At 42.9% G+C, this 64,967-nt stretch overlaps 1 protein-coding gene across 2 annotated transcripts; it reads right to left on the bottom strand.

The window, feature by feature from the left end:
- Nucleotides 1-32,327: 32,327 nt before the first annotated feature.
- TFCP2L1 (transcription factor CP2 like 1) lies at nt 32,328-64,534 on the bottom strand. 2 transcript variants are annotated; one of them, XM_074145048.1, is made up of 15 exons: nt 64,473-64,534; nt 59,956-60,107; nt 45,293-45,369; nt 43,561-43,666; nt 43,184-43,290; nt 42,402-42,554; nt 41,136-41,246; nt 39,325-39,416; nt 37,884-37,932; nt 37,694-37,787; nt 36,717-36,807; nt 35,939-36,039; nt 34,914-35,056; nt 32,815-32,866; nt 32,328-32,365 (listed from the first exon to the last, which is right to left on the bottom strand). In XM_074145048.1, exons 1-15 carry the CDS (start codon nt 64,532-64,534, stop codon nt 32,328-32,330), a joined length of 1,428 nt encoding a protein of 475 aa, XP_074001149.1. The 2 variants fall into 2 exon arrangements, with proteins under 2 accessions (XP_074001149.1, XP_074001148.1); XM_074145047.1 differs by lacking the exon at nt 64,473-64,534 and adding an exon at nt 60,384-60,451.
- Nucleotides 64,535-64,967: the final 433 nt, after the last annotated feature.

Here is a 64,967-nt window from a genome sequence, read left to right as displayed (position 1 = left end):
AGTTAGTCACCAGTGTAAGTTGGTCACCTACGCTCTTTCTGCATATTGATGGTGAAGAGGATTCACCCAAATTGGAGACCTGCAGCAGGCTGGGGAATTGCTCCACACAAGCTGACCATAATGGATATGATACCACTAGTTCAGACAAGACACCTGACTTCTGGATAGATGACTCCTAAGCATGGTTTGCCATTTTACCTGGAAAGGTCTTGGTGCCAGGCATCACAGCACAGCTGCAGGACCTAGAACTGAGTTTATTTCCTCCAAAGAGTGGCAGAACTGAAGGAGACCTTCAAATCCAAGATGTCACAGAGAAAAGCTGAGCAATTGCTAACAGACACTTCTGAGTCCAGGTGTGCCCAAATTTCCTTGATCCTATGAGCAAAAACCTTCATACGGACAAGCAGCCATCAGACTTACTTGGGGTCCCCAGCCCTGAGGTTGGTGAATAAAACAAGCCACGTGGCTCTGCTGACCTTGTGCTCCTGCAGCTAAGCCATCTCTCCCTCCACGGTGGGACTGGGGTGGGACTGTCTCCTGGGAGCGGTCCTCGGTGGAGGAGAAACAGGCAAACTGCCCTTGGCCCTTGCCTGGGAGCATGAAACCAGGCATGACCCGAGGCCATGCCAGGGAGAGCACTCAAGATTAAACAGCATGGACAGCTGACAGTCAGAGCCCACGACCAGGCTGTAGCGCTGTTTGATTTACCAGATCTCATTTTTTCTTCAGGGGATAATGCCATAGCTCCTTGTCGGCTAACGCATCCAGGTCTTCTTCCCATGGAAACTCAGCCCGTGCCTGTCAAGATCTTGCCTCTGCCAGGCATTGGGAAACAACAGGATCAGGCACTGGATCTGGCCATCACAGCCAAACTACTTTTGGTCCCATGCTGTTCCAGAGCCACTGCCTATTTTAAGCATTTCATTTTCTCAGACAATGGAGATGGCATTTTTCTGGAAGGCAGAGAACTGTGTGAAGCTGCGTTACTGAATACAGAGGGTTTCTTTCAATCCCTTCTGCCCAGAGTGACTCCTGAACCCCATTCAACTTAGCTAAAGTTATCATCTGACTATGTCCAAAATATCTGAAATTCTCCCTCAAGGAAAGATTTGTTCTGATCACTGACAGTCTGTCTGATAAATGACTTCTAGAAGAGGCAGAACATAGTAAATTATCTCATAAAAATAGGAGTTATGGACATTTAACAAGTCCGGATCTTGAGAAAAATACCCAGTTAAATCAGCATGCTTGGTAACAGCATTACACTGTCACATCCCCGCAGATACTGTTATCCACCAAAAGCCATGTCTGTATTCTTGAATCAAACAATTGGCATGTATTGCTCTCTGAAGACATGAGTCTAGTGTCTTATTTCTCCTGTCAACCACTAATGTCTTCCCTAACGTTAGAAGGCATCTTATTCCTTTTGCGCACATGAAGGTATTCCCCCTTGTTTTCCCCTCAGGAAGGCTTCACGCCTTCTATCTGTTAAGCTACTTTCCCTCCTTGATTTTAATTGATCACAAAATCACATCACTAGATACTCTCACACTAACAACACAGATCATTGTTTTTCTTGGTTATACATTGCTACAGTATTTAGTTTCAGTGCTCAGATCCTATGATCAGCTTCACTGCTGGTAGACTTTCCTTCCCCCATTCCTTGTGTCTTTATGACCTCCTCTAATTTCAATGCTCTCTGGAAGAAGTGGGGTTTCTTGGTCAATAATTTTCCATCTTTGCAACTGCTGCAACTAATATTTTTCTATTTTTTGTGGTATCTGTTTGACTATGTTGAACTGCTATTCCTAAAACAGTTTTAGACTGTTTTACTCTTCCCCTCCTGGGATGAGAACACACACTTCTAGTTCACATTATCTTAAATTCACAGCACTACACACATTTTCAGCAGTTTCCTTCATTGTAGCTCATTTGCATTGTCCAAGGATACATCCCATCACACTATGCATTCTCCCTGCCTTTATCAGTGGCTGCAGTTAACCCACAAGATGAGAAGTGACATCGTAACTCTTGCTTACCATACACAGAGAAAATTTATTATCCTAATGGATTTATCATCCTGCAGCAGCAGATTTACATCTTCTGCTGTTCCTGGTGCGCTGGGTTTGCAGCTCAGATGACATACCAGATCTGAATGGCACAGCACATTCTCAGATCTAAACAAAGACCTTCTCTAAGCTCCCCAAAAGGGAGCTGTCAGAGGACATAAATTGTCACGGCTCATGGAAGTCAGTGGTATAGTTTCACCAGCTGGAGTTCAAGCTAACTTCATCAATTGATGAGGGAATTAATCCATGCAGTCATCTCTCTTTTTGAAGTAGTTCTATCACTTTATTATTTTTTTTTCAATTTCTGTCTACACTTCTAGTCCTAATGTTGATCTTCAAGCTGTCAGCTGAACTATTCCCTCTTATTTCAGTATCACTGAGAAACCATTTTTGGTAACACTAATGATTGTCTGCTGGTCTAGGTACTTGGCTTATGCCCTTTCACTATTACCAAATTTAGATTTGCTGTTATGTTGCAATTAGTGGCTAATGCCATATGTTAACATTCCTTTCCAATTAACTTCTCCTCCAAACACATGCAACAAAGAGAAACCTTTCATTTTCTAAGTGCATATTTCCAAGCAAAATTAACATACAGCACGGTCTTTGTGTCTTGAGTGAGAGTGGTGTGTTTACGGCCAAAATGCCAACAAAGTTAAGACAACACAATCCAGGAGATTACAACACGAAAGCTGCCTGCTGATGTCACAGGTTTTTGGGGTTTTTTAGCTTAGAATTCCCTCCCCCCACTGTCCCCAAACCCAGGCAAAACAAAACAAAAAGCAGAGAGAAAAACAAAGATGAAGGCAAAGACAAAAGAAGAGGTGAAGGAAAGGAAGGTGTTCTGCTACAATCCAGCACAAGTGAAGCCACTAATCCTGCCTACTCTCCTCCTTTGTTTAGAACTATAATGAGATTGAAGGTCAAGGATCTCCTCTCCAACAGCCAGAGTGGATGAGCCAGCATCAGATACACCAGAGAGAGCTTTACTCAAGATGGCTTGCATGTTGCTATAGCCCAGATTGCACCCAGCTCCCATGCCTCATCTGACCTCAACACAGCAGAAGATGAGAAAAGACCCTGCATCATAAATAAAACTTCCTTACCCACCCTCTTCTCAACTCCGGAGTCCTGTAAATTTACAATGGTCATTTGTAGCAGAAAAGCCTTAAAAGTGTCTTTCCTCAAGAATGTCAGGGTTTCCTGTAGCTACAAAATGTTTACTTTTGCCTGATTAATTTGTGTATCTTTGAGTTTGAGTCCCCTATCCCAGAATAAGTCATGTCTGTCCATAACTCTCTTCATGGATACAAGATCTTGTAAATGAGGAAATTGTTCAGAGGCCTTCAAGATAACAAGTTATAATACACCCAAGTACTTTGTACATGTACGCTCCCCAAAACAGAACTCCATACATAAAAGTTGAGCAACACCATGACTACTTTTGTTCCAACTCAGTGTTCAAAAAAATTAGACACAGTTAGAGCACATACAGCAACCAGTGCACCTTTGAGATGCATACTGTTTTTCTCCACTCCAAATAGCATTAGGAGGGACAAAGACATTTGAACAGGTGGCTCAGCCAGGGCAGGAAGTCCTTCAAAGGCTGAGTATTTTTGGCATTATGGAAAATATTGTCCTCACGGTTTGGGAGCCTAGAGCATCCCACACAATTGCAGAAATAAGATAAGACATGATTCACTATCATGAAAAATCTGACCTCCTAAATCCCACTCAAACTACATGTAAGACACTGTAGGCTTTGTTGATTGCTTTCCTAAGTCCCCTGTTCTCTAACACAATGACTTTATGAAGATGAGAGTTGAGACTTCAGACTGGAGAACTGGATTTTAGAAGCAGCCATACACATAACCCACAAGGCAACAAGTCAATGCCTCTTAAGCAAGATTTTTAATTTGCTTTGTGGAACCTCATGCGTAAGTAACTGTTCATGACAATAAGAATTTGAAATTCAAATTGCCATAAAATTGAAGGAAGGGATTTGCAGAATGAATAGAAGTTCTCCCCCTTGCAACTGAAGTAGATGAGACATCTTGATTCTTTGTGTACAGTTACCAACTGCCAGAAGACATCAGAAGGCATTCAATACAAACATTGTTGTGCTACATGATCCTGTAACTGTCAGTGTCAGCTGACCTTCTCTCTGAATTTCAGAGTTCACCTTAATACTGATGACTGTAAGGTTGCTCAAATTATCTGGTATGCTTTGTCACATGTGTAATCCCTATTAGCTAAGGATTCTCAGGAACCAGGCAGAATTCAGTCTGGGTGGAGATGGACTGGAGCCACAAAGTCTGGATACAGTCCCATGCAGTAAATGTCTCTCATGGATATATGTCTTTTATTAAGAGTCACATAAGGTGGCTAGACAAGACAGTCTGATTCCCACCTTTTTCATGTGTCCTGCAATAGCTTCTTTAAGGCCTCGTCACTGTTGCCTCTTGTGCAACCTGCGCTTTAATTGTGTCTTTTGCATACATAGGACCAGGTGGTCCTTACACTGTGCTCTTCACATGGCTCTGGTTTGCTTTCTGCCCCTTCTCCCAGTTCACATGCAATGCCCTATCTATTTCAGTCAGGGCACAGACTTGCAGGAGGAAGCTATGGAAGTGATGGACACCAGGCTCTGCTTGCCACATTAGCCCTGTCAGCACGGCAGGGCCAGGGCAACAGAGCAGCCCCATCCACCCCCAACCGACCTCATGGCTCCAAGCCCCAGTAGGGAGCAGAAGGTCTGGAGCACAGCAACTGTGGGAGTTGATCTCCCCCACAACGAGAGCAGGCAGACACCATAGTCACTCCAAGTCATCCCCAAGATGCTGCAGTGATGAGAACATGAGGACCGGGTTACACAGAGAAGGAAGGGAAAAGTCTGCAACACCAGCACTGGTGCATGAACCACAGCCAGTTTGAAACAGGAACAGATGCATGCAGGAAGGCAGACAAACACTTTAACACCACTGCTAATAAAGGGTGAAGCAGAGGCAGGGAGGTTAAGTAGTTTACTTAAGCTATGGAGCAGAGCCTAGTTAGGCATCCTGGAGCTGGGCTCAAGCCACTGTTAGACCAGCAGATTTCAAATAATCATTCCCACAAACTTCTTCTGTGGTGATATTTCTGAACAATACCAGGGAACATTCCATCATAAATTGTGCTGTGTTCCAGTTTCCACATTATAGCTATGATGTAACTCAGTAACACTTTGTCCCATCAAGCCCAACAACAATAGATTTAATCAGAACATTTGTCTCAGGGAGACAATGGGGAGTTCTGATTAATCTGGCACCAAACTCTGGCAGTTGCCTATGAGGGAATTTTTTTTTTTATTTTTATTTAAATGCTTGCCCTTGGCGTCTCTTTAGTATGCCATATGCCAAGGCTGCAGGCTGCCAGGGGAGCTGTGAAAATGTCCCATGCCATTTGACATGCAAAGAACATACTTCATTTCAGAAATGTAATATTTCTGCAGAAGCCCAAGAAGAAAACACTGTCCCTCTGACATCCCACTAGCAAACCACACATGAGCATCAAGGACATATGCTTATAAATACTTAAAGGGAGGGTGTCAAGAGGACGGGGCCAGTCTTTTTTCAGTGGTGCCCAGGGATAGGACAAGAGGAAATGGGCACAAACTTGAATATAAGAAGTTCCACCTAAACATGAGGAGGAACTTCTTTACTTTGAGGGTGGCAGAGCACTGGAATAGGCTGCCCAGGGAGGTGGTGGAGTCTCCTTCTCTGGAGACATTCAAAACCCTCCTGGACAAGTTCCTGTGCAATCTTCTCTAGGTGGACCTGCTTTGGCAGGGGGGTTGGACTAGATGATCTCCAGAGGTCCCTTCCAATCCCATGTGATTCTGTCACATCAGACCAGTCAGATCTGAAGGGTCAGTCCTACAAGACCTTGCTGGTGGAAACCAAACTGCAGCCACTGAGCACCCAAAAGACAGGAGTGAGCAAGGGTAATCACTTCTCTGCAGTGGGTTGGTTAGTTCCTTTTGCCCCTCTGCTACTTTTCAAGCAGCTCAGACCACAAAAACCCTACAGGTTTGCAGAGTGGAGAGGCCCCTTCACATACAGTAGGTGTGGATGGAAACCCAGGTGAGAAGTCAAAACACAGGTTTACTTGAATATGGTGATTGACAGACATCACAGTCAGTCATCAAAGGTACAGGAGCACAGCTACAGCCCAGTGTGATCACAAAAAAAGGCAGGGCTCAATTCTGCTTCCATGCACATTTCTACAAAGATTGGGGCTGTGGTAGGACAGTGTAACCAAGTTGACAAGCAGTCCTAACAACTTGCATGGCTCTTGATAATGCTGGCAATAAGCTGCACTGCTGCATCCAAGCAGGAAGTGACACCAAGCAGTCCCCTCAGGTCTGCTGGGTGGGATAAAGTATTTTTCAATTTGGACTTAGGGTATATCCTGTATTGTGCCCTCCCGCAGCCCTCCTTGCTCACAGCCCATCCCCAACAGCTTCCTCCCTGGCTTACATGCAGACAGCCTCCCCGCATCACCCACCCATCTGCCTGATCCATGTGCGGTGCTAGTCACCAGCCCTGCTCACATCCCATGGCCAGGCTGGTTTCTTGCACGCAGGTGGTTTTCCTGCCTGCCTCCCCACACTGCATTCCCAAAAAACCTTTCTGTAAAGGTCCAGGATACACCAAGGTCGAGGCTCAGACTTGTTCTTGAAGTGGATTGCTGCTGGGCCGTAATGCTTAGGAGTTGAAAATTTAATAGGAGTGCCTCTCTCAAGCTAGCCTTTGGCATTTGCAATCTAAGAAATTTTGACGTAGGTTGGGGGGATATAAAAAAAGAAAGCAATGAATAAGAAAGAAGAAATGTATTAACCAAAGCCTGCAACAAGGTCCCAAAGCAACTCTCAGCCTCTGGCTCTTGCTCCATCCTTCTTCCTCTTGCTCAGCTTTGCTGTCACTGCTTTCACTGCAGCAGCACAAACAAAAGGGGCCAGTTCTGCTAGAGGAGATTTGGGTCCAGGGAAAGAAAGGGGGCTTCCTCAGTGCTCCCCATCAAAGCAAGTATAAATAACACATTAGCATGGCATCTTTTGCAAATCCTTCTTTTTCCACAAAAAAAATATCAAGGCAGCTTCTCCAATATTTGAGACCAGACAAAATTCTAAGTTGCCTTGCTGTCACCAACACCCTCTTCCACTCTCATCCTTCTGCCTTTTTCATGCTCGGTGCAAGAGGTACTTCTGCAGTTACAAAAGCTTTTCTGTGTGTTGATGCTGTAAGCTGAAGAAGCTTTCTCTGGATGGATCTAGTCAGCCAGAGAAGAAGCTGGAGGGTTCTTACAAGCACATTACTCATCTTGGCCAGCACCCGCCTCCCATTTATTTCAATAAAATATGTTTGTTTTGTTATAAATCTTGATTTGATTTTTGGGAAGTGAAATGCCCACCCCTGCCAAGAAGAAGTGGTACATTCTACATGTCACCACTATGTCCTCCTCCTCTTAAGAGCTAGATGTTGTGAAATAAAAAGATCAATATATATTAAGGCCAGATTTTTATCAGGTCAAGGCTTGTAACAGAAGGAATCTGTGTATGGAAAATATATTAAAAATGACTAAGAGCTATTAAAAAAAAATTCACTGCTAAAAGCATGTAAACCACTACCTTTTTTACTACAGAATTTATCCAAAAATCTCCAACATTCTCATGACAGTTATATTGTTGTTTCTTCCACCACTGAAATACCATTCTGGTTCTGAGAATTCATTTCAATAGCTCTCAAATCATACAGATATATCACTAAGTATACAGCCAGGAATTTAAAAAGGAGTGAAAACACACCTTCTCTTGAGCTTCCTTAGAATGCCTTAAAATAGAAACCTGGTTCATTACAGGAATTATATTCCTGCCTTGAAGGTGTATCAATGTTTCCAGTCCTGAGCTTTTGGAGTGATGTAATGACTAGAGTTTTTCCTCCAAGCTCAGGGGGCACTGGAAAATCCTGAAGATGCCCAGGTTAAAAAATAATAATAAATCTTGTCCACATAGATGCAGAGAGGTTTGAAAAGTAGATAGAGAGGACCCATCTGTACATACAATTATCTTCTAATATTATTTGGAAGCCATTCAGGAGCTAGTAATAGTGTATATACAACATAGCTTTGTTCCCCCACCATCAGTAGTATGCAATTACATTCCCAACCAACACTACCCACATTTCCAATTCATGGCACTTCAAGGAGACTGTAACGTCATGCTCAGCCTCTTCATTACTAACCATGTGGATACTTCAAAACAGTCTCTTCAGTTACTCAGTATCTTCATTAGAGATGGTTTCAAATTAGAGTTCTAATGCCCCAGCTTTGGGGTTACTCACTATGTTGATCTTAGGTCTAACTCTTCTAACAAGTAAGACCTACAGAAATGATGTTCAAGTTAGAGCAGCCTTTCATGAAGGAGCTCTTTATACATACAAGTTTGGTTTAGGCCAGAGCATAATTTTTCCATTCACATTTACCACAAGTAAACCATGCAGTGAAAACAATGCTTGCAGCTGTAAGGAACCAAGCCCTCCTCAGTGGATAAGGCAGAGACCTGGAAAGAGGAACAAATTGACATGGCCTAAAACACAGGCCCATTGACTAGTCAAGAGGTCATGGCATTTGACTAGTCTTGGCATTTCTCTAAACAGATATTGTTCCCAGAAAATATTCACATCAGTAGCCATATCCACAGTACCCAGTGCTCATCAGAGGCTTGCAAATAGCCATCAACTACAGAAAACCAGGGCCGAAAACCAGTGATCCCCAAATTAGTTCATCTTGATCTGTTATTTATTCACTCCTCACCCTCTTTAATATAAGATATTTTAAGTTCTACCTCCAGATTTTCTTTCCATATGCATTTCTTTTGGAGTCTAGTAGGTTTAATTATTTCCAGACCTTGCAGCAAAAAGCAGAATGCTGAAAGAAACCTAAAACATACGATTAGAACATTTTTTTCTTAAAACATGATGAATAATCCATTACAATTATTTATGTCTTTGGATTGAGTCAAAGTAAGAAAACAAGTATGTCATAAATGACATCTTGATATATTTTGGTATACCACTGAAGTGCGTCAATGAGATGACTTTTAACTTGTTTGGTTTAGGTTCCTGAGAAATCTTATCAGGATTATTGCTGAACACAAGCCAAAGTTGTTATTGTTTGTATTTTGCTTTGCAAATTAAGGGAAACACATGAAGTATTTTGGGTAACTCTTGAAGACAACTAAAAGAATGGATGTTTTGAGAAAACATCAGTGGTTGTAACTGTCCAAGGCAATGTCTAAGGAGAAGATAGCATTTCTGAAAGTGTTCTTTTGTGCCTGAAAACTTTTTCTAACTGTAAAGCCATTTTAACAAAATGGCGTGGTCTCTACCTACAAACTTTGCCCAGACTACTTCTACCCTACCCTCTGCCTAAAAACCTTGTTCTGATTACCTCTACCCTACCTGCTACCTACAAACCTTCCCATACCTTCAGGGAATCCAGTTGCTTTAGGTCAAGTGGGATATGAGTGAAATTCAAGTGATGACCTATTGTGAATTAAGATGCATGGCCTAACAATAGTCACAGCGTATAAAAGCGCCTTTAGATATGTTATGCTGAAGGACATCACACATCTTAGCATCTGCCTGCATCCCTTCATTGGCAAAAATCATTGAATTGACTTGTCTTGTTTTCAACTTTGTTTGCCATCATAGGATAACTCAATCTGCTCTTTCCTTACCAGAAAGCTTGATGACATAACACACTCTTCTGGCAAAAACTGGTTCCTAATCAATTCTCATTCTCATTAGTCCTCCAGGAAAATACTCATTACATTCAACAAGCAATACTCCTATGCTAAAAACAATCAAGGTAAATTTTTCATCTCTGAAAGGCAAAATTCCAAATCTGGTGTAATGAGATTTTCTTTCCCTTCACTTCTGAAAAATCTACAGTTTCTCTGTCACTGCCCTTGTTTTGTTTAGAATTTACAAGAATGAACTCCCTGCCCCTGCAGTCAGCATTTGGGTTTAAAAAGGCCTGTGAGCAGGCTAACATAAGCTGGTTCACTCATTCAACAGAAATGGTCAGCACACTATGGAAAACTTGCACTGCACTGAATTTGAAAGCAATTGAGTCCATCTTCCCACACATCAGCCACCTCTCTGAAGGAAGGAGCAGGCTGCTGGCTTCATAGAATCATAGAATTGTCTAGGTTGGAAGGGACCTTTCTTTCAGATCATCTAGTCCAACCATCAATCTAACACTGACAAAAACCATCACTAAACCATATCGCTAAGCACCACATCTACCTGTCTTCTACATACCTTCCGGGCTGACGATTCCACCACTTCCTGGGCAACCTATTCCAATGCTGAATAACCATTTCAGTGTAAAGATTTTTTCTAATATCTAATCTGAGCCTCCCCTGGCACAACTTGAGGCAATTTCCTCTTGTCCTACTGCCTGTTACTTGGGAGGAGAGACTGACCCCCACATCTCTACAACCTGCTTTCAGGTAGTTGTAGAGAGCGATAAGGTCTCCCCTCAGCCTCCTTTTCTCCAGGCTAAACAGCCCCAGCTCCCTCAGCCGCTCCTCATAAGACTTGGCAACAAAGCTGGTGAGGGGTCTGGAGCACATTCTCTGTATGCACTCCAGCACCCCAATGTCTTTCTTGTAGTGAGAGGCCCAAAACTGGACACAGTACTCAAGGTGGGGCCTCACCAGTGCCAAGTGTAGAGGGACTCACCACACTATTTCTGATACAGGCCAGGATGCTGTTGGCCTTCTTGGCCACCTGGGCACACTGCTGGCTCATATTCAGCTGGCAGTTGACACTGCCAACACCCCCAGGTCCTTTTCTGCAGGCAGCTCTCCAGCCACTCTGCCCCAAGCCTGTAGGGCTGCATGGGGTTGTTGTGACCCAAGTGCAGGACCCAACACTTGGCCTTGTTGAACCTCATACCATTGGCCTCAGCCCATCGATCCAGCCTGTCCAGATCCCTCTGCAAAGCCTTTCTACCCTCAGGCAGATCAACACTCCCACCTAACTTGGTGTCGTCTGCAAACTTACTGAGGGTGCGCTCAGTAAAAAGCTTCCCATTTTGCTGCACAAAACAGACACCAAGTGGAATGCAGAGTTAGGATTAAATAAAAATGGTGACCCATGCTGTCTTGTAGAATAACAGGCACTCTGGGTTTGGGTTTATTCCAGTTAAGACCTCCAAAAAATACTGCAGTGCAAGGATTTGGTCTACGCATCGATTTTTTCACATTTGCCAAGACACCACATCTCCCAGTTTGTATTTGTGTGCTGCAAGATCCCATGTGAAAGTAGTTTTACCACAGCAGGGCTACCTGTGATGATTAACAAGCACATGCACTGAGTCTCCTCTGCGGTCTTGCTGTCTTGCTAGAACTTCATGCAGTCATAACTCATCTTGAAACAGCAGTTCTGATTCAAACCTTATGGAAGAAGTTGCACACACAAAGTTAAGAAAAACTAGTGGTGCTGGCACTTAATATCTTCTACCTGCAATGACACAAGTTTTCTGCGCACTCTATGAACTTTACTAAAATGGCACATCTTGAATTCTTTAACAAATTATTTTTGGTTAAGAAAAAACCCCCATCAAGCTGTTTCGCAGCTTTGTTCTTAAGAACCAATGACACAATGTCTGTTGTTGCAGATAGAGATGAGAGCTCTTTGTGTGAGGTTTCCTGGTTTGAGCAATCCTAAAACTTTACTTAATATGACGTTTCAAGGGCTCTCACAAAGTCATTGAGAGACACTAAGGGCTTTGGCTGTTTTCCAGCTTTTTCTCAAGGGTAAACAAAAGAAAAAGAGAACACGGATTTGTTTGTCTTTTAAAGAGCTGTACTTAGTGAAGCATGAAAACAGGGAGAACTCCATTGAGTGATAAAATAATAGTTCATAGCAAGTAATAACTCTTCTCACATTGCTTTTTAAAGTGAGTGCAAGGGTTAAGGAGCTGGGGTTGCATCTCCTTACACCATGTGCTGCACCATACTTGCAGCAGGAAGCCACAAACAACTCTGGATCCACACTGCTGCCTGCTCCCTCAATAGACTTTTGTTGTTTCTCTATGGGCCTATGCTTTTTTAAGCTACCCTTACTAATTAATTGCTTCATCCCTAGCTGAGAATCTCAGTCAGATCCTCAAGCAGCTTCCAGAGCCCATGCTCAAATTCCCTACAGAGAAGCAAAGAGTCAGGGTTAAGGGAGCAGCAGACAGCAAGGGCACTCATGGCCTCTTGCCCCTTGGCCACAAATGCCTGCAACACTACAGTAGAGCGTCAAAAGGACCACCTCCACCCTTGCAGCTCTGCTGTTGGGAGGTCAGGCACCTCCGTCCTGCTGTACTTTTGACACAGCAACCCTCAACACAGCCTGTCCCTGTCCCCAACACCTCCCTGCCCCACTGGTGGCTGCTTCTGCCACGAGCAACCTTGGCCTTTGCAGGGCCACGGCCAGGGCCTACACCCCAGGCCTTCCTGGTGATGGGCTTCAGCAGCCTGGGATGGAGGCATTACGAATCAGATCGGGCAACTGGCCCTTCTTAAAATAGATAAAAAGACACTTTTCTTTAAGTGCTCAGTTCTCTCACCCCTTTCACCATGTAGCTTCACCACCACCTTTGCCAGAGACATCCTGGGTGATGAGAAGGGGTGGGGGGACTAAGAGGGCAGTCACAGCCTTGTTGCTGCAATGCAGTAGGAAGGGGGTGAAGTTAAACCATCACAGGGGTTACTGCTGGAGGCTGAGGGAGACGCTAATGTGTGGAGATCTGACCCCTCTGTCAAACTCCACCAGAAAAAGAAACCAGCTCTCCAGTGTGTAGCAGAACTTTGTTGTCTTCAGGAGGACAAGATACACATTTTTCATTCAAGAAGGTTACTGTTATACTTGAGTATGCATTTCACAGAATCACATGGGGTTGGAAGGGACCTCTGGAGATCATCTAGTCCAACCCCCCTGCCAAAGCAGGTCCACCTAGAGAAGATTGCACAGGAACTTGTCCAGGAGGGTTTTGAATGTCTCCAGAGAAGGAGACTCCACCACCTCCCTGGGCAGCCTATTCCAGTGCTCTGCCACCCTCAAAGTAAAGAAGTTCCTCCTCATGTTTAGGTGGAACTTCTTATATTCAAGTTTGTGCCCATTTCCTCTTGTCCTATCCCTGGGCACCACTGAAAAAAGACTGGCCCCGTCCTCTTGACACCCTCCCTTTAAGTATTTATAATTTCTTCCCCCAGCACCTCAAACACGCTGTCTTGGATCAATATAGCCATTGTTGTAGCTATGGAATGAATCAGGTCAGGAAATTCTCCCAAGTCAAAACCAATCATTTATTTCTAACCTAGAGTAGTCCCCGTGCACATGCTGGCACACAGTGTGGGCACACCACAGCCCAGGCAGGCATCGGACGCAGGGCAGGAATATACCATGTGTCAGTGCAGCAGCCGAACAGTTCCTCTTGTGAGACCCCATCCCCAGGTAACTCACAAACACTTCATCCTGAGACAAGCAGTGCAGGATCGACAGTGGGAGAAGTGCAAATCACACACATGAAAGCTGAAAGGAGAAAAAAATGGAAAAAATACCATGGAAGATAAAGCCGCATGGCAAGCTTTCTCTGCTTTTACCTAAAAGTATGTAGTGAGCTGTTGCATCAATGGCAAGTTTTGGACAAGGCAAAATCTTGGTCATTAATACTCATATCAATCACTGGGACTGTCTGGCCAAACCACATGCTAACCCAGGCAGCGTGCAAGACCAAGGAGAAGGAAGGGTTTACTTTGATCTGCTACGCAATGAAAAGCAGGTTCATTGTAATGTCTACATGAGGATTTTACCTCTTGGTAGTTCACAGGCTGACAAAGTCTCCGAAGACATGGGAAGCACAGGTTGGAAATCTCACCACCAGGTGCTCTGATTGCCTGTGACTCCTACCTTACCCATGCAGCAGGATGAAATATTGCTCCTACCCACACAGGGCAGGGAGTCCTACCTCTGAGCCCTAAATCTCCAGTGACAGTGGGAACTGGTGCAGCCATGGCTCCCTGCCCTTTGTCCCAGGGCTCTCCCTTGCTACTTTTTCCCATGTGGAGGGTCCAGTCTGTATGGTGCGGTACTCTATACCTGCTTGGTGTTAATCCAGCACTTGTATGGCTTCTCTTCCAGGGCGCTAACCTCCATGCATGACTGTCTTCCAAATACACTCTCTCTCCACCACACTTTTTATCTTCCCAGTTCATAATTGCACCAAAGGAGGCTCTTGGATAAATATCAGTAGTAACACTTTCTCCCTCACTTGTCATTGTTCGTCCATGATTCAAACGGCTTCAAATGACAGGTTTGAAAAATGGCCAGGGCTTGTAAAGTGTGGGAATGGAAAAGTTTGTGAATGCTGGCAAGTGCTTATCAACCCCTGCATTGTAATATCAGCAACCAAGTGGCAGTAGAGCTGTGCCAAATTAGGTGGAAAAGGAGAGCACAAAGAAAGATCAATAGATTTAAATTGCTATGATCATGAGTACTCCTGAATGATTTCACCCACTATTTGCTGCAGCAGGAGTTTCTTTTTGGTAACATCTCAAGGTATTGTTCCAGTGACCCTCAAGGAAGCTGACAGAAACATTCCAGTTTTCCTGCTGAAGGATAACATACACCTCACTTGATTTTGCAGCTTTTAAGCAAAACCAATCCAATAGCTTAGTCGCAGTTACTTAAGGAAAATATTTCATTAACCTGTGAACTATTTGAATCTGCTTGAGAACACCAGAGCATTCAGGCAGCCCTTCAAAGAGAAATGTCCATGGGTATCACATGCTATGTGATGCTACAGAGAAGTCCTTGCTCAAGAATATATACTGAATATTTGGTTTTCAGTGGTGGGATGCACCCCCTGACCAGCTGTAATAGACAGCATTATTTCACTCACCAATGCTGAGGTGATGCTCTTGGTTACAGTATATGGGAAACTCAAACACTGAGCAATCATACAGTGCACAGCTTCTGCCTGTGGTAAAGAGAGCTTCGCCGTGCTTCACTAGTGCAGATATCATCCCAGGATTCTGCCACAGCAAAGCTGTGCTGACATTACAGAATCTTCATAAGAAAGTGTCAGTGAAAAACACCCAAACCACCCACTCCCCAAAAAGTCCATCCAAATACTACAAAAGCATAAAAAAAAAAACCTTTGCCCTTTCTCCAGCAACTTTTGCAAGAACTAGGGCATATTAACCAAACATGGCTGCATGTCGCACACTGAGAAAATTCACCCTTGACAATGTTAAGTTCCCCACCACCAGACACTACACCCTACCAAGTTCTCTCAAAGGCACCCCATTAAACATATATGAAGAAACTAACAAGTCTGTGACATGCTTTATAAAGACTGAGCTTAAACCTAATCCTAATACTAGGTAAATTGCTGTTAACCTTACAGATCACAACTGAGCTGTTCCCCAGGATGTTGCAAGCCTAGCCAGGAGGCATTCAGATTTATCCAGTGTAATGCCTTCTTCCATGGGTCTTGATGCCCCTGTCCAGTGCCAGGCATAGCTACAGCCAAGTCCAGGTTATACAAGGGCAGCCCTGCATACTCATCTCATTCCTCCTGAAAGGGAAATTCTTAAAAACTTGATCCAAGGCTGCTTTTAAAAGTCTCTTCTACTTAAGCCATAGCTATAATTCTCATATGCCACTGACTTCTGTTGTCTATGTAAAGCAGGAGGAATCTAGACTTGTAGCTATTGCCATGGAAATCGGTAATTGCTGACCCTCGTAGACAGACCTACCCTGAAGTGTGGGCAATCACTGGGATTCAAGGGACTATGGACCAAACCTCTGCTCTGCCATGGCCTTCAGCCCATGGGTAAGTCATTTCTCCCCAGATCCACAATAGCATCCAGGCACCAAATGGTGTAGAGGTGAGTCAGGTACCCATGTAATTTACAGGCTCTAAGTCTAAACCGCTTTGGTTTAGTTTCTCCTCACTGAACAAGGGGAATAGCACGCCCCAGTCTCCCTAGGCTGTTGGGAAGAACCTGGGAGATGGGGAGAGATTGCACAGCAGTCTGTTAGTAGAGCAGCTAATGAGCTATTTAGCTATGAGGGACACATGGGTATCCAAGGGACAAGAAGATCTAGTCAAGCCAGTTTGCCCAAAGTTCAAGTAGTAAAACGAGTGATGTTCTTTGGGATTTTTTTGTACTCTTTCTTAGCTGAAGTTACAACGCATATCACATGCTGTCCAAAACCACATCCTTCCTAGGCCAAGACCTGCAACATGCACAACTGCAATATGCCAGGAGGTGCTTTGGCCAAGCCATTAGGTCAGATACCTTTTCAGAAGACACTTTGCATACTCAAAGCAGTGAGAACAAAGTGTACAGGCTAAATAACTTAATAAACAAAAATGTACCTTAGGCAATTGGTGTTCTACCCTGCTCTGCTGCCCTTCATTTACTGAGGTGAACAATGAATTAAATTATGCTTTGCCAAGAAAAAGAAAAAAAAAAAGTCAGTTGAATTGTGTCAGAACATCCCATTTTGGAAATGGGGCAGGAGTATTTCTGAATGGCAAAACCTAAATTTACCATTTGCTGAGTCACAGTTTTGAGTGGTATTTGATCCCTAAATATAGATTATTAAAAAAAATAATTACCAGCTATGAAACAGAAAGAAGTCTTCCCTTTCTCAAAACCGTATCAAACACGTCAACCATTTGAGGGAAGTTTAAAATTAATTTCCACAAAAGCATTTACTACTGGAGCAGTGAAGTTGACACAAGAAAGAAATATTCTTTACAACACTGATTTACGTCTTTTGGAAAACAAGCTGTTTACTCAGCCTTTCAGAAAAAAGACATTGGAATAGTTTCTATAGCAATGGATCAGAAGCTCAACTTGCCAGCTCTGGACTTAAGGTGGGATAAAAAGATGGTTTCCATCTAAAAGAGCTCACAATACAGCTGCTTAGGTTTATTCCCGCATGTAGTCCTTTTGAAATCAGTGGGACTGGTAAGTAGAAAAAAAGACAGATTAGTTAGTCTGTACGAATAACAGGAGATGCAAAAAGGAGACACACACATACACACCACTGAAGGGTCAAAATCCACACCACACTTCACAACAGACCCTGGCACCCATAGACCTTCAGTAATGTTACCAGGAACTACTTGCAGCAGCAAATATGTTAGGTATGATTTGAAATGGGAAAAAAACCCAAATATATATATCTTTTTTTCTTATTATCATCAGATTATGCTGTTCCCCACATTCTAGGTCTTTCAAAGGTCAAAACCTTCCTAGGGTCTGTCCCATGCCCATCATGAGAGTGCTACATTTAGGACTGGGCTCTTTAATGTGAAGCCCATGGTCAGAACTCAGCTGATTGAGGAAACTGCCGAAGTACCTGCTAGAATTGTCCCCTTTTTTTTTTCTGATGGGAAACAAGACAATCATGCTTTCCTTCAAAGGAAAGGCATGAAGGCCTTTGAGCCAGACTCAGCCTGTAAGACTTGTCTTGGTTTCATGGTAGAGTCCTGCCTATTGTAGCCTCTTCATTCAAATGCAAAAGCACTGAAAGGATGATGACTTGCATCTTCATTTACTTCAACCCTGGAACTTAAGGATAAGTGTCTCTGTTACCTACCAACTCTGCAGCCATTTCTCCTCTTGATTGTGTATTCTTATGCCATATAAAAAATAAAAAAAGCTGATTTAATGCACCTAACATCTAGGTTACGTGGGACACCAGAGCAAGTAAGCAGAGCTGGGAATTTGCAGCGCACACAGCCAATTGCATGAGATCCTAGTTTGGAGATTTAACATCTTCTCAGCACAGGTATCTTAAGCTACTCAAAATGCAGCATACGCTGCCTTGTGCCACAGCACATGCAAGTCAGGAAGGCTTCCATACAGTATGGTATATCTCATCCGCTGCAGCTTCACCCCAACTTAAAGCCCACTAGACCCCTCACACTGCCAATCCCACCTGTCACTGTGAAGCAATACTGTTAGCAAGTAAAACCTTCAATTTTTAGTTGCAACTAGTATGTGTTCAGCTCCATTGTGACAAGTTATAAGGTTAGCTGGCAACTACATCTCCACAAGAACTGCCAGACTTAGTAGACAGCGGTTGCCAAGTTATATTCTTTCTATTTGCTGCGAAAAATTATTAAGTAAACAAATATATCCCAATTTAATTTTTAAATAGTAATTCTTAAGGGATGAACTGAAAGATAATTATGGCTTGGCATGCCTGTGTTATTTTACTTTTCTCCCACCCAACACTGGAAAGACAAAAGCTTTTCTTAGTGCATTCATAGATTATCTGAGGCAAGAATGGGGCATTATGATCTTTGGTTTGATCTCCTGGCTAATGGTGGCCATGGGCTTTCCCCTGCTGACCCCACACAACACCAAACAGCCTTTGCACTAGCTTTGTTTTAAGTAAGGTGTGGGACAAATGACTTTCAGAGACTCCTTCCACCCTAAATTATTTTATGAGTTTATAGCATTTGTCACAATCACAGGTTGACGTCAATCACATATTCTGGCAAGACACTGAAACATGATATTAAGGCTGGGAGCAAGTTTCATCCATTCTGCCAGTTTTCAAGAGTAATTATCTCATTGAGTGCAAAATCACCAGCCTGTAATTAGTTTAATTGCATCCTTCTGCAGCTCCCACCAATGTCAACAACTACACAACCAGCATTGGGCTGGTAACAGATCAAAGACCCACAGGTGAGCCACATCAGGAGGCATCAGCACAGTTTACAGCAGCAGGCAATACTGTTCGCTACCCCAAGACTTTGGCTTTATGGTTTGGGGTCTGAAAGTTACTTGCCTGTGTGCCCATTTTTTGTCCCCTGGACAGGTAGGATGAGATGGGGTTTGCTCTGAATGAGCAAAATTAATGAGTTGCCTTGTTTACACGACTGGATAGACAAAACCTCAGGTTACACAGAACCATAAGAAACAAGGTAGAAAGAGCAGATGGGGCATCACTCACTAGAAAAAGACCATCAGGATCACTAGATGTTCCCTTCATAAAACTTCTCCAAGCTATGCCATTACCTTCATTCCTAAGGAAGTCACACACATTGCAAAAACGGCAAAGCCTTGTAGCACAGCTGGCATGGACCAGGCACTGCTAGCTCCCAACAAAATGAGAGAGAAGGACAGAGACGTGGGGAAAATACTGTTAAGGGTGAGGAAAGCAATAGTGAATTTCACATAGTGAGAGCTGGTGCACCTGGGACAGACCTTTAAGGAGCATAATAAAGTCCAGCAAGAAGTACAGTACATGCCAGAGGTTAACAACACACAAGTTCAGCCTCTTCAACCACTCACCTGGGACAGGCCCCCTCCTCCAGCCACCTATGAAGGGAAGTGGCTGAATTTATAAAGCCAGGTCCCCTGACCAGTTGTAGGAAGGGCTCCTTGTCTCTGTGGTAGTAAGGCTGACCCCATCATGGAACAATCTGGGAAATTAAAACTTGCAGAAACACCTGCTGGATGCTGGATTGTTTGCGTCTCCCAGGAATATTCTTCCAGCTTTGGTGACAAAGGGTTTTCCAGCCCTGGCTGCCTTTCAAGATCTCCCAAAAATGTCAAATGTGTAGGTTAAAAAGTGTCATTCTTAATTAAGGCCATTATTTAATTTAATTACTATTAAGGCCATTCTTAATTAAAGCCCCCAACACTTACTAATAAGAGGCTTCCATGCCCTCCACACACCTGGCACCTGTGCAAGGTGACAGGCAAAATGGCTGAGAAATAACCCCAGGGTGCAATTCAGAGCCTCAAGGGGTTCAGTGCTCTGCCAGGATGGGATTTAGTGTCTTGTACTACCAAAATGGCCTGTTAATTTTTTACTTAATGGCATATCCTGGCTTCAGCTATAAATCTCTAGAGAAAGAATCAAGTTAAAAATTGTCTTAACACTTAATGATACACCCTAAACAGACACTACAGACAACACACATAGTGTCACAACAGATCTCTGTATTTAGGTCAATTATTAACTAGGTAATGCACATGGTGTTTAAATTCTTACCGTTCTCCCAGTGCTTAGAGTGTGCTAAGCAAAACTTCATTTCTTGTTTTTAATGTATGCATTTTATATTTATTATCTCTTATTCTACGCCTGAACTCACCTTCATACATATTCCCGTATTTATTCAACCAGGATTGGTGGCAACCGGTCAGGACTTTATCAGGGATCTGATGGTTTGGAGTTTTCTGACTTCCACAATGCTGTAATGTCTTGAGGATTTCATTATAAAAGCAAGTTTAAAAGGACCCCTGATGGCCCTTCCCTCCTGCTGATGGGCTGTCCCCTCCTGCGAAGCTTGGTGGACCTGGGCAGTCTGGCTAGCTCTTCTCCACAGCCACCAAGCCCTAATGAACACATATGCTTGGCCCAGGTGCTCAGTTCAAGCTCCTGGTCCTTCTCTTTGCACCACTGGGGCTCAGAGTCTTTGCATTTAACTATGGTTTTTTAGGACTTCTTCTCTGAGAGAGACCAAGAAGGACATCACCTGTAGGTGTAAGAGCCTGAAAGGTAACAGATTAATGCTACTCAGTGACATTCAAGAGAGAGGAAAAATTGTTTCATTGTTTTAAAATGGGAGTCTCCAAGAATCAAAAGGCTCATTTTCTCAATTGCTCTGCTTGTGTAGCTGGCCAGTAGGTGACCACAATCATCTGTTCCACAGAGAATTGGAAAGTGCAAAATAAAACCAACCCAAACTAAAATTGCATCACTCTTGCATGAAACAGCAGGATCCTCTTCGTTGTTCAGACACGCTCAGCTGTACATATGGGGCAGGACCATTGTGGTCCCTCCTCCCTCCGTAGTGACCCACTAATGCTCAGCCAAGGCCATTGCCCATCATGTCCAGCTCTTGGTCCTCATGCCAAGCACCTCTCTGTGGTTTCTGAGCTGCACAAAGGGCATGGTGCAACCACAGAAATAACATGGGAGGGTGAATGCTCCTTTTCCCACAGGTTGCTTAGTGAGCCATTTGCCACCGGTCAGCTGAGTTTCAAAGTGAGTCAACGGTTTGTTGCCACTTTGTCCTCAGGGTGTTAAAAATTATTCATGCTGGATTTGAAGTGAAAGTTAAGTTCCTTCCTTGCCTTAGTCACCATCAACTAATGGTGGTGGACTTGCTTGAATTCCCCTTGGCAAATGGGCTGGAGACCATTTCTTTAGCTGGGATCCAGTTCAGACAGGGACACGCAAAACAGGACTAAAACATCCCACCCCTGTTCCTACTGCTGCAGTAACATCAGTGGGCTTCACTCTACTCTCCAATACAGACAGTATTTAAGGTCAAGTCAGACAATTATCCACCAGGAATGACATGGGGGGTGCTGATAGATAACCCTCTGATTATTTTGGGTCACATTGGCTGCCATCATGAAGCATAATGACTACTCTGTCGTGACTTCACATGAGCGAGGACATCCTTACACCAGCAGCTGGCTTAACCCCCTCCCCAAACAATCTTGGAATAGCATGTACAGTTATTAGTTATTTGGGGGAAGATAGAAGTGAAGAAGTAGCATCCAAATAATTAACACTATTTCTGATGTTAATTTTAACCACAGAGCAGTGAAGTAGATTTTCTGATGACAACCAGACACCCAACAATTCCATAAATAACCTACTTTAAATATGAGGAGTCACTAGTCCTTAAAAAGGTGCCCAAAGATGAGACTCCAGGGGACAATCCAACAACTCAGTTTCAGCCATCGCTTCAGGCTAGTATCATGAAATACCCTGTATCATCCACAAAGAGACATGGTGTCCTCCAGAAACTAGTCAGAACAGCCTAGCTGCAAGTCTTGGGTTCCCTTTATCCAGGCACCCAAGCCAAGTGGCAGAAGCTGGTAGTGAAAAACCCTCCTACCCACCTTCATTACAAAATTTTCAGACTCCCTTTGTTGGTTTAAACAACTATGGAGAGAGGTGTCCTCCTGAGCAGGCTGTCAGTAGGTTGCATTTCTGAACAAGGTGCTCAGGAGCTGGATCCACATTTAAACCAGCAACATGGCTGTATGCATATTTGTTTGGGAACAAGTACTCCTCTTCTGCAGACATGGTAGGGATGCTGCAAAGCCATCAGCAGGGACCAGCAGAGCCAGAAGAGAGCCAAAAATTTTGAAAAAAACACAGCAGAACTCCTCTCCTTTTTTTTGCCACTAATTATTTCAACAATCACCAAGTTTATCCCCATGTTGTCACTTGATTTCTTTCAGGCCATGCATGTGACACTAAATAACTATGGCTGCTCAAGAAACAAAAGTTGTGCCCACATAGGCACCGCCATGAAATGAGGTAAATCTGTTGGAAAAAAGAAACTGTGGGCGGTTCTGGAATAATTTTGCACAGGACAATGTTCTTTGTCCTCGGGACAGCTGTGCCAAAGCACGCACTTGGCTTAATGTATGTGACCTCCATGCTTTCATGCTGAGTTTTCCTTTCCCAGGCTACTCCAGCCACATTTTTCTTCCTGCATAAAAAGTCATGTATTCATTTTTTACTCAACTTTTCCCTGATTTTACCACCACAGGTTAAACTGTTAGGTGATGTCACAGAGATCTTAATTCCCCAAGTGGCACCAACCATCCAGAAACTCTTTCTTCTGGGAGATGCTGAGCTTTGAAAACACTTTCATGAAGAAACTCCTCCTAATGTTGCATTTGAATCTATCCAACATAATATTTCTAGCATGTCTCCTCTCTAAAGCAGTCTTAACTTCAGCATTTAAAAAAATCTTCACCCTTGGAAAATGATTTCTCAGTCACTAATGTGCTTGGCTAATTTGGGATTCTTGCTAATCAATCTTTTTTTCCAGCTATATCATACTTGCTTATGATTTAATATCAGTGAAATCAGAACTGAGGCTTTTTTTCAGCTGCAAAATCGATAGCAGCTCTGTTTGCAACAGTCAAAATTAGAAGATTTTAGGATTAAAAAAACTATATAGCAAAGGAAAAAAAAAGTGAATATATTTTCATAATGAGCAGCACTTTCAACATATCTCTCAGGCACCCTCAGAGGTAAGAAGGACAAATCAGAGCCCTGTGCCTCCATATCCATAGCAGGGAGCAGGCAGATGCTGGTTTACATGTCCCAACATGAGGACATAGGTGATCTGGTACTCCAAGATCACTAATCCTCTCAGGGGAGGGTGCAGGGCACAATGTTTTCATCCAGGGTGGTGGTGTGCCGTCTTTTAATGTTTCATTTTGGTTTATTTAAAACATCATTTTCGTCCAGCTTTCTTTTTGCTGTACTTACTCAACAGGATCCAAAGTGGATTTTATTTGTTGCTCCAATTTACCAGCATAGCATAACATTAAATGTAGAGCCTAATTCGTGTCACTGCTCTCCAAGAAATGGGAGGAAGGACATCTTTTTTGTGTGATGAGCCAAGACAGGCACTACAACCTGTTGGGCTCTCCTAGGCAGATTCATAACATTTGGCACCTTAGTTCCCTCCTGAAATGTGAGAGGTTGGTGCACCCCAAAGCCCAGTGGTTGCCCTGCCTCCCTGGGCCACACATCTCTGGGAGCAGAGAACCGAAAGACCAGATTGATTGGGACAACCAGCCTCTGCAATATGCTAAAAAAAAAAAAAAAAATTAAATTATTACAGTGTCAAATCTTTCCTACTCAGGTAAGCCTGGAAGCATTTAGCCTCTTTACAGAAAGAGTATGAGGGATGTTATTTCCCTGCCTGCTAATCCTTTTAACTGAAAGGCTGCATTGTTTTGTAAATGGGAAAATTAATTTCAAAATATTTGCTTGCTGTTGAGGATTTAGATGAGATTAGGCCAATGCTTTGGTTAAGCAGCTCCAATCTTAGGTTTTGGCTCTCCTCATTCATGAAAACCTCTTTTCAGCTCCTGTCCAGCCTTAATTATGGCTGCTGCTGACTTCTGGGTATGTTCCTTAGGAGGTCTTTTCCTTATAAGCTTCTCTTGGTGTGTTTCCCATAGAAATTAAATTGTGCAGCATTACCCCTTTCCCTGTCTTTAAGCACCTTTTATTAGGCAATTTTAGATAAACAACCTTCCTTTTTGCATTTACCAACCCCTGCCAGCTCATGGGACAGGCTTACAGGAGAAGAGGGATAATTTTGCATGGAGCTCAGTGGGAACCACTTGTGCACACGATGCTCACATGGCTCCTGGGGGGCTCAGAGAGAGGTTGGCCTGTGTCCTCAAGGGCCTCAGAGATGTCCCATGCAGCTGGCAGGGCTCATAAGGCCACCAAGCACTTGCTGCAGGTGGTCTTATACACTCAGCACCCTCTAGCCAGCCCTGGAGAGCCCAAATGCCAGCCTTGGAACCCTGAGTGCCTACCAGCACCCTGCCATCACAGCACAACCCACCCAGCTCCCCTGCTGCTGCCTGCAAGAGGACTTGGACCAATGCTGAAGCTGAAGAAGCCATTTGAATCCCAGCAGTCCTGTGAGACATGATGCTTCCTAACCATGCACAAAGCAGTTGAATGCTTCACCGTATCCAGCTTCAGATAGCTGGATTTTAACCTCTGGTGAAACTTTAAACTAAAAGAAACTAGGGTAGACAGTCCCTTTCCTCTTCTCAGGGAGGCCTGAGTCACCAGTAAGGGAAAAATAGTAAATTCTCACCTATCATACTCAAGGAATGTCATCTGTGCCCTTATACTTTGCATATGAATTGATACATAAACAAGTACATGCTGCATTTTCTAGTTTTACAATTCAAATATGTCTTCAGGAAAAGAAAGGAGCCAAAATTGCTCTTGAGGTCAAATAGATCTTGGGAGAAGCTGCTTGCTTTCAAGCTTTCAAACTGTCAGCAGTTTGAAATTTGGATTAAGAGGCACCCTTACATGGTAGTATATCCATTCCCTCTCTTTTGCCTTAATGTGAAATTTGGGTGCTGGAAGATACCATTTGCAAACTGGACTCTATCTTCTCCATCTGGGAAATGACACTGAACATCTATCAATCTCCCAAACTTGTATGTTATTATAGAATCATAGAATAGTTTGGGTTGGAAAGGACCTGTAAAGGCCATCTAGTTCAACTGCCCTGCAAGGAGCAGGGACATCTTCAACTAGATCAGGTTGCTCAGAGCCCTGTCCAGCCTCACCTTGAACATTTCCAGCAATGGGGCACCTACCACCTCACTGGGCAACCTGCTCCAGTGTTTCACCACCCTTGTTGTAAAACATTTCTTCCTTATAGCTAGTGTGAATCTTCCCTCTCTTAGTTTAAAGCCAAAATATTCATAGATTCATAGATTCATAGATTGGTCCAGGCCGGAAGGGACCTCCAAAGGTCATCTAATTCATCTATTCATTCCCATCTTTTCTATAGGTTCCCCTTTAAGTACTGAAAGGCCGCAATAGACTCCCCGGAGCCTTCTCTTCTCCAGGCTGAACAACCCCAACTATCTCAGTCTGTCCATATCAGAGAAGTGTTCCAGCCCTCTGATCATTTTTGTGGCCCTTCTCTGGGCCCGCTACAACAGGTCCATGTCCATTATATCTATGGGTTAACACTTGGAGGATACTGAAGTGTTCCCAGCCAAACCACTGTGAATGCACCACTTCCAAACCTCACTGCTTCTTCTCCGGTGTGTGTCTAACAGCTGCTAAATGGGACAGAGCATTGCTAACAGGAAGGACTTTTTGCTCATCTTTGATGTCACCAAGGACCAGGCTTTGAAACACCTGTACCCTCTGAGCACTGCAAGACCAAAGCCAACTGTCAAACACAGCTTGTGCTCTCACTGAAGCGTATGCCCATTGTCACAGCTTCTGTAAGAATTAGGCGTTTCTCCTCATATAAACTGGTCACTGCATTGTGCTGCAGAGATGTGAAATCAGTCCCAACACGAAGAAAGCGTTGCAGGACATTCGGCTATGGCTGATGTTCTGTCACCAGCAGTTGGCAAACTCCAGTCCCACTGATTTTGAGAGGGTACCCAGCACCTTACAGCTGCACGCCAAGGAGGAGCTGATGCCAAGGCTCTCCTGAGCCCAACCACACCAAGCAAAGCAAAGACAAAACCCATGCTTCTTACAAACAGGTTTATTTGCATTTTGACTGGAGCACAGATTCTAGATACAGGTTTCTTCTGCACAACAGTACAAGAGCCAGTGCAAAATATGCTTTATTATTATTATTCATGTACAAAAAACCCCAAAAACCAACAAACGAAAAGACAAAGAGTGTGGCAGTATTTACTCACAACTGGTACGCCTCAGCCTCAAATCAACCCACCACCACTCGCCCTCGCCCGTCACGCCGACTTCGTGGTCAGCATCGCCTTTCTTGAACGGCTGCATTGTCAGTGAAGAGAGGTAACTCCCCTAGCCCTTTGAAAGATAAACACTCAACCCAAGCAAACTGGGACAACAGCAGGCTACTTAAAACAGTTGGACACACTGGCTGCTCACCAATGTGTGTGTCCCCCCCAGGGAGCAGAAGAATTTTGAGGGAGTGGCAAAAAAAAAAAAAAAGGTACAAATTGGAAATGCACAAAAAATTAGGCACCAGCTGAACCCATTTTTTTTAAACAGAGACAAGAATGTTAAGATACACCTCTAGTCTGCCTTATTCCATTCACCCACAGTACTGATGATCAAGGCCAAACAAACACTCCCCATTTTGAGTACCCTGTGCTGTCAAACAGATTTATAATCTTAATATTTCTATTAGTAGTATAAAGTTAAACTATTTCATAACTGAAAGAGAAAGAGAAGCTACAGTCTGAATACGAGCATCTCTGTGAGAACAGTTAAAAACAAAAGCAAACAAAAAAAAAAACCTGTCCCAGTCATCCACCAGATGATTGTTAGAATTACAGCCAATGCTTAAGCAATACAACATCGAGCTAGGAAAGTCTTTATACGGTTGTTCTGCTTAGGGAGTAGCTCTTACTAGTTTACAAAGCGTTGGGAAAACTATTTCTCTTTAACTAATTTTCAGAAGCTGCAATATAGAACTGCAGTGTTAGTGCAAGAATATGCTCATCTTCACCAAAGCCTGGGATTTATATTGCAGAAATTCATCAAATTTACATCACTCAAGTGTATATACCATGTCCAAATCACCTAGAGTCGTTATTATGGACTTTTACATTTCTACCCAAGCAATGGTTGGGTTTCAAAGCTTGATCAACCAGAGTCTTTTACATTGAACCACAATTAAACAAAGCAGAGTACCAGCTAAAGCCAAAGAGCACAAGTACTCAGCACATATATGTTTTGATAAAGTACTGTATTGTATGTGTGTATATATATGCATAATATGTATATGTTTCATTATAAGGAGAGTGCCATTCAGGACTTCACAACTGCAAGAATCCTTTTATAACCTGCAAATCTTGAAACTTCAACCCATTAAATTTCACACCAAGACAATGAGAACTCCAATATTTTCCAGATTGAATTATTTCTATTTTAGCCAATTAACCAAGCAGGACAAGCTGAAAGAACAGGAGCTTTAATTTAAATAACACCAATTCTACCACCTCAGGCAGATGGCACAAATTTCTATCACTAGATTATTTGCCCCTTCCCTGCCCTGCAGTTGTGTATCATGGACATTTCTATGAGTTCTCAGACCATCACCGGAGTCATAAACTGATCTGTATCAATTTATTCAGTTGCCAGAGAAAATGCTGTGACATATGAAATAATGCAGTACAGTAGCCGGTACAGTTCTGACGAGAACTTGGTAGTACTGGCTAGAGTCATATTGGTTTTAATAATGTAATGGTTCTGCATTTTCATCCCCACCAAGCCCACTTCTACTCATAATGGCTGTCACCATACATACAAGCTAAGAGCTGGACAGTTTGGGATACCATACTATTCATTGTAATCCTAAAACCCAGAGTTTATAAAGGTCTGCTGTACAAATTTCACATAGAGAGCTGAAAAAAGTCTCATTTAAATCACTTTGAGCAGGAGGTTTCATTTGTTACTTTTTAAAAAAGAAACAGGAGCAATAACAGCAAAAAAAGAGGCAAAAATAAATGTAACAGGTGCTTAAGAGCAAAGTTACTGCAGAACCCTTTGGGATATTTAGATGAGGGGTAGCTCCTCATCTCATTTGCCCTTAGCCTATCTAGAATTTAGGCATCTAGCCCAGACTAATCATTTGCATTTCCTCCAGTCTTGAGGAGACAAAAGTCTCCTTCTGGAGACTATCACATCCTCAAATAGGGCAAATGAGTCTCTCCAGGGATGGCAGATCCTCTATAACCCAAGGGAGAGTCTAAGCAGTTAGCTAGATTACCTGCCACTTAAACAGGTGAGACAAGTTTCTCTCTCTCTCTCCCTCCCTCTCCACATAAGCCACTAACATAAATCCTAAAGGCTTTGCTTGGTTCCCACATGGACAAAGTCACCAACTTCAACAAAGCAAGGGTCTGTTTTTATGGTTTTGGGAGGCAGAGGGGAATGTTGGTCAGCAATCTAATCTGACAACGTTGCTCTGACCACTTGCACCAGCCACTCAGCCGCAATGGTTCACGGCCAGTTTGCCCATGTACAACCACCCATTGGTTATGCAGCATCAGGCAACAACGGAAAAGGGTGCAACATGTTTCCTAACACTCAGAGATACATCTTATTCTACACCTTCCTCAAGGTGGGCAGCAGAGGGAGAGCTGCTGGTCTCCTCTCTGTGGCGACCAGCAGTAGGATGCAAGGAAATTGAACGAAGATGCACCAGAGCAAGTTCAGATTGGACATTAGGAAAAGGTTCTTCACCAAGAGGGTGGTTGGTCACTGGGACAGGCTCCCCAGCGAACTGGTCCTGGCACAAAGCCTGTCAGAGTTCAAGGAGCATCTGGACAACACTCTTAGTCATATGGTTTAGATTTAGGTAGTCCTGAAAGGAGTGAGGAGTTGGACTCAATGGTCCTTATGGGTCCCTTCCAACTTGAGATATTCTATGATTCTAAGTTGAAGCAACTCCAAATTCTCCTAGACACCAAACCAGCTGTCCTCCATCTTCATGGGCCTGTATGTTACTAAGCACAATCCTCCAAATTCCTGCTGGGACTAGAGAGGTTCAGCAAGGTCTAGAACTACTCTGTCAGGTAAGAGTAGACCTTACACACACGTTAAAGTTACACAGCCTTACAAACAGGTGAACATAGATACAACAGCAGAGCCCACCCAGCAGGACAATATTTATAATCTATGTGATTGTTTACTCTAGTATACCTTCTTACAGCATGGAGAGGAAAACAAGATATATTGTCAAATTCACCCTCATATAAGTACAAAATTATTTTATTTTTTAAAATCTAAATATAAGAAGGCCCTATCGGAGAGTTATTTTTGTTCAAAATTAATCAAACAAGTGCTACTGAAACACCATAAGGAGTCTTACATATAATTTCTTATGGGCAAGATTAGTTTTTTTAAAATAATCAAGAACAAGTTATATTTTTTTTTTCTAAATAAGCAAATAGTAACTCTGTGAACATAGCTACCTCTATCCTTTCTTCACACCGCTGTTTCAGTATTGCTGTGTCCCCTGAATTACAGGGCTATTACACATAAGTGGATAGGGTACAGACTACACTCCTGGCAACTTCAAGGTCTTTTTTTAAACGCTTCTCATAAGGTCAGATTCACCTGAGTTGCATGCCAAAAACAGCCACACCAGATACTAGGCCAATATTACAAAACAGGATGAAAAAGCACAGCAAATGTACATTTTCCAAAGCACCTTCCACTAAATAAACCAAGCAGCTCCCTATATGTGGGGCACATTGGTCCCACCTACTCAGAAAACCAGCTGGAATTTATTCCCTGTTTTGGAAGACAGCTGTAACTGTGTGGCCACAACCTGGATGCCTCAGTGACCAGGGCCGGGGGCTCTCCAGTTGCCCTCCTCTACATGCATGGCAGTGCAGAGCAGGATGCAGAACCATGGAGGCAACACAGGCACCAAGGCAGGGTGAAGCTTGGCACAGCCCCACCTTCCTCTCAAAAAGATGGCATTTCCTATCCTCCACAAAGGTGTATCTTCCCCCAAAGCTCACCCCGACCCCTCTGTCTGACCTCCCTCACTCCAGATCATGTACAACTTCCCCATGTACACAACCAGGTTCTCAACCAAGAAACCTCAAGCTCCTTCACTTCAGGGGGAGGTGAAGTGCCCCAAAGCCTGGGCATCCTTTTTGGAGAAACACTACAATTCATGGAGCATCCAGGACAGCCAGTTGAGTAAGATCGTGCCTAAGTAGGCAATGTTACTCAATTAGCTGAGTTGGCTGAAGGTTTTCCCATTGTAACACGATTTTTCTATTCTAGTATTATTTTTGGTGTAAAAAAAATCAGTGGGGATGGGTGGGGTTTTTTGTGCAAAACTTGATGCTTTTAATGAAAAAAAGGTTGCTTTTCTCAATATTTTGCTTTTTATTTCTGTTGGGAAAACTTGAAACACATCATTTTTGTCAGAAAAATATCAGTCCGTGTCTGTCTGAATTCCTCCAGTGTCAGCTGGGAGCCGTAATTCATGGGCTCCATGTCCCCCTCTTTCCCAGAAGGCTGGGCTCCTGGGCACCCCTCCAGGCTTCGTGACGCATTCACCCTTTGATTAACCCACAGTAAGAGCATCATGGGATCTGTAACTCAGCCAAAGAGCGGGGCCCCAAGGGAGACACGGCACACAAGGCACTTGAATGGTAATTTCTGAGGTCTGCAACAGTAGCTTAAACTGATGCTGCTTTAAGGGCCAAATGGATTTAATTAAATGTTTCCATTTCAAAAGGCTAGAATATTTTATTCAGCGTTTTCCAGCTGACAATTTCTCATTTTTTGAAAAATTTCCATTCCAAGAAAATTTTTGGTATTTCATCTTTCCATCTCAATTCAGGATGAAATTAAATGTTCAAGTATCAGAATTTGATGCTATATGCACATTCAGTTGGGGAAACAGCCTTATTAATAAGCTTCCAACAGTGAAATGACTCCACACATGCAAGAAGGGTGTGATCCAGTTTGCCTTTGACATCAGTGGAAGCCACTTTTCAGCTTAGTGGAGCCTGGATGGAGTCCCAAAAGACCAAGGGAGAGTGGAGTTGACCATAGTTGCAGATATTTGAAACAGAAGTCAAAAGTGAAAGAGCAAGAATATAAGAAGCAGCAACTATGATCCGTTACCTGGACTCAATCAAAACTTAGTTTTACTTACTTCAGTGAGTAACAGGGGGAAAAATCACTAAGATCATAACCTAATTCCCAGTTACAGTAAAGTTAGCAGTTAATCAATGCTTTGCAGACTAGAATAAATCCATAGTATGAATTTGTCATGAGCTCTGTAACTTTCAATGTTCAAAACATTTCCTAAGAAACCCTTCATATACTCTATTCAAGGAGATTATTCTAAAGCCGAAGATATAATATGGTAGTGAATTGCTTGCCTTGGGTTGTCTGTTCCTCCCTGAACCCTACAAAATTGTTCTGCTGGATTGGTATTACAGAAGCTCTATCAGCATGGACCTAGGTCTCTGGGCTTTGAGCACATCTACAGGTGGAAAGCAGCTAAGTGTGGGCTTCCAGGACTGACACTCTGGGTGAGAACTGGGCACCAAATCTGTGCTCTGCATTGCCCAACCTGTTTTTGGATGTAACCCCAGCCTTCCACCTCAAAGAGTAAAGGAGCCTATGTCCATCAGCAACAGGGTGTGTGTTGAAAGCAAGAGAGCACTAAGAACAGTAAATAAATCAGTAAATAAACAGTAAATTCACCCAACCATGAGGGGTCTAGAAAATTGGGTTTTGTTTATCTTTCATTTCCCTTTAGTACAAGGCAGATGTTTCTAAGCAATAAGCAGAAACCTCGACAATTTTTAAGACTGAAGAAGGAGGAAGGGAGGAAGAAACATGTACAAGCTTTGAGGATGTTCTCAGCTCCAGCTTAAAAAAAAAAAAAAACAAAAAACAACCCAGAAACAAACAAAACAAAAACAAAACCACACACCACCAAAAACGTGTATCTGTAAAAACAAGTTTTTCCTTAAGCTGTTTGGTACTTCTTAGTTCATAGGAGCATTTTATCCAGAAGATTCTTCATGTTTCCAGTCTAGGTTGTAGCAATCTCAGTGAGGCACTAAATTTTAGGCTGTTAAAGTCTTTCTGTGCAGCACGGTCATTTTAAAATGATGTGGTAGCCATCATTGCTTTCAGCTGTAACAAAGAAATGCAAAGCATGTTTTCATTGCTTTTAGAAAACAGCACAGATGCAGAACTCCAGATTTTCTTCTTCGGTAGTTTGCAATGATTTGTACTCTTGTTCCACAACCCACTCATGAAAGTCAATATTGAACATCTAGGTCAAAGTATTTACATAAAGAAATACAACATACTGTCATCTTTTATCATTTTACTAGAAGGTTTTCTGCTCATTTATGTCAGTGTTATCAATGGATTTATGAAAATTTTATTACAGGGTAACTGAGATGAAAGCACAGATCAATCAGTCTATCATAGTGTAAGTTGATGCAACACCTTGACTTACACCAAATTAGATTACTTATCTTTTCAGGATAACAGCACTGAGTTTGTGATAACGTTTAGTGCAATTGAGGGGAGAAATTATCTTTAGAACTACATGTAATAGCAGCAGCAATACATACCTTTTAATGTGCTGATAACAAAACAAGATTCATCTTGGAAGTTTTGCACCATCTGAAGGGCAGAAGGAAAGAAGCCAACACACAATATTTTTAGCAATTTAATTCAACTTTCTTTCAGTGCCAGTACAGACTTCAGAGGAGAGTTATTAAACAACATTTGGTCTCTAGTTCTACACAGTCCTGAGTGACCCTGCCCATAAGATTATTAAAGTACATGACTGATTATTTAAGGTCCTTGCAGCTGCTAATGTGCTTCAGAGAAGCTTATACTAAAGTGCTTGCCAGGTGCTGATCTGGCTTGTTCAGCATTTTACCATCCTCTTTGCAGTTCTTGATCCTGCAAGTTCTTATACCACTCCACCTAGTCTATTAAAAAGCATGCTCTTAATTGCCTTCAATGAAGCTATACTAGTTTAGACTGGATGAAGAAGTCCTCCTAAAATCTAACAACATGTTCAGCTGAACCATGAAGCTCAGCTGAGCTTACATTAACATCTGGGATAATATCTAAAGGTGAGAAACAGGCTCCTTGCTGAATAAAGGAATATCGTTACTATAAAGTCATCTCAGCAGCGTCCACCTGGTTATTTTGACCAGTATAGTTGCTATGCTTGCAGGAATAACTTACCTGTTTGTATTTTGTTGAGGCAAAGGAATCTTAATGAAACTGCTATGAAAGGCAAGGCAGATCATGGGAAGCAAGATCAGTATCTAAAGTTATTTGAGTTATTCATGAGAAACAACTAGATTTTCAGAACACATGCAGGTTCTGTGAGGACCCTAATTAAAGAGATTCAGCTGACTTCAGATCCAATCTGAAATGGCCATTTAAGCTTCATCTTTAGTCTATGCTTCCTCCGATCTTAGAGCAGCTGTGTGGGACAGAGGAGGTGAATTACCTTCAGAACATGTCTCATACAGCTGGAGTAGATGCTGTGTGGGAGAGAGGGGAGGTGACAAGAACCTCTCTGATCAGCTCAGAAAATCTAGCTTTAAGCAAAAGCCTTCTCCTAGCTATTGAATGTCATGCAAGAAGAGTACTTTCCAGCTGTAAGTTCTCACACCAAATATCCTTTTCAACTTAGACTAATCTCCCTATTCTCTTTTGGGTTTAACATCCACCCCCTGCTCCCGCAAATCAAACTTCACTGGCCAGTATAGGTGTCTATGCCTAATGATGCATGAAGTACATTCATAGAGTGCCTCACTCTTGCCACTATAGTACTAGAACAAGAAAAATATTATTACAAAAAGCAATAGACATTGTTAATAATTGACTTAAATAAATACTTAAAGCCTTATACCCAAGCTGGTTCAGGCAATTCCCCTACCAAGAGTTGCCTCCAAGCACTTTACATCCATAAAGCATCAAGGTTTCAGATTTAATCAGGCTGAAATAGCAAGGAGACTTTAGGAATAAGCATTACAGCCTTCAATTTAGGCTCCAGTTGAGACCTACGCTCTGCTTCATTTGTTTTAACAATGTTTCTTATAGATGAAGCTCCTTAAGTGATTCTGGTGCATGAATGAGTAAGTAATTTAGTGGGGGAAAACAGAGGAAGAAGGGCAACTCACTATTAACCTGCAAGTTAATGGAATTGACTCAATTAAGCCATCATATAATGGGACACAAACAGCTAGCAGAGGTCCGTGAAATCATAGTGTGCACTTACACAGCACTGACTCTGACCCAGTGGCTGTAATCACTGGCCAAGATCTAACACTCATTGTCTTAAAAATTTTCAAACTTGCCTTCTTCAGGAAACTTTCCTATTAAATTTTAAAAGTTCTTACTGTAGATCCTCACTTCAGAATATGTTTAGTAACCAACATGAAAATGAAATGGCTAATTTCATTGTGTGTTGTTTCACTTTCAAAAAAACCCCCTCTTTTACAAAGCAAAGATCTTAAAACCACACCAAAATCAATGGTATGCACGTATGACTTGGTCTAAGTATTTGCTTTAAATTGTGGGGATTAGTAACCTTGCTTGCAAGTAAGCTTCCCTGAAGATTCATTCCATAATTTAAAAGGGCATTCTAACTTTGGAAGTCAGACAACTGTTACAGCTCTGGCAAGAGTTTGCCTTAACACCTTACCTCGTTGCTCACTAATACATGGATCCCTGTGGGTCCCTGCCGATAGATTCGATTTATCTGCTGTGGAGAAATGCTGTACAAGTTTGCAATCTTTTCAATTAGTTCCAGAGTGGTCAATTCTTCCAAGAAGATTGCATGATACACTGCAAGTTGAAAGTAATTACAGGATTACAGAGTAATTACAGAATAGCAACTAGAGACAACACCAAGATGCTCAATATCAACAACCAAATGGGTTTAAGATCAAGGTTTCAATCTTGACAGTAGGTAAACAAGCCTAGTACCTTTAAAGCAGCCCCCAAATATCCAGCTTGATGATTTGTAGAAAAATACCCAGTATTTGGATGCAGTGGGCAAATAAAGCACAGGTCACTTTTGCCCAGAGAAAACACAGGGACTAATGACAACTTCTATCATGGTGCACTAAAAAACTCTTATAATAAAGATGTTAATATTTTTGGATAATCTACTGATTTTTTCATTTTACAGTAGATCCAATTAAACAGTAAAGCACATGATATGATGTAACTCAAAGGTGGTATTTTATTAGATTTTATCCCACTAACTACATAGGCACAAACTAAAGACTAAAAACACATCATCAGGGATCGTTAAGACCAGTGGGTCCCCAAAAGCTTTGAATTTCTGAGAATTGGAACCTCACTCTCAGAGATTCTAATAGAGACTCTCAGATACACAAACCTTCCATTTCCCAGAATATTTTCAAACAAGCCATAGTCTAAGGCAAATTGTGGATGAGAAGATACATTTTAATGCTATGGTCCCTATTAAGAACTGAATAGAGACTTCGCTGTGACACTCTGCAGATAGCTTGTAAGTTGGGTCTGTTCCCCAGGCAGATGGTACAAGTTGGGTCCTCTACCCTGAAACTAGCCTAAGTATCAGAACTGGGACAAACACGACCTCTTTAAACATGAGGGACACCAAGATGTCCCATGCAGGAGCTCGGGCAGAAAGCAGCTTTCTCGCCAGATAAGTGTTTAACAAAATCCATAAAAACTTACCACAAAGACTGCCATCTCCATTTTCTCGTTTTTGGTGGAGATGGGACCTGTTTTGCTCTGGTTCTTGACAGACATAAATTGTCATCTTGGGCCTTACATTTCTATGGATTATGAAAAAACAGTAGTGAGTTATTTAGTAGATATAAAATTGTTTCAGTCAGCTAGAAACACAGAGATGGAAACATTCAGGCTACGCATAGAGAACCAACTAAGGGATAGTCTTGATGCTGACTAGAGTCTTAGGAGGTCTAGTAAGAGCCCCCCGGGAGGTGGTGGTACAGTGCAGAGCACTTTAATCTCTTCAGGATCAGATAAGAATAAACAGTTTTCAGCACTTGCCAAGCAGCTCATCATACCTGCCTTTACTGATTTGAATCCTGCCCAGCTGGAGAGTTTATGGTGTTATTGCAATAGAAGAAAGTTTAAGAATCATTTGAGGCTCCAGGGGTTGGTTGGTTGGTTGGTTATATGCGATGGAGATGCAACACGGGGTATTGTAGGCTGTGTCTCATATGAAGTGGATGGAAGCTATCAGCTGGTAGCAAATAAACCACTGGAGATCCACATTATTCCCCTTCATTTTTAAGTCAGGTGCGAGTTCGGCAATGTTTCTGAGCTGTGCTTGGATTTGAATACCATCATGATCTCCAGCCTCTGAGATGGCCTCTCTGAAGTGTTAAGAGGAGGTCTAAACATCTCCAGGATTAACTTCTAGTTAACACTGAAATTATCAAGGGATGCTGCCATAACAAAAAAATAGGAAGGAAGAAGTACAAACCTTCCTTTGATTGCATTAAAGAGCCGAATTCCATCAGCAGGCCCACAGATTTGAACAAAATCTTCTTTGGACATCTTCAGTAAGTCAGCACCTACATATTTCAAATTGATTTTTTTTCAGAAGTTAAGAAAATTTAGCTTCCAAATTGCATGTATGGGCAGCGGGAAAGGGCATGGGGAGAGAATCCACAAAGTTAAATCATACAGATTTGCCTAGAGAAGTTGCAAATTCAGAGAAATGTACACTGCAAATCATTCATTGTGAAACAGAGAGCTAGAAGCTGCCAGAAGAGCAGTGCTGCACTGGAAGATATTCTAGCCAACCCGGAGACAAGCTAGATATTTAACATTGGCCATTAAATGGCCCAGTTTTCTCTGTCACATTCACCAGGTTATTTAATCCTGTTGCAAGTCTGAGAGAGGCTCCTCAAGGTTTCAATGGCTTTAACAGTTCCCCCTTCCACCGTCTTACTGCTCTGTACAACTACGTCATGGGAAGGTACAGCAAAGATGGAGCTGCAGATGGAGCCAGACTCTTCTCAAAGGTGCACAGGGACAGGATGAGAGGCAGCAGACAGAAGATGGGAAACACTGATTAGGCATAAGGAAAAACTTTTTCGCTGTGAGAATAGTGAAGTATTTTAAGAGGTTGCTCGGAGAGATTGTGCAACTTCCAACCTGAGAGATACTCAAATGCAACTGCACAAGGCCCTGGACTTGCTTCAAGCAGGGAGTTGCATCTAATGAACTCAAGAAGTCCCTTCCATCTTAAATTATTTTCTTCCGTTTTCACCTACTCTATATTTCTACAAACTGTTTTGGTAAATGTTAACTAGTCTAAGAATAAAAGAACAACCACACTGGATCAGACCAGGGATCCCGTCAACAGTGGCCAGCAGCAGATGCTATTGATATGAAGCATGAGCTGCACTTACAAAAGAGAATAAAGACAAAAATAATTGGACTGTTTAAACTCACCCGAAAAACTTGAGAAGAGTCTACAGAATGGAGAGAACCTATTACGATGAAGCCACTGCTGGGCATCTTGAATAGAAGCAGAAGGAAGGAGATGCTACATTGCAAAAAGAATAAGAAGGTCTTGAAATGAACTGTTCACCAGTGTCCTAAAAAAGAAAAGCACCACATTAACATGATCTCAAGTACTTACATCATTGCTGGGAGGCAGGAGCTCCACTTGGTGGGTTGGAGAACTGTTGCTAAAAAAAATTATATAAAGTTGGAAGAGAAAAAACAAATTATTTTAAATTTTACATTTCAATGTCCATCTTTTTCCCCCTCCTCCATTTGACTCAACTGTCATAAGTTACATACCAACTTGGCTTTTCTCTCTCATATTTTAAAAAAGGTGTCCAAACTCTGGACCAAGAAAAGAAAAGAAAAAAAAAATCTCTACTTGAGCCTTTTGAGGTCCTACTCAATACTGAGAGAAAAACTCAGTTTACTGACCTCATTCAAGCTTTTCCATACAGGTGACTAACTAATGAGGCACATCTAAGGAAGTAAGTTGTGACCTACAGGGTGGCTGAACTCAAAATTTCTATGAGCCAGAAATCCCCTAACTATATCCACTGTCTAATAATGATTCTTCACAAAAATTGAATAAAGGACCTTATAATTCAACCCTAGAGTTAGCTTAAACATAGTAAATTGGAATTTAACTATATCACACAAAACCACATTTCTACTAAACCCTCCTAAAACATAGACAGGATTTCAACACGTCAAGGATTTTCCCAAAGAATTAATAATCTACCACTGGAAGAAAATGCTTAACAGATCTCTCTACTAACGCCAATTTCTGTCTTTTCAGTGTTTGTCCTTATTCACAGGTTGAGGTCACTCATTGAAAATTTGTGATACAACATTGATTAATTAATAAGCTGTGCAGGAGGGCAACAAGGCTGCCGAGTCCTAGAGGAGGAAAAGAAAGCCTATGCCAAACTCCATGGGGAGAATATATTGCAGGGAGAACTCAGAAGTACCGAGGAACCCTGCTGTATATTTCTGTCATCAGCTATCATCTTGGGTGTTTCAGGACTACAAAAACTGTTTCTTTATGATGGCTATATTAATGAATTAAACATGCCTCCTGTTGGTCCTTTGTTCTGGAATGGCTTCTCAAAATTTGGGGTGTTTTTTATTTCTTTACATCCCATTCAACTGGGAATTCAGCACCCCAAACTACCACAAGACAGAAAGAAAGGAAGAAATACCAACTCTGAAGAGGTGCTGAAGGCTGAAAGCCCCTAACACTTTTGTCAGAAGATACTGGAAATTGCTGGTACAGGACACGGTGTGTTCTGTGACCTCTACAGAAGAGTAAGAGAGGAAATTCATGGCAGAAATTGCCCTGGTGGTCCTCTGATGCTCACCTCCCAGAAGCAGTGAACATAGAAATAGTACTCTGCATTAAAGGGAATTCCTGGCTGGAAGACCTTAGAAGTCTTTGTGGGAAATATTTTCCCCTTTCTAGGAAGGGTGGTCCTTGACCTCTTCTTCCAGAGTATGAAATGCACAGACACACAAAGCACATGCACACAAAGGCTACCGTATCAACAGGAAAGATAAAGCATTTATTTGTTACATACCCATCTCCTAGGTTGAAGCTGTTGGGAGAACTGTTGTAGCTTGGAGATGGAGCATTGTTCATTTGATAAGGCACATCTGGCCAGGGAGAGCACTGTTGGAAGAAAGGCAGCAGAGACACTTTCATAAGGATGGAAATAAAGGACTCGATTCTCCTCTCATACCACATTCATGCTGTTGCCACGCCACTAGCTTCAGCTCATCACTCCTGCTGGGAGGAGGAGACGGGCCATGGATTTTCTACGCCGCTCTCCAAGCGGGCTGTCAGGGGGCCAGATTGATTCCAGTTGCACATTCCACATTTCTCCCATTTCACAAAGCCTGTCCCCAAATAACACTGGGCCAAAGTGTGCACAGCTGTAAGTCAGAGCAACGCCAGTAAGTCAACTCAGACTGAAGGCAGCAACGATACAGAAATACCCCTGGTCTCAATTATAAATCCCTAATTAAATCCAGGCAAGAGTGACAAATACACTCCAGTGGCATTGCTTCAGGTTTATACCAGTGAAAGAGCAGAATTTGAACCAGCCTGTTAAACCTCTGGCTATTAGTTGAAGAGCCTGAGTTATAAATGGGTATTACAGGGAGAAAATTTTAGACAGAGACAGATAGACACAGAGATACTAAAAGTCTTCACAAATATAGGTCAAACTCCATTACTGTATTCCATTACAGTACTGTAAAACCAGAGTAACCCAGTTGGAATTGGTGACTTTGCTCTGCATTTAAGCCACTGTAATCAGCAGGAGAAATCTATCCCTGTGGAACCCCCCACCACCAAGTGCTCAAGAAAATGCTCTGTAGTATCCTTGTTTGTAATGATCCAAAGATGACAAGCGTAGTTTTGGAGTTTTATCATCTCCACAAGCACTAGCAAATATTTAACTCTTTGGCAACCCACATTTCCCCATCCAATATTTCAAAGTGCATCAGAGCTCACAGGAAGAGTTTGGGATCTGCCAACTCTGTAGAATTAGGTCTGTGTACACAAGAGCCTCATTAACAACCACCCCGTTAAATTAGAAAACATGTTGGTTGCTCCTGGCAACTTGAGGAAAATTGAGTAGGAGGGACTGGATCTCACAAACAGGAAGTTTATTTAAATTAAGAGAATCCCCTCATTTTTAGAAGTCCAGCAAGCCACTTCAAAAAAACAAGAACTAAATCAAATGACAAAACATTCCCATAGAGAGATGGAACAGCACTTTTAAACCACTGTCTTGAGTTCTGTTGCTTAGTAATTCTGCAGCTTGGGATAAGCTTATATATATATCTAAGTAACAGCAACAAGAGGTAGAAGCACATACATCTCTACACCAGATGCATCAGAATATAAAACATTCGAGATGTTCCTAGAGTACATGCCAGAATCTTCCGAGTATGTAATAGTAGCCTCATAGGCACATTCAGAGAAAAACAGATTAATAATTTAATCAGACAGCCTATTCATCTGTTCAAGTGCCCCATCTCCAACATGAGCTTTTGCCAGACAGTTCTGAATAAAATACCTCATACAAGTGGAATCTAAGGACCATGACAAGTGCCCAGGAGCATGGTAGAAGATAGAGAAAATGCTTCTTTTAAACCTAGGCTGTTAAGGGTTGGTTTATACCCCAAAACATAAGAAACTTTGGCATCTTTTATAGACTTTAACAGTGAGAGACATTTAATAATTTCACTCAGGTCTCAATATCAGTCAGATCTCGGCATACGTGTCTCCACAAGGCAATCTCCAAGGCTCTGTTAGACTGCATTTTTTCTCAAATCTGTCTCCCAACATGCTGAAGTAGTATATGTGTCTAAAATGCTTTACCTCTGTGAGAATAGTTGTCTCATAGGAAGGCTGATACTTCTCCTTCTCTTGGGTGGTCTTCTTCTCCATTTTTTCCCTGTCAGTCTTCTGTTTTCTGTCTGCTCCTTTAGGCTATAAGCACAAGCACAAGCTTTCCCTTATGCCAAGTATTACAAGTTTGGAGACAGAGGCCAACAATTTTTTTTCCTAATCTGTTCACAAAAGTCTCCTTAAGATTTACGATGACTCTACATACAGAACAAGATCAGATCTGCATTTTCTAGACAAAAATTAGTCAAGCTTCTCTACTGTTTCTCTAACATCCCCCATTAGTGCATATTACAATTCCAAAATAGGCTGACCACAGTCCTGAGATTCGATACCGACTATTTCAGATGATGAGCCCCATGAGTTATGCACTTCAACTGGTATTTGTACCATCTCTCCAGGAACAGGAAAGACACTGCTCATAGGAGCAAGACTGGAGCAGCAGGTCCTTTGAGAAAACAGGCCTTTGAAATGCTTGTTGTTAAGTGACCACAGGCCTGCCATGCCCAAACTAGGAGCTTCAGAGATTAACAGAATCATCTTTCTTTCCCCCAGGTATCATGGAGAGGAACTCTGCTGCAACCAGCAAAGGGTATTTACGATCTCAAAGTCATACTCTCACTGTTCATGGAGGATTGAATCAAAGAATCTAGAAATGCTTGTACTTTCCTAGGAGCACCAGAATACAGTGGATAGCCTGAATATCATCAGTATAATATGTTGACTCAAAATTACTTAAACCAGTAGCCTCAATATTCCTGAGAAACTGGACCATATTTTGTATAGTTTGCAATACACATCATCTTCAGGACACAAACTAATGAGGGCCAATGCTAGACACTACTGGGCTATATTCCACAGAAATTTATTTTGTTCACTGATGCCTCTCCAATGGTTTTCCATTCCAACCAGTTGAGGTTTGAGTTGTTGATGGGTTTATTATTATTGTTATTACATCCACAGCACAGATCTCAGTATTTATATAATGTTCAACAGACACATTGGACAGGCATAAGTCTTGGTGTGGCACTTGGGTCATTTGAACTTAACTAGAATGGCTGTGTAGTATCTCAGGGCTTAAGTCACTTTGTGTGCAAGAGTGCTGTCTAAGATCTTAAGCATACCTAGTTAAAAGTTTGTTCTTCTTTTACCCCACTACTTGCATACAATTTAAAAACTGTGCATGTTACTGTGTCTTTGTCTAATCCAGTTGATGACAAAGCTAAAACTACCTCATACCTTGAAAACTTTGATCTGGCAGCTTGCAGAATGTAAGTGTTCTGTGTATTCACCATTTTCATTCTGCTTAAAGGTGTCAATTTGCACCCGGAAAGGCACCCCTTTTTCTCCTCCATGTTTCCGTGGAGTAAATTCTGTGCTGATGCAATGTACCTGGCAAAACAAAAGCTGTGCTCATCTCTGGAGACAGTTGGAAGCTGTGAAAATCCAAATTTCAGACTCCCCAAACTTGCAGGGTGCCTGAACATGCGGGTTTGGCTCCTCCTGAGAAACTAAGAGAGGCAGAAGAGTTCAAAATGTTTTCATTTTTGTTCTTCAGGACAAAACAATTAGAAGAACAAGGAGCCCAGAGAGAAACAGGGCATCAGGAAAAGCATCCTTTGATTTAAGTAAAACCCACACACAGATTAAAAACAGACAGTTGGCATTTGGGATGAGAAACACTCATGAAAGAGGAAAGCAAACAAAACTAACAGGTTGTGAACAGTTTCCTCCAGACAAAACCCATGCTTAGAGAGCAACATCTGTTTTTTTTTAAAAAAAAAAAAAGATAAAAGAAAATCATTGGTGTAGCAGATAGTACTCCAAAGCCAGCTAGCAAGTAGCTAGCAAGTTGGTTTAGCAAGTATCCCACAAATTAATTATACATGATTGTCGCTTGAGTTTGCATATTATCATTAGCATCTTTCTCTCTTCTTCATGTGCTGGCTACCTTAACTCTCCAGGTTTTCATAAGATATCTCACCATTGTACTTGCCACAGGAATATCACTTCTGTCTTACCTGAATGAATGCTGAAGCTCTCTTTGATGGATCCCACAGAAATTCAACAGTGTTCAACTGGGTTGGGCTCGCCCTGGGATCCAAGATACCAACTGACAGCGGAATATCTGTAGAAGAAAACCCCTAAAATTTTAAAAATATTAAATTGAAGAAAAGAAAGCATTTCCATACAATTACAAGATGCATGTGAAAAGCCAAGCCACCAATGATATATCTGTTTGGGACCTATCGTGCTAGATCTCTTTCCCACCCAAAGACATACAGGATTCCTAAGAGAGCAGGATATAAAAAACCTAAACACACACATAAACACACCATACATCATTCAGCACCTCGCTTCCAAACACTGCGCGGGAACCATAATGAAATAGTCTCACCTATATCAAGGATGCGGTCCCCAGGCCGACTCCATCTCCAGCCCTCCAGCTGCTGATGCTCTGTATACTGCAGGCGTCGATCATGGAAAACTACACGAATTATGCTCTGTAAAGAAAAGATGGCAAGATGAACAAAGTGATCCAAAGGCTCTTCTCTTGAGATGACTTTGGTTTTCCAGCGTAGAAGCAAAAAGCTGATCTGTTATCTTTCTCACCCTCATTCATGAGGGGAGCAGAGGGTCCACCTAAGAGACCCATCACCATGGTTATCATATTGCTAAGGGACCCCCTCAGTGAGAGAGCAACACACTTTCCCCTTCACAGCGCATGTCTACGCTGCGTAATGCAGCTCAGTACAGCTTTCTGGGATTCGGTCTGGAAGCACTATAGGAGTGTCCACCTAATCGTAGGTGTCATGACATGTAAACATCACTATACTGCCTCCACACCCAAAATGGCTCGCATGGGGGTAATATTTAAGGTGTCTGTACCATGCCCCAACCCCAGTATATCCCACTCTTACTAGCAAATGTGAAAGCCAGCTCACCTGTCCCTGCACTGGTGGAGCTGACATGCCCAGACACCTTGTCAGTGGGAATTAAACTTGATTCCAGCCATTAACAGCCAGTCATTGTCACTAGATTTGCTCCAGTACACTAGAAAACTGCCCCACTACACAGTTAAACGAGTGTAGAATCAGAAAGCTTCTGTAACAGGACAATTTTCATCTCTAGCCTGCAATGGTGCAGCCATGTCAACGACTGGAGTAAAAAGGCTGGAATAAGAGCAATCCCTAGGGCAGACAAGTCCAAAGTACCCCTCACTAATATATCCTTTTTGTATATTGAGAGTGCCACACTAGCATGGGTTTTCAAGCCCATGCTCCTGCTGGGGACTTCTATATTGAATGGGAGTGAATTTTTTTTGCCAATGAACCTGAGAAATGCCCAAATCAAACCCTAGCTCTGAGAAGCAAGCAAGCCACAGTGGGAACACCTACAAAATTGGAATCCCAATCCACATGCTTCCCAAAATGGGCCAAAAGACAAACAGGGAAATGCCTAAACCTGGACAACATTTGAAATCCAGATTGGAATCCAAATTTTGCAACTAGTCCCCACTTCTCAAAAGAAACCCTGAGGCAGAACAGCCAAGAATTTGGGAGAGGAAGGTTTGAAAGTTGGATCCAGAACCAAGATCTGGACCCAAGTTCTTGAATTTGAAATGTTTGGGAAACAAAAAAAAACAAAAAACAAAACAAAAAAAAAAAATCCCCAGACCCAACAAACCAAGTTGTGTATGTTCGTAATTATGCTCATTACCACAGTAAACTGGAGCTGTGCAGAATCTGCATGGCAGATCAATGTAAACACCAGGGTCCTCCATTTGACATGTAACAACCCAGGCGTGTTGCTGGGGTTAGGACGGGAATCAAGTCTGCCTCTCAGGAGTTTTGCCCATGTTCACCTCTGAAGTTTGGGATTCCCCTGAACCCAGCATTCACAGTGAAACTCTGAGGTCACGATTACAAACATAATAAAGGTTCCTCTGAAGCCCTGTAAAGCCAAGCTGCATAGTCCCGTGAAACTAGCACTCATCCACTCCATCAGCCCAGCTCCCATTAAAAACAATGGCAAAGTATTTCCCATTGTCTCAGCGTGAGCAAGGTCAGGCCCTTCATTAGAGGCTGTATGTAGTAGCAGGAAGAAAAGAAATCTATATTTCTCCTTACCTTTACATATTTTGTGTTTAAATCTTGAAACTCTCCCAATTTCCTATTCTCAAGTAGACGGATTTCATAAGACTGACCTAGAGTTTAAGGAAACATTTCCAAGGTGTTTAATACGTTGTAGCAACGAGAGAGTCATGCTGGCATTTACGTGGCTAATAAAGCATAAGTTTGATCAGGGAAAGCTCATTTTTGGTAACATAATGCATTTGCTCCCAGCAATCAAGTAGGCAATAAAGCACAGCAGAAATCTGAGGGGAAGGTTTGTCTTTTGGCAGCTAAAAGCTCTCAGTTGGGGCATCGATGGCAGTCTGTCTCCCAGGGCTGCTACAGTTTTCTGGTTACCCTTCAGAAAGTCACCAAGGTGTTCGAGGTAGTTGTCCCCCCATGTTACGTGGCTGTAACAGCACTGCCTTCGTCTGTCCCTTCTGCTGAAGCAATGGGCATGTGAAGAGCTGCTGGCACAAGTCTAGGGGCTATTCTGCAGAGGACAGCCTTGTGGGAGAAATCTCACCTTCTGCAGAGAGCAGTCGGGTCTGTAAGGTGTTTCGGTGAACCAGAAATACAAGATTTATTCCATAAGGCCTTGAATGTGGCTGCCCAGGGCATAAATACCCCTTCAGACACACATGTGGAATCAGCAATGGGTATTACAGGATGTGCAAGGACCAGTTCCGGGAAGGGAATTCGTACTCCAGCACCCCACCATCACCCTCAGCACAAGGAATGTAGCCAGTTCAGTAAAATTCAGCTAACTGGTTTATGAAATAACATCTCCCTCCAAGGTTGACAGTAGACAAAGGAGACTGATGTCCCAATACCTTAAGCACAAATGGCTAAGACAGCACAAAAGCTCATTGTATCGGACCAACTTTGTACAATAAACCTACAGCCGGTACAGAGGCAGGACAGGATCATTAGGATTAATGGAGCATACATATAGTTTATAGCTAGTTTTTCTCGTTCGTCTGGCTATCCTCCCTTTTACTGAAAAATGCACAAGTACGACAAGGCAGGCACCAAGAAAATCAGTTTGGGTTTTCTGGCTCAACCAGTATCTCCTCTGAACTGGCCCTGCAGAAAACTGCAAAGCAGATATATCTCCCTCTAAGCAGTTGCTGCCAGCAGAGACAAGAAAATGCTACATTTCTGGATCTAGAAATAGAAGATTTATAACAGCAGATGTGTCAGGAGGGCACCGTATGTCAGGTAGATTTTCTTTTGGGAATCCCAGCTCTTCCAGTTGCCCATGTGAGTACAGACCATACCACTAGAGCACGGGGATAATTGTGCTTATTCAGCTGGTGGGGGCGGGGAAGACAAGAGAGGCCATATCGAAGTCCCAAATGTTTGCACAGCACTCCTACTAATGTCAATAGGAGTTCTGCAAACAGGAAATGACCCTTGAATCCAGCAAGTGGCTTAGGGCATGGGGAGAGGGGAGAATAAACCATATGAAGTACCAAATTAAGCACTGGAAACATGCGTAGATCTTAACCCATCTCTTTGTGCATATGTAAACCAAAATAACAACAGTGACCTTCCTTTGAAGACTGCTGGACAATAAAAGTGGATTTTGTAAACCACAGTTCTAAAATTGAGGTCTTCCACACTTTAACTCAAGAGACTTTCTGATGTTCCCACTGATACGTGTTAATATTGTTTACTTGGCAATTTTTCGAGAGATTACATATGTCCCCACATCATCAATACTGTTGCATTAGCATAAAAAATATCAGGCTCAGGTTCACAAAATTAGTTTTCTATGCTGTACTATGTATGTGTGTATATGTTGAACACGCGTATCTATGTTGTATTAAGTACTTGGCTGCTTGATGGCTCAGTTTGGGGACAGATTTCACCAGCTATAGAGTGATACAGTTCATTGCCTCAAAAAAAAATTTGCAGAGCCAAACATCTCTTGCACTTACAGTTCATTCCCACAAATGGCTAAATAATCAGTACAGAAAATTAATTTAGTATTTGAGACCATGAGCATCCAAGAGACAGCAACATACGTCTATGACTGTACTCAGATGGGATAACAGAGACAGAGAAATTAAGTGGCATGAGCTATGCTATAGAGGAAGGCAATGGTAGAACCAGCAGCACTACCAGGCATTCAGTGAGCATCTCAGGAATAAGCAGGTTTTTGGGACATTGTTGTACAATACACTCCTACTCTTTGGTCAGCCTGATCTGCTTATTTGTAGTTCCAATGAGACAAAAGAAAATAACGGACATAAAAACATCGGCCATGTTCCCTCCAAACTCGCACCAAGCACTCAGAAGCTCTGCAGCATGTATCTTCCCACCAGTTGCACAGGATAGGAACAATATTGCAGCCCGGCAGACAGCAGGCACCGCACATCTCCTCCTGACACAAGTCATTCACCTTGGACGGAGTTAGAAACAGATTCTGCCCGTTGGTAGAAAAGAAACTGTCGTGGAGACAGAGTTAATATTAAATGGAAAGCCAAAGAGGAAATAAAATGCTTTGATGAAAGATATGTGGGTCATCTGATGTAAGCCCTGGAACTCAGTTTACGCCATGAAAAACCTCAATCAAAATGGTATTTTACGCTAACTGCTTTCCCCTTGACCTCTGAACGTTTGACTGCAGTTACTACACAGAACTGTTATCAAAACAAGACGGCTCCCAGCCAAGCTTCATAAACACACAGTTTATTTCCCTTTCTGTGGAACTCTATCAGTGAAAATTTGTTCCTAATTCCTCACAATTCCTTTATATATCATTTTTTCGGTACTGATTTTGAAAAATGCATTCTCCCTAAAATTTATTCCAGCAAATATGTTGCTTCATAGTTAATAGTACCCATAATTCATTGATATCAGTACAGACAGGGTTCAGATACTTGTACTTTTACAGCACTAAACTGCTTGGATTATATTTTTTTCCTTGAAAAATACCTTACAAACCTTGTTTCCCCTAGGTTTTCCACCATCACTACTTGCAATACATCTGAAATGGTGAATTACAATCTCAGCCCTGCAATTATAGCAGGATAACTATACTCCCCCTGGCGTCAAAGGGGGCAAAGAAGTCACCCAAGGCTCTGGTACACAGATCATCTATGAATCCTGCATCACCGACTCATCAGCACTAGCAGGCATACACTGCAATTTTCTGCTAGAACTAAATCAGTAACAGATCATTCTTACTCAGGTCTCTAAATCTGTAAAGAAATGTGGCTGCAAGTGTGACTAAAACAAACTTTATTCCCAGTTCCTGGGAATAGAAAGACAGACTGCAACTAGCTGAGCCCAAAACACAGCTGAAATTCATACAGCTGAGTATTTATTCATTCAATACAGCTGAGTTCCTCTATACTGAGTTTTTCCATCTGTCTCAGATGAAAATATAGATTAATACAGGTTAGACTACATCTTTCCAAGTCAATGCTCAGTGGTAAAGCTGGAGACAGGGGCAGAAGGTACCAATGCTGAGACTCCGCAATGGTTTGAATAGTCTGACTAGGGAAGTACCTGGTCCTCAGCTGACAAGGGTTTAACATCCACAGGGCTCAGATGGAAGGAAGAACCTGAAGAAAACATCTGTGGCAATGAAGAGCAGAGGTAGCAGTTTCACATCAGTTCCCCCTTAGTAGGATGATATTCAGCATTGCTGAACGTTAGTCTTAAACCCAGGGCTAAAGGTCGATAGTTTGCCAAAACCCTATTCCTTCCATGCTCTCAAGATTGGCCGTAGCTGCACCAGCACAGGCAACGTGGGTTCAAGACAGCTTCAAAGTTGATGACCAGCCAGGTGTCTGAACATGTTGTAATACTGGACACATACATACAAGGGCTCCTAAAGCATCTCTGTCACTACTTGAAATGAAGAATACATTTTGCAAGCAAATCCCCAGCACAGCTGAGTCCAAAACAGCCTCCTGCCTGCACAACCCGGTGCTCCCCTCGCACAGAGCTTCCCACAACCCTTCTTCCCTACCTCAGGCAGGGAACAGAACAGTAATAAATATTTGGAAAACCACATTAAATTCCTGAGATGCAATTTGTCTCCCAGCTTCACCGAAAGCTTCAGGGGCACCAATAAAAACCTGGGCGGGGGATGGTACACTGTAATTTGTATTTTGAACAGACATTCCCTGAGCAACAGCAAATTTATGCAATCTCCTCCTAGGCTAGAGTTTGAGCAACTCTGCTTTACAAACAAGAGTAGTATCCAGCAAAGTAGTAACCACCCAGGTCCAGAGAGTTCCTGCTTGGTGATTCACAGAGCAATTCCATCTATCTTAAAGAGGATTTATACACTGTTTACTTTTTAAACTTTTATTGTCTTTGGTAATTAACGCACATTAAATGCAGGCATGACTACTTAGTTTGGGGACAAAAGAACTGAAAGTCAACAATTTGCTACGGATGAAAAATAATTTAGTTCAACATGGGAATGTTTTCACACGCTTCAAAGGTGCAAACTATAATAGCTTAACTGATTTCTGTTGCTGGAATTTAGTCATCCATCAGGAATTCTGGGCAACTTCTGGTTACAGAAGATTATCATTATTTCAAGCTCAGAGTTATGTTTTGTTCAAAGATTATTTGCTCCACAATCACAATATCCTGCTTGCTTGTTTCTTTTGTTTTGGTGTTACGTTTCAAGGGCCACTTGCACTACATACTTTGTGGGTTTCTGCACGGTACACTGATACAATACACTAATTTCAAATTAGGATACTGATGTTCCAGACTAATATGACTCAGGCCTTACCTAATCTAGCCAAGCAGTCTGCTTGCTTTTCCAGCAATTAATTAAATCCTAACCTTATACTAAGCAATATCCTCAACAAAAATCTGTGGAAAGAGAAAAAACAACTGCCAAGTCCTCTTTCTCAGAATGGATCCACACGGCACTAGACAGAACCAGCCTGGAAACTGTTTGATTATTAAGCCAAGCTGGCCAATAAAAATTCCATTTAGCAACTTTATATGGACATCCTAAACAGTGCACAGATAAAGGCAAAGGAATGCTGACAGTCGAATGCAGCACACAGAAGAAGGGGGAGGGAAAAAAGAAGAAAGATTTATTCTCCTCAACCAAAGCACATCCAGGAGGCAGGACGATCACCTTTGAAACAGCCAAACGCAACTACTCAGGGCATCAGGCACACACAGAGATTTTTCTGACAAGAAAGATTAATGAACCCACAGGCTAAACAGGCAAGAGTGACAGAGCTGGCATCTGAACTTGCATGCTTGATTGCCCACACCTTTTTAGCCAGACAAAAGCAAAAATAAAACTTAGCGTAAGACTTGCTGAAGTGTCCTGTGTGTGGACACTCTGCAGGACATGGAGCAAAGGCAAAATCCTCCCTCCCCTCCACCACAAGTGGCAGTGGATATTCTGTGGTTGCTTACTGCAGCCTTATTTGACAAGATGCTGTAGGAGATGTTTATCCAGTGGATATTATGAATACACCATCTACACAATAGGCCACCCTGAAAGCTCCAGCTATGCTAGGAATATGGAAATCCTGCAAAGGAAGACCAACTGTGGGCCAGGAAATGCAAAAGGAACACAAGAGTTATCCTGACACAGTAGCTCATCCTGTCCCACATCTCATCCGCAAGACAGCACATTATAAGCACTCAGGGATCATAGAATTATAGAAATGTCTAGGTTGGAAGGCACCTTTAAGACCATCTAGTCCAACCATCAGCCTAACTCTGATAAAAAAACATCATTAAACCGTGTCACAAAGCACTATGTCAACCTGCCTTTTGAATACCTCCAGGGATGGTGCCTCAACCACTTCCCTGGGCAGCCCATTCCAATGCTTAATAAGCCTTTCAGTGCAAAAAATCTGAACCTCTCCTGCCGCAACTTGAGGCAATTTCCTCTTGTCCTATCACCTGTGACTTGGGAGAAGAGACCAACCCCCTGCCTCTCTACAACCTCCTTTCAGGTAGTTGTAGAGAGCAATAAAATCTTCCCTCAGCCTCCTTTTCTCTTGGCTGAACAACCCCAGCTCCCTCAGCCTCTCCTCATAAGACTTGGGTGGAGCAGGGTGGATACAGCCTACCCTTTCCTGGCCATAACTTACCAATTTCTGCTATTCAGTGTCCAGATTGTATCCATATCAAGCTGTCCAGTCATGACCAATGCTCACAAACTCCTTTTTTGTACAATCTCCTTCCAAACTTGCTTATATGGTGGCATTAGGAACGACAATTTATTCATGCTTTGCTTTAGCATTTGCTGTCTTGCCCTTCACCTGCTTCCTGACTGTTTCCCTTTGCAGCAAAGCTACCTTAGCTCCACTGTGTTACGGTACCCATCTGAGTCCAACACTGAGGATGCCTGCCCTACTTGCCACTACCATCAGGGTAACAAGACTACAGGAACACAGCAGACCAATTCAACTACTAGTTCTACTTACCCCACCACAGAGCTACATTGCCATCACGTCTCTTCCTATGTCTTTCCTCCTTTTACAACCCGCCCCCAACTCGAGGGGGTTTCTTTGTCCCCTTCTTTCTCTTTCCCTACTTCTTTCTTGTGGGAAAGCCAAACACATGCCTTGGAGCCAAGTTCGCTGGAGGAAAATTTCAGTGCTCATTTACTATATGAACATTTGGCTGAGCCTACTCTTCCCAGACTTTTGAAGATGGTCTATTTTACAGTGGTGACACTTCATGGCTAACAGGCACAGAAACACTGCTCATTTGGTTTCCACTCAAAAGAGAGGGATGTACATCTAATTCCTCCAAGCCTACAGTCTAACTTTGAATCAAGGACAAAAAAAACAGCCAGTAAACACAGAAATACTCCCAGTTCCTAAGGTCACTGTGTGCATTTACGCTTCTCTTGCATAGACCCTGTCCACTTTGTTGGACCCCACCTAATCAAGCCATAGTACAAACTTTGATTTTTAATACAAATTAATCAGTGAAGAAACTATGGATTTCTGATGGAAAGCTGAAAAAATATCTGCCCTGTGAAAATTATTTATTCCTGTATTTCCACTTCTCTAGCATGTACTTGAAACACCCAGGACTATCTTAGTCACATCTCTCCAGCTCAGAAAACCTGAGCCCCCTCTGTGTAAGTAAAAAATACAGGCTTTTTCTGGTTTCAACCTGTTCTAAGTCAATTTGGACAACAGGTTTTATAGCTCTATAAGAGTAGCTTTGTGTGTAATGTTTACTTGAGTTTCAGATAACTAAATGAATGGTCTCAGGTAAGCATGCTGAAGAGGGATGCAGAAGAGCTGAGTACAACTCTTGACCCAACCCTACAACTCCCTCAGATGCCCTCAGGTAAGTTGCTTCCTTCACCACATTTCCACAGTAAGAAACTGGGAGAAAGCAAATCCCACTCCCACACCTGGCTTTTTAGTTAGTGCCTACCACAGAGCAGGGGAGAAAAATGTGGTTGTCAATCATCCCATCAAAGCAGACTGTACCTTCAACACAGGTCACAAATGCGGTACCAAACTAAGACAAGAGGAATCTCACTGCTTGAGAACTTGCTGACCAGTTTCAGGAACACGTAATAAATGCTTGGTAGGAAGCAAAGGGAAAAAAAGGGTGCTTTTTTCCTAGTCTCTTCAGAAAAAGGGTAGCATACATTACACCTATAAAAACAGCTAATCATGTCAAACCTACAGTGCTTCCCAAGCTTCTTATTGCTGCCTAAAATGTGATCTTTTAGGACACTGCAAGTTAGGGAAAGTTAATTGAAAAATTATCACAACTTCTCAGATTGATAGGTATGTTGATACAGACAGCAAATACTGTAAAAACAGAGGCAAAAATTTCACTATCATAACGACAAGAATCTCAAAGTAGACATGGATGATGGAGGAAAGTAAGTGTGTCATGGAATACAAGGAAAAAAATCTTACAGATACTCTTTTACTTCTCACTACAATCAGAGGAACTTCTGACCACTTTCTTCCTTCACAGATATTGAAGATTTATTGAAGTGGGAGAACAAAATGCAGTCTAGGGTCTTCCAGTAGGAGTTGTGCACAGGCTACAATCCAGTGAGTTCACAATCCCACTTGAATTTCATCCAGATGTTAGCAACAGAAGAAAGGATTACAAAAACACAAAACAGCCTCTTGGTTAAAAGACAACTGAGATTCTAGCTTCCTATGGACAACAGAAGTCAGATGCTCTACTTATGCAGAGGTGCCTTGTCATCTGAAACAAGATTCATAGTGAGCTTAGGGATGGTGTGGTTTGGAGACAGGGTTGTTTATCCTGGGCTGCCAAGTGAAGACAGAGCTGCCAAACATATGGGGAAATTGCTTCTAGCACAATTAATGGCTTCAGCTGAGACACCAAAACCTACTCAGAGCTGTCTTCAAAGCCAGGCAGGAGACAAATTCCTTCCCCAAAGATGAAGAGGTGCACCACAAGAACCAAAAATACCAAGTAGTCAGTCTCAGAAACGGGAAAGACAAACCAGCTTTGTTAGCCTTTTTTTTTTTTTTTAAGCCATCCAAACCCAGGAACAGAGTGGAAAGAGGTCAACAAGCAGTACAGCACCCCACAATGATTAGGGATCAAGGATGCACAGGTGGGCAGACACCACGGAACACCTGATATTCACAGTCTCAATGATACAAAGTCATTGTTATACTTGTGATCTGAGGCAAGGGTGGACCACATGTTCACACAGGAGAGTCCAACAGCAGCAGAGCTCCTTGAAATACCCAGGGCTTGGTCAGTAATGGCAGTGATTGTTAGGAAAAGAGGCAGTTCTTAGCATGGGACAAAGCAAAAATATCCCCATAAACAGAGCTATAATTAAACCAGAAGCACACCCAGGCAGAGCTGGTCACTCAGCCTTCTCTACACTTCATTTAGGCAAATAAAGAATTGTTCCAGGAAAACTACAAACATTCAGACAGTTGTGACCCCATAAAAACTCAATTACGTATGAGTTAACGTCAATACAAAACAGCTTTTTTCATTTACTGTAAATCTCAGTGTTTAAAACTGGGTTCTCTGGCTGTAGATTAGACTTAATTTAACTTTAGACTTTTTAAGGAAGGCAAAGGTTCTCTTTTGCCTTCTGTTGCAAGCAATTTCATCTCCTGACCAAGCAACTAGCAATCAGCTTCAAGATGTCCTCTTCAGCTGCCCATTGCCCAGTGCTTTCTGCACCTTTCCTTGGAGGAGAAGCCAAGACACGTCTGCAGTGAGCTGAGGCAGGACAACACCCAGCAGATTTTAAACACAGCACGGGTTGAAGTGTACCAGTTTATGCACAGAAGCCTTGAACCTGGATACGTGCCTTTGCACCTGAGGGCTGAAATTTGGGGCTTTCATTTAGATGTGACCTAGACTCAAACTAAGTCCACCTTTAGCTTGTGCACCTCTACAGTAACACTCCCGTCACAGGTCTTCTCAGATATTAGTGGTTTTCTCTCGTGGTTTGGGGTTTTGGCTTGTTTGTTTTCTGGACTGTCTAGGACTGGCAATAAAGATGACTCCTGGAAGACACTGTAAAGCAGAGATGGCCAGCCTTCCTAACCCTAACCAGCTGTATACTAAAGTCCTCACATGGCCAAGAACCACAAGTCCCATACCACAGCTCTGGAGAGATGAACAGAGCCCAGGAAAATTTTACAGGCAGGTGACGGCCAGTTACTCTGAAGTACCACTGGGGAACAGGACTGGATTTGTCACCCACCCTGCTCTCAGTGACCCCCTGCCATCAACCTTAACCACTCTCTATTTGGAGCAGTTTAGATCCGAGGCTCTGAGCCAACCCTATGTTGGTCATGAAATAAAATCATTACTTGAATAGCTCACAGTCCACATGTGGTTCTGGCACTATGAGCTAATTCCCTTGGGCAACAACTTTCAGGTTTTTGGCGTTTTGTTTTTTAAAGGAATGATTTTATTTCCTCACATTTATTAGCATGCAGATCTACTGTACAGTGCTTGTTTCCTCCGCATTCCTCCCAGTGCAATTTCTGGAACCACCTCCATTGCTCCCATTTCTGTCCACGTTTGAAACTAGTTTCAACCAGTGCTGGTCAAACCACACCCCATATGACTGCAGACCATGGAATACGCAACTGCATCAAGCCCTCTTGCTAAAGCAGCGGTTTGTAATATGGTTGCTGGTTGATTGTTTGTCTGAAAATCCCTATCCACAAGAGACACTGAAATAGTGCTAAAAGGCGGGCTAGTTCCAAAAACGTTAGGAGATGTTTGTGCTGCAGACTTCTGGACAGTGTAGCTCTGTTGACAGATGCAATCCCTGACCAAAGGAGCAATGCCAGCAGCAGCTCCTAATTTGAGGACACGGCACCTTTACCAGTTTCATGGACTGAAGTTGGAGTAGTGTTAAGACACCATACTAACAAGTCCATAATTTGTCCCATTGGATGAGTAATCCTCCTGAGGTCCAGTAAAGAACTCTTAACATAGGAACTGCCCTAAGGATTAACAAATGAAGATCATATTAAATTTGGGCTAACAGGGCTCTGGCTCCAGTTTCCCAAGAAATGTGGGAAGGCAGGGGGGAAGAGACCAGGAAGGACAAGTGTAATGAGTCAGTCTTTGGAAATCAAGCCAAGGATTTGACTCTAGTTACTTCATTTACAGGCTAGTTCTAGAGCTGCAGCCAGCGAGCACTCAGTTTCAAACTGGAGCAGACGAGCTTGGGAGCCTGCCACTGCTGAATGTCCCCAAGTCAACTTAACACAACAGCTAAGCTCACTCCCTTATGCTCCCACACAAATGTTTCTTTTGCCCTTGCTGAAAACACTGGTCTCCAGCTTAGGAGTCCTCCCAGTTTCCTCTTTCACCCTTGTGGAAAGCCCAGGCCAAAGACCTCTTCCTCCTCGATGCCACCGACCATCTCTCTGGGTCTATCCAGCAAGAAGCAAGGCTCATGAGAAGTCATTATGCTCCACAAGCCTGAAGCCCTCGCCCATTCCTACACAAACACAGCCACTGGACAGCTTGTCCATATTAAACCCTTTCAGATACCACCTGAAACTCTCCACTGGTTCCTCTTCTATCTCTGCTGTGCAGCTTGTCCTTCAATTTGCTACCCAGTTCCTCCACTTTCTCCACTCCATAGCTCTGTCAGATTTGACTTTTCTTCTATCCAGTTATGCACATGGACTATCTCCTGAGCTGGTCTACTCACTAACCAATGTTGAACCAGTCACATGTGGAGTACATGTTTCAGGGCAGAGAGCAGAACTGCTTCACAGTGACAAAGGGTCAGCTTCTGGGTGGCAAAGAGCCCAAGTCAGGAAGGACTATTTGGACAGCAAGTGGCAAGAGTCACCCAGCAAGCAGAATAACCCAAACTCAGACCTCACGATTTGGGTAAGTAACAACACTGGATGTGGATTGCTTTGTTGGAGCTGGGACAGCCAGTGTGTCTTTGTATCTGCCTTACTAGGAGCCAGCTATGACTGAAGCTCACACCAGCACAGAAAAGGTGGAGGGACGTCTATTAATGAGTTTACCCATTTGCTAAAGTAATCCATCACAAAACTCAAGCATACAAGGGAGAAGGGAAGTTTTGTGTAACAGTGTTTGGCCAGACCATGATAAGCACAGAAAGAGGGTAAGGTGCAAGAGATGTCCCTTTGCTTACAGCCAGCATAAGGTGATAAGGTGTAGAGAATGGTCTAAACTGCTTCATGAGACAGCTATGGCACTGCAGCTGGGTCACAGTGCTCTGGCATCAGGTAGCTCTTCTGCTATGCCACGAGCATGGGCTTCACATACTTCCTCAGGCTCATATAACATAATTCTATTAATGGGATTAATTTTCTATCAGAGCCTTTAACTTGCGCTTAGCTCTACATCAGGCAGGACAATTGAGATCAGTCTGGGATTCCCCTGGCTTGTGTTGATCAGGTCAAAGTAAAGAGTTGCAGCATCCTCCTCTGGTTTTGGAGAAGGGATGGGAAAATACCTACACAAGTACCTGCTGGGAAACTATATAGCTCAAAAATCAGAAGTGGTTCCCACAGAGAAGTGTTGCTGAAAGGAGAAGAAAGTTTGACTCAAACACTTTAATTTTTGCTTTTAAACAGACACAACTCCTATTTTTTATTCCAGAAGGTCAATGCATGAAGAATGTGCATGGATGTTATGAAAAAGACCAAATACCCTTTTATGTAGAAGTTACTAAACAGAAACCTGTAAGTGAAACATGAGGTTACCTGCTAATTCACACTGATTCTTTGTCTTGCAAGACAAATCCTCATCTCTTTTTAACCCCAGGCAATGTCCTCACTGATATCCCACCAACAGAAGTTAGACTCCCCAGCTCTGATCACAGCTGGTTGAAAGGTGTGTCCAGCATCCTCTTCTCCCCGTATCTATAGTTACCTTCAAAGGACGCACAAGCTTCTCACAGCAACTCATATCCACATGGGAGCAGACTCCAGTCACATTTTCCTAACTAGCACAGGCAAAGGATCTTGGTCTAAGGGACTTAGTATCAAGGTAGACCACATACCAGATAAATTTACAGTCACAGCCTGCCCTTGCTACCAGAAAGGGTCATTGCTGGGATCAAGAGTGCAGCCAATAGTGTGGTCTCTGAAGCAACCTGCTGGAGTGGAGCAGAATGACTTTTAAAGTAGGTACATTGCAAGATCAAGAAAAAAAAAAAATCATCTACATACAGAGCACCTTGAATTTCAAGAGGCTTTGAATTTTCAAGAAACCTAGAACATCTCAGTGTAAGAAGGAAGGCAAATTGCTTGGGAGCTTAAATAAATGAGGAGAGTATGCTCCTGCGAAGGTGGCAGGCAGATGCGAATGTCCTGCTGAGAGGAACAGAAAGCAGTGAGCCATTCAGCTGTCAGGAGATGCACCACCTTTTACTACTAGTCACTCCAAGACCCTCTAGGAAAGAGTTCTGTTTCTGTCCACTGTGGCAAGTCAACAGCACTAAGGAGTTCCCACTTCTTCACCCAGACCCTTCCTGACTCTGCCCCACTGCACAGCTCCTGCCAGCCTCATCCCTGCTTTGCTCCTCCGGGCCTGTCCAGCCTCATGCTCCTGTACTCTGCAAGGACTATCCCACCTTTCCGCTTGAGGGATGAAAGGCAGATGCAGAAAATATACAAGAACTGATGGTCTGCTAAGGAAACAGGTCAGTACTGTGTCAAGGTGGAGGAGGACACAACTGATTGCAGTAGTAAGCAGGAGAAAGTCTAACACACCATGGTCTGTCTGCAAAGGCACTAAGAGTCTTGCTGTACATAGGAAAATCTGAACTGCTCTAGTCACACAGTTTGTTTAAAACTCATGGTACTGTGTAAAGAGTTGTCTAATTTTTGCCCTACCAAGGTAAAAAAAGCAGGTATTGCCTTAGGTATGCTAAAATATTTGGCCATCAACTGCTTTTCACAACAGAAAATCTTTTCCTCAAACAGGAAAGAATTTAGTATTTCACAGGGTGGTTCATCTCCATCTCACCCTTGGTATGCCCCATTATCACCTTCTGGGGTCTGCTGTATTTGGATGGATAAACTGGGAAGACAGTCACAAGTCTCAAGAGTCTTTCGATCTGTGAGACAGTACAGTACCAGCTTATGCAACAGGAAACATCTGGCTCCTTGGATAGAGCCTACAGCACTTGGCTGATCTTCCTAGAGGGGCTCCATGGGTCCACCAGCTAGCAACACAGATCCAGCAGCCAGATGCACCTGAGGTCAGAGCCTAAAGGAGGGCACAGCTCTGCTTTGTACAAGCACTGAGAGAAACGTAGCCAGAGCAGCACCTGAGTGAGCTTCATGCTCAGTGCACAAAGCTTGAAGAGTTGGGACAGTGCCCTGAAGCAGGAGAAGATCTCAGTTACAAAGGGCAGATGGCCTTCAGCTTGTTGCTAGGCTAATGCCCTTGTTTACAACCTGGCAGAAAATAAGCATAGTAAGTTTTAGCATAATCTGTGCCTGGAGAAGTCCAGTCCCTACAGGACCCACATGCAGGAGGTGCTGCAAAGCGACAGCCAAACTCCAACCACAGATGTGTGGGCACAAATTCTGCCAGAGGAGGAAAAAAAGGAAAAGCCTAGAGAAATACACGGTGCTTGTTTAGCCAGGAGTAAAAATTAGCCTATGAGGTCAGTTACAGAGGACCTGGCTGCACTGAACCACAGCAACTTGTCAAGTTAGGGACTGAGCAGAGCCACATCCCCCAGCCAGCAAGAGCAATGTCACCATCTCCCCAGACCACCGAGGAGCCCTTGGATACTTGTTAACTCGTCCTCTCACAATACTCTCCAGCAGCACCTGGAGACTTGCAATGTTAAGAGCCCTCCCCAACCCAAAGTTGGCCAATCCACTTAATTAATCTTGCTTTTTAAAATGAAGGTAGGAGGCTGCAGTCTAAAAAGTTTGAGATCAAGCCAGTACCTGGCTACAGAAAAGAGTGCATGTCATAATGCTGCTTTAAGTCAACAGTTAAATCAATGGTATTCCATTATTTTATATCAGTTGACAATATAGTATATAAATGTGAAAAATTAAATATTTCTCCTTTCCTCCATCCCCCTCCCCACCTCTTTCCCTCTTTTTCCCATCCTGCTGCCCTCCTGGTAAGGCACAAATATGGGATTCTATCTCTCTCTCACGGCTTGTCCCCAGGAAATATGCCCTCCTCTGGTGTAGTACAAACCCTACCTTGGTTGAGGTAGGTCAGGGTTTCCTCGTGCAGCTTCACAGCAGGTGACGTGGCTGTGCAGAGGACGTACTGAAAGGGAGGCAGTTTGGCATCATTCTCAGGAGACAGCTGCGGTTCTTCCTGCTTGAAGATCGGCAGCGCAAGGACATCTCTGCAACATACAACGCATGCACGTTTAGTTACAAAGACTGCACGGAATAGTCTCACCTCAATCTGCATTGGATTCTCATGCTCTGAGATAATGGAGATGGTCTCTGGAGAAACACCGAGTTATGACGGCTAAAAAAGAAAGAATTTGGCCTGTATAATGCAACAAGGCACCTTCTACCTCTAGGATATCAGCACTAGAAACAAAAGAACACAGCATTAGCAAAACAGAATATTTCTGAGAATTAATTTATGTTTTTAAAACATAAATCAGATTTACTTTTCAGTTAGTCTTCCTGATAAGAAAAAAATATCAAAAATAAATTCTTCATCCTTGTGGAAATACATTTGTTTAAGAATTCTTGGCTTCTCAGATGAAAGCCTTTCAGAAAAAAAAAAAAAAAGAGAAAAAAAGAAGCAAGAAAGGGCACTTTATTTTGATAGCTGTATGTCAGATTAGTAAAATGTCTACATTACAGCCAAGGGCGAGGAGCAGACACAGCTCTGGTGTAAAAAGGAGACATTCAGGTAAATGATGGCATGAACTGCTGGATTAATTGACTCACAACATCTCCTTGCACTCTAATAAACCTGGTCCCAAGGAATCGTATAGTTCTTAAGAGCTTCATAAATGTACACATGGGTGCTCAGGGGCAGCTTCAGTAAAACCTGTGCAGTGTTCCAGTTCTGGTTCCTTTACAAGATGTTCACGGTGACCTGCCTGCTGATTTAGTGTCAGATTGACCCCAACCCACACTAATCCCCAAGCAGAACTTGTATTAACAAGGCTGAGAGCACAACTGAATGATTAGCACAAAATGAGCTGTCAGGAATAAGCATCTTTATCTTAGCATGTCTGATACTGAAGAACCACATTAGCCTTTCCCACGTTGCTAACATTTCTGATCATTGTGTCCACCTACTTAAGACATTAATATCCTTCCAAATTAGGAGGATTATGTTGAACACAGAGACAGTTCAGAATAAGAAGTGATATTTTTTTTCTCCTCTATTTCCTCCAGATGTGTGAAGACTTGAGATTCCCATTACAGAGGCTGAAGATCTGCTCCTTTCAGTAGTCCTGTACACAAAAAGCTTTAAGAAAAACTATTCAGGAACATACCAGCATGTATGGGCAAGCTCACTATGGAAAGAACATTAACAATTTTTTCCTTGCCTGTTCAGTTAATGATCCACCCTGAGTTCATTCATAGCATTGGCAACCTTGAAGGCTACCCAGGTCATCAGTGAAACTGCAGCAGTTTATACCAAAATCCTGAAGTACCTGGTTCAAACACAGGTACTCCTATTTATGGCAAAATAAACCCAGAGAGCAAACTGTGCCATTCCAGATACAGACAGGGGAAAAGAAAGACCCATCTCTGTTTCCATTCTCTCTTCCGACCCCACCCCCTCCATATTATCACCAACTCGAAGGCATCCACCCCCATTTGCTTACTGGCATTGCTGAAATAATCACAGCTCTTGCCTAACTGCAGCCATAGATAGAGAGGATTTTTTTTCCCCTTAGTGATGATTTACTACAGTAATGAAGTGACAGAAAAGCCTGCAGTAGATTTCTGAAATAGATAGCTTTGCTCCACACACGCACAGGATTTGATACTGCTCCAGAGAGTCACCTCACTCACCCAGGTTGCCAACATTTGCTCTTAAGGTGCTCGCCTGCACAACGCTATTGGAATGCATCTTGTTTTACATATGAGAACAGATCAAAAACGCTGAAGCCTGAAAGCTTCTGCAGTTCTGCACAAAACAGCACACAAAATCTGGCCCAGGTTTAACAGTTAAGGGCGAGGAATTTGTACACCTATCCAGCTGAAGCAGTCGAGAAGTTCAGGCAAGTGGAAGTCAAAATTCAAATATCGTATTTCTCATCAGGCTTTTAACACCCCTACACTTGCTGGAACAGCTGCCTGATCACTGAAAACTGTAAGCATAGAGGAATCTGTGATTTTGTTTCTGGAAAGCTTTGCCACATTAAAGCACTGATGAAGCCACACAAGTTAATCACATTTTTATTCCTATAGCATTTGAACTACTGGCCAGTGGCTTTAGACTAAGCTCTTCTGAAATATTTCACCTTATTAAAAGTGTTCAGAACTTAGAAGGTTGTGAACAACAGATCATGGCTTAAAAGAACTTTAAGCTAGAGGTATACAAGACATCATAATATTTGTTCAACTCCCTTCACTCAAGAATTCTAAATCAAGTTTTGGAAAAAGCAAGCTTTTACAACAGTTCCGATCCTTTAAAAAAAAATAAAATGTGGAAGCTCTTAAAACTCTCTCAAATTTCACCTTTATGATAAAGCTTTACGGTTCTGGTTTTAACCGAGGGTTGGTCCACTTACCTGGGAAGGGAAAAAGTTATTTGAGACAGTTCAGCCATCCGGCAGAACAGAGAATGAAACACATACAGGGTTTCCATAAAAATAAATGGAGATTTACAAGGATTTTTCCGTAGCATTGTCTTGCTATAACTACAAATACCACTGTGGTACAGCAGAATTTACACAGATGTCTCAGATATGTGCAAAGCCTTTGATCTCTGCAAAGTATAATTGATACAAACTTTATGTACAGCTACTTCAAGGGCTGTACTATTTCAGCTTCCTCCCAAAAGTCACTACAAGTGGGTACAGAGAACCCTCAGAAAGGAACAGTTCAGCAGAAGAATGCCCCTCTAGAAATGCATGTCTTGACATATTCCCATGGAGAGTGAACTGGCTGGAATTAGAGATCCCTACAGAAAAAGAAGGGTTTTATTCAACTGACCCTCCTGGAAACACCTGAGGCCATTGCTGCCATAAAACTGGTTTTAGAGCTTTTAGTTCCAGATCAAAATCACCATGGTCACAGTGGCAGATACTCAGTAAATCTGGAGTTTGTTCCTAAAACACAAACAAGTTACCTTCATACCAGCAGCCCTTCTACCCGACCAGGTATCCTTATTCCCACTGCTAGCATTCAAGTCAGGAGAAATAATCCAATGTGTTTTTTGGCCAATTCCAAGGAATTTGAATTGTGGGCTTGAGCCCGATCCAGCCTTGATGATCTTGTAGCACTCTGGTGCTACAAATCCATGGTGTTAATGAAGCCACCCGAGCACTGTAAATGCTCTCTAACACAGAGGCCATAGGTACAAGTACCAATGCTGAGGCTCATCTGCTACTACCGTTCTCACTGTCCTCAACTAAACAGGTTTGCAGGCACAAAGCAAGAAAGAACAAGACTCTTGCCACATACATGTCGTTAAAATAGAGTTACTGGGATAGAAGAAGGAGGTAGAGTACCTTGTATGAAGAAACAGGGAAGCTATGAGAAAGCAAGAATCTCACGACTGTATCATTTGATAATGGGAAATATTAGTCAGTCAAGACACACTGTTAGGGAGCAGGAATAGTTAAGATTGCATGTCTCCTTGAAAAGGAAGTATTATCTGTGTTTGAAGTGCCTTGCCAGACAAACTCGATGTTCTCTCAAGAGTGGTGGTTATTTGGGGGTACATTTTGAAAGCAAGGCTCTTGGGTCACAGCCAGGTTCTCCACTGCTGCAATTCAGAAAAATTGCCCTTCAGTGGAGGAGCAGCAGCAATTGACACCAGCTGAGAACTCAGAGTTACATATTCAGAAAAAAAATAATAATTCATAAGCACCCAGTAGAAAGGAAACTCCCAAAGTTGCCTGCTTTGTTGTCTTTTGGAGGGAGGAAATACGGGTTTGTGCTACACATGTTACAGACTATTGTTTAGCAGCCCTTGTGCTTAAATTAGGCACATTTAATTAAACACGACTGTGTGAGGCAGGAAAAAGCTGGTTTAGGCAAGTTCAGAAAGTGAAATTCTGAGCTTTATACCCAACATCCCAAAAAGAAGAGAAAGAAATCCCATCCTGAGAAAACTGGATGCCCTCTCAGTTTGCCAACAGACGTTTTCCAGAGACTTTTGACAGTGCTCCACAACTGTCACACCTTCTCCCTTTGAACCACACTACCTGAAGCCCCTGAGAAGAGGGAAGCCGGCAAAAGCAATAAAGCAAAACTGCAGATAGATGTCTAACTAAGAGCTAAAAATAAAAATAATAATAAAAAAAAAAACCAAAAACCACACCACTTTTTGGAAAAAAAGAAAAAAAAAAAAGAAGAAGAAACAAAAGCAAAAAGTGCCTACATCTCTCAGAAATCTGAGGTAGCGGCGCTAACCCCGGGCGATGCTGCGGCTCCGGGTACCGCCAAGGCAGCCAGCGAGTGGGTTGCTTTAGGGATGGATGGAGGACAGCTTCTCCCACCCAACACCCGTGCCCAGGGCACCCCCGGGGGCTCCACGCTGCCCGGGACGGGCGGAGACTCACCGCAGGTAGCTGCCGGTCGAGTGCTGGTTGTAGTGCTCCGGCTGCGTGTGCCAAAACAGCATCTTGGGGGGGCGGCGGGCGGGACGGGGAGGGGAGGGGGCCCGGCGCGGTCCCTGGGGATTGCCGGGCGACAGGAGGGGACCAGCCGGGCTGCCCACCCCGAGGCGCGCCGGGCACAGCTGCGGCCAGCTGGAGCCGCGGCCCCGGCGGCTCCCGGCTCTTTTATGGCTCAGCCCCGGCGGCCGCGGGTTGGCCGGGCCGGGGAGCGGGAGCCGGCCGAGCCCTCCCCCGGCCCGCCCCGGCCCGCCCCGCTCTGCCACCGCCCCCGCTCCTCCCCTCCCCAGCGGGCACGTAGGGGCCGGGGCAGCCCCGGGGCGGAGGAACGGGTCCCCCGAGGGAAGGGCGGAGGCGGCGGGAGGTGGCTTCGCCCCGGGAACGGTGTTTGAGAGAGCAGGGATGTCCACGGCAAACCCTGCGGCCTGGGCGGCTTGTACC

This window comes from Numenius arquata, chromosome 3, assembly GCF_964106895.1.
Source record: "Numenius arquata chromosome 3, bNumArq3.hap1.1, whole genome shotgun sequence".
Taxonomy (NCBI): Eukaryota; Metazoa; Chordata; class Aves; order Charadriiformes; family Scolopacidae; genus Numenius; species Numenius arquata.
This window is presented reverse-complemented; position numbering and strand designations above follow the sequence as displayed.

Coding starts and splice junctions, on each gene's coding strand:
- TFCP2L1 (XM_074145047.1), bottom strand. CDS start 60,451: ATGTATTTCCACAAGGATGAAGAATTTATTTTTGATATTTTTTTCTTA. Junction 60,108..60,383: donor TCAGGAAGACTAACTGAAAA/GTAAATCTGATT, acceptor TGTATGTTGCAG/AGATGTCCTTGCGCTGCCGA. Junction 39,417..41,135: donor AGACAACTATTCTCACAGAG/GTAAAGCATTTT, acceptor TTCTTCCAACAG/TGCTCTCCCTGGCCAGATGT.